We start from the raw sequence: 66,680 nt of genomic DNA, 5'->3' as shown, positions 1-66,680 counted from the left end.
CTTTTATCATTTTCTTGCCATTCCATTGTTATGTGCCGATATTCTCTTCATCCCACCCACTTACAGGGTCTCAAATAATGAACACGAAGATAATCATGATGATAATCTCGAATTTGATTTTGAAAATTCAATTCATGTTGACGAACTTGATAATGAAGAAGATTCAGATAATTACACATTATCTCCTGATTTATTGAAATTAATAGAACACAAAGATAAGCCAATTGAGCCCCACCAAGAAATCATTGAATTAGTAAATTTGAGGGGTGATGAAAATAGAAGAGAGGTTAAAATTGGTATGTCTCTTTCACCAGTTAATAAGCAAAGGCTAGAAGAACTACTCCAAGAATATGTGGATGTGTTTACATAGTCTTACCAGGATATGTTAGGCTTTAGTACTAATATTGTAGAGCATAAGTTACCTTTGAAACCAAAATACAAGCCAGTATAACAAAAGCTAAGACGCATGAAGCCAAAAATGCTATTGAAAATTAAAGAGGAAATGAAAAAGCAATTTGATGCTGGATTTTTTGAGGTGACAAAATATCTTGAATGGGTAGCTAACATAGTACTGGTTTTCAAGAAAGATAAAGAGATGAAACATGTGTCAATTATTGAGACCTGAATAGGACAAGTTATAAGGATAACTTTTCTCTGTCCTATATTGATATCTAGTGGATAATACTGCCAAGCACTCTACATATTCTTTTATGGATGGCTTTTTATGTTATAATTAAATTAAGATGGCTCAAGTTGATATGGAGAAAACAACATTTGTAACTGTGTGAAGGATATTTTGTTACAAAATCAAGCCTTTTTTGTTGAAAAATGTTGATGCTAATTATCAAAGAGCAATGGTAACTTTTTTTATGACATGATGTATAAAGATAGAAGTATATGTGGATGATATGATTACAAAATCTCATAAAGAAAAAGATTATGTAGTCAATCTCAAAAAGTTGTTTGATAGGTTAAGAAGATTATAGTGAAGTTAAATCCTGTTAAGTGTACATTTGATGCTAAATCAAAAAAATTGTTGGGCTTTGTGGTCAGTGAAAAAAGAATTGAAGTAGATCCGGATAAGATACATGTCATCCAAAACTTATCCTCTCCTTGTACCTTAAAAAAAATGTGAGATTTTATGGGAATATTGAACTATATTGCTCATTTTATCTCTCAACTCACCCATACGTGCGATCTTATTTTCAAGCTTCTTAGGAAACATGATCCAGGAGAATGGAATGATGAATGCCAAAAAGCTTTTGACAAAATCAAAGAATACTTATCAAATTCACTTATGTTGGTGCCGTCAGTTCCTAGAAAGCCTTTGATTTTGTACTTAATAGTATATGAAAATTCAATGGGATGTGTGCTGGGGTAAAAAGATAAAAATAATAGAAAAGAATAAGCAATTTACTACTTGAGTAAAAAATTCACTGATTATGAGTCCAAGTATTTATTATTAGAGAAGATATGTTATGCACTAGCCTGGACAGCTCGAAAGCTCAAGCAATACATGCTTTATCATACCATTTGACTCATTGCAAAATTAGATCCTAAGTATATCTTCGAGAAGCCTTCATTGACTAAAATAATAGTGCAATGATGAGTTATGCTTTCAGAATGTAATATTGTTTATATGACTCAAAAGGTTATTAATGCCGAGTTCCTTACCGATCGTGCAGCCAAAGATTATGAGATGATGAAATTGGATTTTTTTTATATAGATGTGATAGTCATTGAAGAGAACAAACCTGTTAAGAAGTCTTGAAAGATGTATTTTGATAGAGCTGCTAAAGCTTTTAGTGATGTTATTAGGACAATTTTGATATCTCCTGATGGACACTATTATCTTATCACGACGAAATTGAATTTTAATTGCACAAATAATATGGCTAAATACAAGACTTATGTAATATGTCTACAAGCAATAATTGAAAAAGATATCAAAGTGCTAGATGTGTTTGAAGATTCAGCCCTGGTCATCTATTTGTTACAAGGTGAATGAGAAATGAGAGATTTCAAGTTGATCCGGTACCATAAATATATCTAAGAGTTGGTCAAGCAATTTAAAAAAAAATTAGTTTGGGCATCTATCTAGAGAGAAGAATCAAATTATTGATGCATTAGCTATTCTAGCTGCAATAATCAAAATAGATGCAAATACTAAGATCTAACCCATCAAGCTGGATGTGAAAGATGACCAGCACATTGCTCAAATGTCAAAGAAAAAGTTGATGGGAGGCCATGGTATCTTGATATATTTCAATATATCAAAAGTTAGCAATACCCGAAACATGAAAAAAAAAAGACTATAAGAAGGTTGGCTATGAGTTTCTTCCTTGATGAAAATGTCTTTTATAAAATGAGTCAAGATCAAGTACTCTTAAGATGTATTAGTGCGACTGAAGCAAAAAAGATTATTAAAGAAGTGCATGATGGGGTCTATGAGGTGCATGCAAATGATCATATAATGGCTAGATAAATCATAAGAGTTGGTTATTATTGGTTGATAATTGAGGGTAACTGTATTGATTATGCTAAAATATATCATAAGTGTCAAATTTATGCTAACAAGATTTATGCTTCTTCATCAACTTTACACGTTTTGGCACCTTCATGACCATTCTCTATATGAGGTATGGAAGTCATTGGTCCCATCACTCCAAAAGCTTCGAATGAACATAAATTCATTTTTGTGATGATTGATTACTTCACGAAGTGGATAGAAGCTACATTGTCTGCTAATGTGACTTGATCCATAATATGCAAGTTCATAAAAAAAGAGATAACATGCAGATATAGGCTTTCAGAGATGATTATTTATGATAATACTAAAAACTTGAACAATAAAATGACGAATAAAGTGTGCACTCAGTTTAAGATCCATCATCATAATTCTACATCATATTATCCAAAAATAAATGAGGCAGTAGAAGCTGCAAACAAGAATATCAAGAGAATCTTGCAGAAAATGACTAATACTTATAAATATTGGCATGAAAAGTTACCTTTTACCTTCATGCTTATAAAACATCAGTCCGAACATTTACTAGAGCCACCTCGTTCTTTTTAGTTTATGGAATGAAAGTTGTGCTGTCAATCAAAGTAGAGATTCCATCATTGAGAGTTCTGATGGAAATAGAGCTAGAAAAAGCAGAATGGGTTCGAAATCACTACGAGCAGTTAAACCTTATTAAAGAGAAAAGACTTATAACGTTTACCATGGTCAATTGTATCAGAAGAGGATGATGAGAGTACATGATAAAAAAATTTACCCTTATTGCTTTCAAGAAAGAGACTTAGTGCTAAAAAGGATCCTTCCAAATCAATATGATAATCGAAAAAAATGGACACCAAATTGGGAGGGCTTGTATGTGGTGAAAAAGGTCTTTTCTGATAAGCCATTGATTTTGGTAGAAATAGACGAAAGTGATTTACCTACTCCGATAAATTCAGATGTTGTAAAGAAATATTTTACTTAAAAAAATAAAAAGAGAAAAAAAAAAAAGAAAAAATGACATATCTAAGTTAAAAACCTGCAAAAGATGACTTAGACGTGGAAAAGAAGCATCATTAAGAGAAGACTTTACAACACAGGGGCAAATGTAGTTTGAAGAGCTCTGAAAATTCAAGAAAGTCATCTAATTCTATTTTGGAAAAAGAATCTAAGAATATATTGTTCATGATTATCTGGTAATTAGTACTTGGGTACTTTTGTTCCTACCAAACATTTTTGTTACCATGCATTTATAATCAGTTTAATGAAATATATATTTTTTTCCTTTAGAAATAACACATATCCATTCTTTTATCTCATTCGATATCTTTGTTCACCTTATAAATAATAGGAGAAATGTGTGATTGCATTTTGTTTGTCTTGAACTTAAAATGATGAAAAAACAAACACAAAAAATCTTAGTATTACTTTTTAAAAGTTGACAAAGGCAGATGAAAAAGGATGAGAAAAACATGATAAGACATTGATGTTGTAGACTTTTAAAAAAGAAAAATATTGTTGAAAAAATAAAATGGTCAAGAACAGATTGGTCATATGATGATTGTTGGAAATTTTGATAAAAAAAGCAAAATACGAGAAATTTCGAGAGCTTTTTTATCACAATTGGAAATGAATAATTTTGATTGCATTACATACATTGCATTTAGAGCATTTAGTATTTGCATCCATGAACAGTTATAACAAGGACAAGGATTTTTCATTCCTTGGTAAAAATAAAATTTTAGTTTTCGGGTAAAGATAATAATCAAACAAAAGATTTCAAAAGAAAGGAATTTAGTTGTTTAAAGATGAAAAATCAGTTTTAGAAAAAAATGAGAATCTTTAAAATTGTTGAGCCCTACTTAGAGGAACCTTATTCAAGATGAATTTTTTAAGTTGTTAAGCATTTGCTCAAAAGAGCTTTTTCAGGATGAAATCTTAAAAGTTATTGAGCCTCTGCTTAGAAGAGCTTTTTTCAAGATGAAATATTTAAAGTTGTTGAGCCTCTGCTTAAAAGAGCCATTTTCAAGATGAATTTTTAAAGTTATTGAGCTTCTGCTTAGAGGAGTTTTTTTTAAGATGAAATTTTTAAAGTTGTTGAGCCTTCACTTAGAGGAGCTTTTTCAAGATGATTTTTTTAAGTTGTTAAGCCTCTGCTTAGAAAAGCGTTTTCAAGATGAATTTTTTTAAAAAGTTATTAAGCCTTTACTTAGATGAGCATTTATTATCAAGATTCGTAAGTCTTTCGAATAGAATACTTTTAAATATTCAAAAGTAGTAAAGCCTCTGTTGAAAGAAGCCCTTTTAAATTTTCAAAAAAAAAATTGAGCCTCTGGTTAGAAGAGCATTTTAAATTTTCAATAAAAAAAAAAAGATTTTGTGCTCAATGTTTCTTCTGTTTGAATAAAATAGTTGTCTGATTGTCTTTACCTTATTTCTGATTCTAAAAAATAAGCAAATAGGAGTAGCTGTAAACACCATTTTATTTATTATTTTTTTCTTTTTCTTTCTTTCTTTTATTAGCACCTTTCTATCGACTGCTAGTAGCTGCACTACCAGTGGCTCTGATAGTCGCCTACAGCCGCATTGCCAACAGCCCTAATAGCCACTGATAACCACTTTAATAGTTGATAGCCACCATAATCCTAGGTAGCCAAAATCCTAGATTTTTTGGGATTTTGGTCTTTCGTTTTTGCTCTATAAATAGAGACACCAAAATCACAGCAAAGGGGAGGAACCCTACAATAAAAAGCCAGAAGCCCTGCAAAAAAAAAAAACCCAGATTTAAACAAAAAAACTCACTACCCAAAAAAATTTTTATAAAAAAAAAAAAATTCAAACACCACAAAAAAAGAACAAAAACACAATCCTTGGAACGAGATCTCAGTGCAAAAAAAAAATAGAGACAAAAAAATAAAAAATCATTTTGATTAAATCTTTCAGGCTAGATCTACGCAGTTCAAGGTCATTTCTTGCAAAACTAGGCTCAGATCTCTGTTTAAAAGGTTGAGGGAAAGATTTTTTGTGACTTTGAGTTTTTTCGATGATTAACGGATGACGGATGATGACGGTGATAAGCGGATGGCATGGCATAACGGTCCTCAGGTTTTGGGTTTTAAAGAGAAAGTGAGAGTGTTTGCAAGAAAGAAAGAGAAAAAAGAGGAAAAAAATAAAAAAAAATCTAATTTGACCTTTAAATAAGCCTTCAAAACGATGCCATTTAGACATAAGCAAAATGACACGGTTTTAAACCTAAGAGGATCTGTGCATCAGCCTTGACCCAACCCGAGGTCTGAGCACCCAACTCATGACTCGATTTTCCCTCAGCTTAGATCGATCCAATTAAACCAGTCTAGATTACAACTGATTGGCTCACCCAGACTGATGTTGACCTGATCGTTGATAGGTCTGGTTCAGGTAAAAATTTTTTATTTTTTACTTTTTTTAAAATATTATTTTTATTATTTTAAATTTTATTATTTGTATTTATGTATGTTAAAATATTTAAATTTGTTAGAATAAATTTTTGTTGTAATAAATAATTAATCAAATAATAAAAATAAATGATGAAATATAATAATTTTTTTGATAATTTTGTTAATTTTAAAATAAAGCTTATAAAATAAAAAAAAATGTAAAAAAAGAAAATTTTTATCCAACGATAAGATTTAAAAGTACTCAGAGTAGTAATACCTATGAAATCTCTAGATGAGAAGATTTTTTTTTAAATGCTACCATCGTATTAGAGTATTTATAAAAAATTTTTAATACAACAAAAATTTTCCTTTTTTGTTACAAAATAGTAAATAAAAATTAATTAATTTGTAAAAAATAGTAATTATAGATAAGGAAAAAGGAAAATTTATTCGAAGAGGAGATTCTAAAAATATTTCGAGTAGTGATGCTTTACAAAATCCTTAGGTAAGAAAAATTTTTTTAAAAATATTATCAGTGTATTGTAATATTTATAGAAAATCTTGAATATAATAAAATTTCCTATTTTCTTCAAAAATTTAAATAAAAAAATCAAATCAAAAAATCAATAAAATTTGTAAAGAAGGAAATAAAATATGTATCAACATATTAGCATTTTGAATTACATGCACAATATAGTTTTTACACGAAAAGTAAATCTGAGCTTTCAAGAATAAGATTTAAAATATTTCGGAAGTGATGCTTAAAAAATCTCTATATAAGAAAAAGTTATTTTAATGTTACCAATAGACTAGAACATTTTAAGAAGTATTTCAATATAAGGGTTCTAATTTATTTTTCTTGAATAAAAATAAAACAATAAATAATAAAAGATATTAAAAATATCAAAATTTCAATAAATAAGAAACATTCAGGAAATTATTTTTCAAATACCAAAATTAAAACTGTTTTTATCAAAATTAATGGTAACACATAATTAATTGGTATCGTTTTAAACGAGCGTTGTGAGGGTGCTAATCTTTCTTCACGCGTAACTGACTCTCGAACCTAGGTTGTTTTGCAGATTATAAAATTATCTTTTTAATAAATTTTAATTTTAAGATTTTATTAAAAAAATATATTTTAATATGTGACCAATCACACATAACCAAAAAAGATTATTGGTGACTTCAATTTTTTTTTTGTTTCGTTTCCAAATTTGTCAAATGGACACAAAACTGTTAAAACAATGCACATAACCTAATATTAAGTGACGATAATATCACGGAGAATGATAAATGTTGTGATGGTTGCACGCTACTCATCTCAAATTCATTTTACTATTGTTCATCCCAGTGTGATTTCTTTCTTCACAAAACTTGTAGTAAATTACCAACTAGGAAGAAGCAATTGTGGTCTCATAGCAGTCTCTCGTCATTGCTATCGGCTACATTTTCAAATGTAGATTTTATAGTTTTGAGTGTAATGGCTTTTCCTATAAATGTAATGCATTTAATGATCACTATTGTCTTCGATGTGCAATTGTTGATTATAGGATCATACATCAAGCACATGAACACCCTCTCTTCTTCAATCGTAATTATAGAGGACGGTGCAATGCTTGCGGTGTTACGTGGATCAGCGGCCTATTTAGATGTAAGCGTTGCAATTTCAATTTGAGTGATTGTTCAAATCTACCGCTTACAACCAGACACGAGTGTGATGAACATCCACTTGCACTCACTTATCACGAGGGTAATGATTATTCAGAATATCATTATTGTGACATCTGTGAACAAGAAAGAGATCCAAATCTTTGGTTTATCATTGTGCTACATGTGAGACTTCTGCTCATCCTGAATGTGTTATTGGAAGGTACCGATTTATTAAACCAGGAAGCACATACAAAGAAAAGGATCTGCACCCACACCCTCTCTCTTTTGTGGAGAAAACTTATTAGTATCCTGCATGTCATAAATGTTGTAATTTGTAAACCCTGTGAAGATTAGGCTCTTGATTGTGCAGAGTCAACGTGCAATTATGTTGTCCCTTGGGAATGTGTAAAACCTCCTTACCTCGATAGTCCTCCTAGCGTCAGTAGCAAAAGGCTAATTGCACTTTATAAAAGTCAGACAGATGCCATGGCTCCTGATAGTTAAAGATCATAGCCATTTCAAGTTTGCCGGAAAAAGCGACGATTCTGATGAACAAGGTATGTTCCTTCTCTTTTATTATCATCGTCACTTAGCTTTTCAGTTTTAAGTCTAAAATGTCCATTACAACGTGTTTAAGCCACCTAATTAAAAGGCGAAGTTTTGTGCTTTAGCCATAAAAAAAAAAAATAATGTATATGTAAATGAATGCCTTGCAAAGTAGTATTTTCAAGAGATTTTTTTATGCTTTTATAATAATTTTGCTTTCCCTCTTCGGTCTTCACTTGTTTTGTAGAATTAGAATAGATTGGATTTGGGACACTTATTCCACTCAATAAACTTGGAAACCATCACCCGACATGGCTCATCAACTTTATTTAAAATAGGTGTTACCATAAGAGATTTCAATCATATTGAAATTTAAACCAAGTGTTATATTTTTATTATTGTTATGTATCTTATTTACTATAATTAATATTTTATCTTATTTATTATTATTATTTTATTATTATCATTTTGTTTGTGAGTCGATTTTAAAATTTTAGTATGAATATGTTATTTTTTTTTAAGTTTATAAAAGATGATGTAATTATTTTTGATAAAATTTTAAGTACAAAAAAAAAATTTGTGAAACCTAATTGAAGTACATAAAAATCGTTTGATTATGTAATAGTTTCGGTTAAATTATCATTTGAATTTGTTAATTAACAATTAGTTAGATTAATAAAATGATTTGTTTTCAAAACTTTAGGTGATTGAAAAAATACTCCAAATTTTGTGATTCCTTAGAATTCCCATTCGCTTCATTTCTTAAGCTTAGAGGTATCAATACCTTTTTTATTTTCTGCAATGGTTCAAAGGGAAGGAAGCCAAAGAAGCAGATTCGATCGCAAGGAAGTGAAAGCTTGGTTTTCATCTGCCTTACCTTTACTTGGAATCTCATGCATGCAGTTCTGTTGGTCTCTTTGTTAAGAAAAATATCAAATACCTGCGAATGGAAATCTATTATAATTTTCTCAAATTTAATTATTGTTTACTAACAGGTTTCCAACAAAAATGTTATCTTCAAGCTTGAAGATGAACATTACTTAGAGAAGTCCTCCTATCCACCGTCTTCTAGGAGTTTATGTAACACACGGACTGTGCTTGATGGAATAAGAATCCTTAACATTTTCTGCCACTCCCAATGTGAATCCCATTGCGGATCCAGTCCTCTCGATGTATCCAAGCATCTCGACCAAAATCTAAAACTTCGAGGATCTGTATAAACAGGATAAAATAAACATAAGAAATACATTTGAAGTAATCTAAGGAAATCTACGTCAAGATAAGCAAAATTTCATCCCATGAAGATATTGCATAAGCAAAATGCACTAAGCAAATGTGCTTTCATTGTACCAGACACAAAAGAATATCGAACATGGAAAAGAAAAAGGATGGGAGATCACTTACAGCTCCGCCCTTCCAAGACACAAAAGTTGGATTTGTTCTCGATTGCAAAACCTATTTCACAAGAAGGGAATCCAAGAATACCAAAATCAACATCCATGCTCAAACAAATAAAGAGACAAATTATAAGGAACAGAAAACCACAAACACCCTAGAACCTAATTCAAGTGTAAAACTAACTTAAATTAATCATGAAATAATGTTGGACATAAAAGATTTTATATTTATTTTTCAGTTACAGTATATAAAAATTTAGTTAATCTACATATCACTGACGATATACACTTTTTTTGACCCCAATAGCTATGTATAGAGCACCATATTGCATTGAGCAGGAATTATTACTTATATATTCAATATTAAAATTAAGTCCATCTAAATATCACAATAGATAATATGCCCGAACTCTAACCACATTGAAGTGGCTACAAACAGGCAAAAAAGAGAGGCATAACACCTTTATAATGAAGATTAAAATTCAGCAGACTTACCTCAACAGTATCAATTACTTCAGTTGAAGGAATGGCATGTAAGATCTGCACAAATATAAAAGAACAGACAAGGATGATATGGGTGTCAGAATCACCTACAGGAACTAACTTAGGACCAATGCATTTTAAATAGCACTAAGAAATAGTCTATTATCCTGGAGAATAGTAAAAACTAGATCTCAATATGTTTCTTGTAAGTTTCTCCGCTAATCAGGGTAATAGATAAAAAATGAAAAAAAGAATGGATGTACAAAGTATAAGCATTCCGGAGCAGTTCTAAGCCAGAAATAACAGAGCATAAAAGAACCCAGCATTTATATGGTTCTCATAACTCTTGAGATGATGAATTACTAAAAAACAGAGTAAGAATCCAGTAACCAAAATTTCCACGAGGACAAAGAAATGTCAAACACAAGGTGATCTGGGAGACACTTATTACTATTTTCTTGGCAATCAATGCACTTAAGCCATTCTGAGTCAACACTGCCAATAGAGAGAACTAGGCATTTGAACTAACCCAACTTAGTACTCTTCCAGCCAGATACTTTATGATGTATGCTTCAAATTAGCAGTAAAACACACCTACTTTTATAGGTTAGGATCCTAATAGTTAGCTAGAATGCTGGATTTCAAAAAAAGACAGTTTAATTTTTTCATGCAACATGTCTTTGTAGAATACATTAACCGCAGATAATGTTAGCTAGAATCATATATGCTTAAAGTAGGAGGATAACAAATTGGGGAGAGAGAGAGAGAGAGAAACCAACGTCTCCTCCACAGCAGGAAATAGTCCACCAGTTAAAGCCACTCCACCAATCTGAAGCACAAACCAAGTTACAAGCTCAATTATTAAAAAATAAAAGCATCTCATGTGTCTACACTTCCAAAGAAACTCACCAATTGTACGCTACAGAACAATTTTCTTTGCAGGTCTATGCGACTTCCAATCAAAAAGAACCAAATGGTTAGATACGGATAGCATTATAGCTTATTAGAACATGCTTAATTAGCAGTATGCAAACCTACCAGTTAAAAAGAATGCTACTGGTTATCGCTTCTGCCAGACCAACTTTCTCTTCTTTCTTTGGTTTCATTGAAAAAAATGGGTAGTTATCCCACATTGGTAAACCAACATTAATGCCAGGATATAGACCATCTGGCATGTCAGATCTTCTTGGGAATTCAATATGCCATGTTTCTTCAAGCGTATCTTCATAGTCATGAAACCTGGATAAGCACACCATCAAAACAGTGCTAAAGGAAATAATTCAAGACTTGGACAGGTATACTAACCAACAGCAAGAGCAATAACTTGGACAATTATTATCAACCAAGAACGAGGTGGTGGAGAATACAAATCAGGAATTAAAAGTGTTGGATACAACAAACCCATTGGAGGAACTTATTTAAAACAAACCATCAAATGTAAATCCTTCAAGAAAATAAAGGAAATGATATCTGAATTCATTTGAAAACGTACATTGAGAGCAGTTAGCCTTGTCTTATGAGATCCAGCAGGCATGGCATCCTCATAAGAATGAACTATAGCTACAGCATCAAGTTCACCCTCCTATGCAACGATACATAGAAAATTACAATAAGAGTGTTTCCACAGCAAAGAAACCAAAGAGTACCAGGTCCAGGAGCCAAATGATTCACCTGGATTTCACAATAGGACTCTTTTAGCCTGTTCAGCATCAATAGATCTATAGGCTTTGTCAAAATGTCAGTACGAATTTGGGGCCATGTCTGATGATGCCTCTGAGTCCAAAGAAGGCATCTTGATATATCCTGGAAAAGGAAAAGTAAATAAAAATGACATCACCAACATGAAAAAAAAAATTGTAAGATATCTTTATTTTAATCTGAGATAGAAAGTTTTAGATGAACCCTTTAAGCTAATGGGCATAAACAAATTTCACCAACATCAATATTAGCAAAACATTCATCAATGAAGCTTCTTCCTTTGCCAACCCTACTCTTACATTTGCAGCGCCTAAGCAAATTGCAAACAAATTAGTTCATTAATTTTGGTTTTTTTTTTATTTTGGGAAATTTTGTTAAAAAAAAAAAAAGAGAAAGGAAAAAGGAAGTACCGGGGTTGATGATGACGAGATTGGAGCCACGAACCAGGAGGAGTTGAGAAGGAATAACCGTTTTCAAATAATCCTGCAAAAACGAAAATGAAAATTAAAAAATTATTATATATATTAAAAAAAATTTCAATGAAACTAGGTTTTTCTAGTTTCACCATAATGAGAAGCTAAAAGGGATGAGCTAGTTCTTGAATTTTGAAGAAATTCCAGCTTTGTTATTTCTTCTTCACTTCTTTTTCTGTCCCTTTTCTTCTTGGTTTTTCACTTTCAGTAGAGAACCCACGGCGACGATCACCAAATTCGTTTGTTTGTGAAGGATAAAACGAGAAACGGTGCGTTGAGGCTTTGTTAGCTTTGTTCCATCAAAAGTCAGAGCCTTATTTTTGGGTAAGAGCCCAGAAGAAATGGGCTGGCATGATGTGAAGGGAAAGCTGTATTTTTTCTTTTTTTAACTTAAATCACAGCTTGAATTAAAATATTTTGTAAATCTTCAGTATTGTATTTATGGTCCAAAAATCTTTAGTATTGTATTTATGGTTTGTTATTAGAGTCCTAAATTTTGAATTTTAATAATTAAAATTCAAATATTAATTGCCTCAAATACAAAAAAAAAAAATTTATTGCAGGCATCGTATTCTTGGAGTTCTAGTTTGTAATACTAATGTTAAACTATTCCAGGCATAAAAACATGACTCAGACAATTTACATTCACCATAGCAACTTCATGACTGGAAGTGGAAACAATACGTAAATAAAGGTAAGGTGCAAAAATCATAATCTAAGGTCAATAATGGAAAAGAATAATCAAAACTGAAACCGATGATCCTGATATTTTCGTATCCTCTGTGAATGCGCCCTATCTCCTGAACTTATAATCTTTCTTTCTTCATTATTGCATACATGAATGGCTGCATGAAACATTAATGAGTGCCGAAGGTATTGCTGTCATAAAGGGCAGGCATGATTCCAGCACTATAAAATCTATCATAAGCCATTTGGAGTCTAAACTAGCAAATAGAAGAATTCATTAAAACCCTAAACTTTGAACTCAAAATCATATTGTCACAGAAAATAAACAAGGGGAAAACGAATCGAGTTTTCAAATGTTTCAGTGAATAAAGAACAATAAAAACTTAGCAACTCCTAAAATTTGGAAACAATCAGTATTTGACTAGATCTGCAAATTATTATCTGGTGTTGCACAGCAACTACTTGACATCATTTCTATATGAAGCGTTGAAGAACTTTCCAATCTTCACCATCTACCTTTTTCAATATATCTAAGCAGCTTTTGGCTTTGGGACCTTCATCTTTAGTTGCCTCTTTGGTATCGAGTTCTTCATCCCCCAGAAGAAAATTAATGCACCACATTGTGCAACACAGTGCCATTGATTAAAAAGAAAAAAGAAAAATCAATGATGTTCTCACATCAAAATGCCTGTAAACACTTTAGATATGCATTTGTACATACCTGCAAGAAATCACTGAGCAGAACAGAGTACCGAGGCTCTTTGGGACCATAGTTGTAAAAATCATAGAGAATAGGAGTGCTAACCAGCAAGTAGACAAACTATGGCAAAAAAAAGGACAATTAAATGAGACATAAAAGTAGAAGCAGAAGAAAATGGTAGGTGCATGTTCAAATATAAACTTCCTTTTACATTTCAAATGTAATCAAAAAAATCACCCAAAAGAAATAAAATTCTTACCAGGAGGAAGGCTCCAAAGCCATGGCCAAATACAAATAGAATAGCACCAAGTCCCTTTAAGGCAATGGCAGTTGCAACTAATTGTCTAACCTGTGTAAAAAAGTATCCATGTCAGAAAAGAAAGTACAACTAGAGCAATATGAAAAAGATAAATCATATTGACAAGAACTTAATAAATCAAAATAAGAAAGAAAAGTCATTACAAGTTATTTAGAGAGAATAATAATATCTTACTTCAATATGTGGCAAATTCATATGGAGTTGAGAAGATATATGTTTCTTAGCAAGATCAAGCTTTGGTATCAACTCCTTCGCTGCAGGCCAGCCATCAACCCCAAATTCATTGAACCTGCCAACATATTGAATATGTCATTATATCTACAGGATATCATTAGTGTTTTATGACCAGTCCTAGCCAAACTCTTTATACACTATATCCCATCTTATCAGTATAGGTGCAATTACTACGAATAATATGAAAAGTTATGGAGAAATTATAGGTACAGAAACTTGCTATGCCAATAATTTAAACATCAGTGATAAAATTAAGGCTTAACAATTTACTAATATGAAAAGTCATGGAGAAATTAAACGTACTTCCATATGGAGAATAAACTTCCCATAATTCAGTTCCTCTGAAGTGAAGTCAGCCTGATGCGAAGCACCAAAAACAACAGCATATATAGTACATGAAAAACCACAATAATGTTATAGCAAGGCCCACAGTAACAAGTAGCCTCATCTAGAGTTTGGCTTTCACCAAACCAGAGGATTGGGAGAATACCTTCTGATATGGTTTTATTTTTAGGTGTTTAAATAGATTAAACAGAGGATTAAGCATTGACTCCATGTTCCAGGGTGCATCAAACATCCAGGAAGACTTATCACCCTCTGTAACTATAGAAGTGTGAATCTAAAAGCTGCCAAACATGACAAAAAAGGGTCAATATACCCTCAAAGACTCCAGATTTAAGCTAAAACAAATATTCATTTAGTTAAAAAAAAAATCTAAAACTTTTACCTTAAAAATAGCATGATTGCTTGCATACTACTAAGTGTTGTTGGAGCAGCTGTACACCCACCAAGAACTTTAACCTTGTTAGAATATACAAGGGGATTTACCCATTTTGCCTAATCCATTGGAAGCCGACCAATCTAAAATTCAATAACAAAAATTATAAAAAAAAAATACCCCAGAAAAAATACTATCAATTAAGTGAAGGTGAAATAGACTAACCTCCCCTTAGTGCTTCGTTGAGAAGCGAACAATAAATTAAAGCTTGCAACTGGCTGCTGGAGAAGGGAAAGTGAAGTAAACAATCTCATTATCCAACAACTTGTTCTTCCCTTTGGTTGTTGAAAGTTGAAACTGCATTAACTATTGTCCTTCCAACCAAGTACCAACCAAGTTCTTCAGTGAAATCCCCATCTTCCACCAGAACATCTTTCACTCTCCTCTCTTCAAAAGCTTATTTCTTTACATCAAGCGGGTTTTACAACCCTTTAGAACACTAAAAATCAGGTTCCTTTTTCAATAATGGAAGGTTCTGATTATTTGATTTCATCTCTACAATTTCAGAGGCCTTGACCAGAGCAGCATAAACAGAATCAACAATCTCTTTTTTTTTATCCCGGTTTTGAGAGTATCAAGAGATTGAACCTTAGTATTTATTAACTGAAGAAATTCAACAAAAGACATCCTTGACTTTGAATCTTCATTCTTGGCTTTGGGTTCCTCTCTGATATCCGAAGCCATTTCTTCCATCACTGGGACATCATTCTCAAACCCCAAACCAGGCCCCTCATTTACTTTAATCTCCTTATTTTCTTTCATCAAAACTTTGCTTTCAATCCCTAAATCAAGCTCTTTCTTCAGTTTAATCTCCTTATTTTCTTTCATCAAAACAGTGCTTTCAATCCCCAAATCAGGCTCTTCCTTCACTTTCAAAAAAGGCTCCTCCTTCACTTGGGTTCTAACGGGCTTAGATTCTTCAAATTGATCACCTGAGCTGATCAGGGTAGAAACGGGAAACCCAGTCGCAGTTACCATTCGACAAACAGTATCTGACCGGAGACAAGAATCAAGGTCGTTAGGGAGCAACTTAACGATAGATGTTATCCAGGGCCGATTGGATTTGTTGAACCTTCTTATCTTTTACCGAGTCTATATCCATGGCCTCCATATCTGATTATCTTCACCCAGTAGGAGAAGAAAAATAGAGAGAGATAAAGAAAGGGAGGGACATTTAGGGGGTAAAAATAGAGGAGAATAAGGGATTTGGGAGGGTTTTAGTGTTGTATCGAATATATTTTCGGCGCCAAAATGATTTTACCACTTTGGGATTTTCGCGGTTATTTTCGTGTTAAAGTTTTAGGCACGAAAGGGGGTTGGTTAAAAAGAGTCAGTCATTTTTTATGTTTTCGAGGTTATTCTAGCGGCAGACTACCGGTACCAGGTCATTTTGTAAGGAAAGTAACTTTTTGTCATTGTTATTTTATTTTATTTTTTTTAATTTTAAAGGGAATCACTCAGCGTTTTTTAAATGATTAATTATTGGATAAATAATTCTAGGACTGTCTGTTAGATCTGTTAACGGATTGGGTACGAAGTTGATGAAATATTTCTATCTTCATCCGTAATTTTTAATATTATATTTATCGTTACACTTATATTCAATGTTTATTTTAAATTTATATTTATTTTCATAATTATTTATTGAATATGAGTAATTATTATACCTGTAATTCTTTTAAAAAATAAAAGTAAAATTTATTTTTTTATTTTTATCTTCACATTTATATATTTTTTAAATACAAATATATTCATTCTAATTAATTTAAAATAAACTTTATATTATTAAAAATTAATTTATTAAATATATAAAAATATATAATATAAATATAAAATGAGTACTATATTATCCATCATTATTTCTAATAAAAAATTTAAAACCATACCGTCTTCATTCTCAAATTTAATACATATTTCCATTTCATTAGGATAAAAAATAATATTGACATCTCTGGTGCCTATTAGCCATTAACACTCATAGGTTTGGGCTAGGTCCACGAGCTGGGCCCTTTGATCAATCTTTGCTTATGTCTTTTTAGCTTGAGCTTAGTCCAGTCCCATGAGAATTATTAAGGGTTCAATGTATTTTAAAAGCCTCAAAATGTAATTACTCGTTGAAGCTCATTTAAGTAAGTGTATTTTAAATTTATTATTTAAATATTATATATTTTATAGTAATATTTAAATTTTAAAAATTATTTATTCAATAATAAACTATTCTCACCAGTCTAATTGAATCATTTGAGACTATAAAATTTTATCCAAAGCTCAACCGAAACATGTTTATCCAATTTCAAGTTATTTTTGTTTTTATTAAGTATTTATTTTGATAGATGGTTAAATTTGTTTCAATTAAATTAAAATAATAATGGTAATGAAATTAATTATTATAATAATAAAATTAAAAAGTTTATAATTAAAATATATATTTAAATATAAATAAAACGATGGTCTTGAAATTAAGTATCACGATATAATTGGCCTAAAAAATAAGTTTGGATGTGTGATAAAATTCAAATTTAAATAATTTATAATTTTATTTAAATTTAGTTTAATAATATATTTAAACTATTATATATATATATATACATATATTAACAAAAGTTTGATTTAACTTGCCAAATAATTAAATCCATTTCTTAAAGAGAGGACGGGCTGCATCAAGTGCAAGAACTTGGTGGTAAAGAATGGAATATCTTTAGAAAAGGGAAAATACACCCTTTGAAACATTGAGAAGGAAATAATCTATGCCAATGTTGTTGTCTCTCTAAACAAACTAAAAGAATCATATTCAAACTTAAATTCTAAACTTGAAAATTACTTTTAAATTTATATTATTATATTAGATAAAATAAAGATAATAAAGCAATATTATATTCTTTTATAACCTCATCAGATTTTTTTTTTAAATACTGTCAAAAGTGTCAAAAGATAATAAACCAAATTCTCTTCTTTTGATGTTTGTTTCCAGGATTCGAAGGAAAGAACAAGCAACATTAAAACCATAGTGATCTTAAATGCCTCCTGAACATCATTTTTTTGCGATCTTAGACACAAAACCAGTTTGAAAGTTGAGAGAAAAAAAAAAAAGGAAAGATAGAGTTACAACATTTTGGGCGTTCACCTAACTAATCATTAATTGAAATTTCAAGGTAGTGTCTTATTTCAAAATTTTCTAGAAAAATATTATGATCTCTTCATTTTTCAAATTCCTCTAATTGGCTAATCCTATTAAAGTTCAAAGCAAACATAAAGTTTAACTTACACTAATATAGTTGTATTTAAGAAACGACATTTAACAAATTTATAATTTAAATATCAATGTTTATAATTTTTTATATTCAAGTTATTACTCTCTTTATAAAAAAAAAAAAAAGTTAGAAATCAATATCCACCCATTTTAACTCCCATGAATGCCTTAAAAGGGTTTTTTTTTTTTTTTTCTAAAAAGCCTTCAAACTACAGTCTTGCTCATGGCATAATTATTGAGTGCAGTGTTTAAGTCTTCATGTACAATTTAAAATGTCATAATCAATAAGCAATTAGCATTTAACCAAAATAAAATAAAATAAAATAATAAATTGCAATTTATAAATTTATTCTACATATATCAAATAAATTTTAAGCTATTAAATTTATTTAAAAAATTGTTTGTTGACAAAAAATATAGAGCTGATTTCAACCATATAGTACAAACGAAACCAATTTCAACCATAGAATAAAACAAATCCATCAAATTACTCAAACCTAATAATAGTAAAGATGGAGTATTATTTGAGTTTTAAATTTGATTTATACAACCACACTCAATTAATAATTTACAAGGGAATAAAATTATTACGTAAAAAAAGTCCTTAAATGTCTAAATCAAAGTCTCATTATTAATTTCAAAATCCCATCAAAAGGAAGCCTACATATAAACCATGATTTGGTTTAATTTTGCATAGTACAATATCACCTAAAGTTGAATGACTTTTTTTTGTCAAATAATCTAAGGGTTAGACTCCATGAGAGTACCTTAGCATCATCACCCCTTCATTGAAAATGGACGTACCATCATGTTTTAACCTAAGCTATTGAATTAGATTTTATGATGTTGCGTGTTGGAAGGGTTTGAGAAAAAAATTTATTGAATTACTAAAGCCTACATGACATAACATAAATTTTTATTCTTTAATAATTACTAAAGCCTAAATGAGAAAAATTTTATTATTTTAAAACATCATTTACTAAAACCTACATGATAAAACATCAAATTTTTATTATTTTGTAGAATTTTTTAAAGTTCAATTTGCAGGTAAACCTTAAATAAAGAACATTTTAAAAAATTATGAGAAAGAAAGAGAAAAAGATTAACCGTAAAGCTTTTGGTAAGTGGTAACCCCCTTATTTTAAATCTATTAGAGATATGTCAATATATCTATTGGGTGGATAGAAGCAATAGATCTATAAGAAAGGGACTAAAATCCCAACAAAACAAAAGCAATTTGGTATATAAAGAAACATGGAATCAACACTAAAAGTAAGTACCTAGGTTGAAGGTGGCGACTACTTTTTCTTTCTTGCTCGATGAAAGGCAACTCAATAAGAGCTACTATAGAATCTAAATCTGGCTTTGTTGCTTGAAAGCTTGACTTTCTTCTTTTCTAGTGTCATTACTTTCTTTGTTGAAATGGAAGAAGGGAATAGATGGAAGCTACGAGAGGTATAAATGAGGTAAGTAGGGTGGATGGAAAAAAGTTTGAAAAGTTGAGACAGGGTTAGAGTTAGACAAATTGGAGGTAGAAAAAAATAGGAAACCCTAAAAAAAATTACATATATATATATATATATATACACATACACACAAAGATATTTTGGCAAATATTCTACGTTAGGTCGGGTTTCATATAAAGCTACCTTCGACCTGAATCCATCGTTCAAAAAAATAAAACTAACTCGACCAAACTCGAAATCTATTTTTTCAAAAAAAAAATACAATCTTATAAGATCAGGTTAGGTTGGAACCTGACAGTTTTGAGTTAATTTATCATCCCTAGTCAAGCCAGTTTATATGGAAAGTAACTTTTTCTCACAACTTTAATCACCTTTTTTTAGTAATTTTTTTCTATTTTAGTGAGAATCACAAAATGCAGTGTTATTTTGGAAATGATTAATTATTAGATAAAAAATCTTGAGTGTTTATTAGGGATCTAAATACAGGGTAGAGCAATTTTTGTCTTCATTCTCGATTTTTTAGATTATGCATTTATATTTATCTTTGTACTCATATTTAACATATATTTTAAATATATTTTAATTTCCATTGATATTTAATAAATATGGATAATCTTTGTACTCATAGTGTTTTTTTAAAAAATAAAAATAAAAAATTAGCTTTCATTTTATTTTTATCTTGTAAATTTATGTAATTTTTTTTATAAACATATACTTTTTAAATATAAAAATATTAATTCTAATTAATCAAAAATAAAATTTATATTATTAAATAAAAATTAATTTATTAAATAGATATAAATATATAAGATATTAGGTAGGTGTTATATTACCAATATTTATACCCATGCCTGTTACAAAATTTAAAGCCATAACCATTTCTGCTTTTATTTTTAAAATTTAATTATTAAAGAAAAAATTAAATTTCTCGAATTTGGATAAAGTTAAAATTTTTAATGCTAAAACCCATTAACACCCATAGGTTTGAGCTAGGTCCATAAGCTCGGCCTTGATGATCAATCTTTGCGTACATCTTTTTACTTTAAGCTCAGTCCACTCCAATGAGAAATGTTAAGGGATTAGTGTATTTTAAAACCTAAAACCCGAACTACTCATTCAAGCCCATTTAAGTTAGTGTATTTTAAATTTATTATTTAAATATTAAATATTTTATATTAATATTTGAATTTTAAAAAATAATTATCTAATAATAAACTATTCTCACCAATCTAATCGAATCATGCGAGACTTGAGAATTTTTATCCAAATCCCACCTGAAAATATGTATAAGTATTTATTCAGATAAGCGATAAAATTTATTTTTATTAAATTAAAAATAATAATGATATTGAAATTAATTATTGTAATAGTTAAATTTAATAAATTTATGATTGGGATATATGTTTAAATATAAATATAATAATATTATTGAGAATAAAATGTTATAATTAAAAAAATATTTTCTATTTTAATTTTACACTAAGATAATTAATCGGCCAATTAACCACCTTAAAGTTAAAATTATTTAACTTTTTTCTTTCTAGTCTTCGCTTGAAAGAGTAGTGGACGCAACACTTTTACGGATTTCCATCCAAATGCACCACGCAATGCAGCTGGCTTAAAAAATGAGTATGGATCCCATTATACCAAATGTGTGATAGAATCCAAATAAAGGCCAAATAATTCATAATTTTATTTAAATTTAGTTTAATATAATATTTAAACTATTATAATATATATACTAATAAAAGTTTGATTCTAAACTTGGCAAATAATTAAATCTAATTCTTAAAGAAAGGACAGGTAGCATCAACTGCAATAATTAGGTGGTAAAGATTGGGATATCTTTGGAAAAGGAAAAGTACACCCTCTAAAATATTGAGAAAAAAATAATCTATGCCTTTGTTGCTATCTCTCTAAACAAACTAAAAGAATTATATTCAAACTTAAATTCTAAACTTGCAAATTATTTTAAATTTATATTATTATATTAGACAAAATAAAGATAATAAAGCAATATTCTCTTCTTTTGATGTTTCTTACCATGATTAGAGGGAAAGAACAAGTAATATAAAAACCATAGTGATCTTAAATGCCTCCTGAGCAACATTTTTTTGTTATCTTAGACACAAACCCAGTTTGAGAGTTGAGAGATCAAAAAAAAAAAAAAGGAAAGATGGAGTTGCAACATTTTGGGCATTCACATCCGTTTGTGGTGTCCAATGAAATCAAAGAAGCAAACTGCTCAATGTGCGGGGAGGCGGTGTCGGCTCCAACCTTTTGTTGTGTTGAATGTGGATTTTACCTCCACATAAAATGCGCTGAGGCACCCTCGGAGATTCATCATCCTTTCCATCCCAATCATCCTCTTGTTCTTTTACCAAAGCCACCATACGAGCTGGGGGCAAGTTGCGATTTCTGCGGCGAAAAGTGTGAGCTCTTTGTTTATCATTGTCCTTGTAATTTAGACTTTCATATCAAATGTGGTTTATTTACCCTTAACATTGCTGAAAAGAAACTTGGAGAGCTTGAACACGTGGCCATCAAAGATCCATTGATCTCCATTGAAGATGGTCAAAAACAACTTGAAACCGCCGAGTGTTTTGGGTGTTGGGAACCATTATTAGAATCTGCATACTTTTCTCTTGATTCTGGGTTTCACCTACATAAGAAATGTGCTGAGCTTCCTCATGAAATCAATCACCCCCTTCACAACAAACATCCTCTCATTTTACAGTTTAATGGTGGACGCTTCTCTTGTAAAATATGTCTACAAGAGCCATCTACCAAGGGATTTATTTATTTTTGTTTGCCTTGTGAGTTTGCCCTTCATATTAAATGTGCCGAGTTACCTCCTCAAATCAATCACCCCTGTCACCGGAGACATCCTCTTATTTTACAATTTAATAGTGACAATCTTCCCTGCAAGATATGCCAAGAAACCCAACTCCAAACTTTTGTTTATTGTTGTTCATCTTGCAAGTTTTCCCTTCATATTGAGTGTGCCTCACCACCGCTTACCATTAAAGGAAAAAATCACCAACACCCATTCACCCTGTCTTGGAAACGACACTCCTTCATTTGTGATGCATGTGGCCTCAAGGGGGATTATGCTGCCTATACATGTTTTGCATGCGACCTTCTAATCCACAAAAAATGCATTTCACTACCACCCATCATCAAAGTCCCACGACATCACCATCCCATTTTCCATAACTATTTCCTTCCTGAGAATGAGTTCAAAAATTGGGATTGCGAATTTTGTGATACTGAAGTGGATATAGAGTATGGGAGTTATTGTTGCTTGGATTGCAATTTTATTGCCCATGTGAAATGTGCGACAGAGAGAGAAGGTTGGTACGTTGTAATTGAGGCAAAAGATGAGGATGAGAAGCTTCATGATGATGATGGTTCTATTAATCCCATCACTTGTGTAACCGAGAAAAATGAAAGTGGAGAAATAGCAAAAATAAAACATTTCAGCCATGCACATAACCTAATATTAAGTGACGACAATATCATGGAGAATGATAAATGTTGTGATGGTTGCACGCTACTCATCTCAAATTCATTTTACTATTGTTCATCCCAGTGTGATTTCTTTCTTCACAAAACTTGTAGTAAATTGCCAACTAGGAAGAAGCAATTCTGGTCTCATAGATGTCTACAACCTCTCGTCATTGCTGTCGGCTACCTTTTCAAATGTAGATTTTGTCGTTTTGAGTGTAATGGCTTTTCCTATAAATGTAATGCATGTAATGATCACTATTGTCTTCGATGTGCAATTGTTGATTATAGGATCATACATCAAGCACATGAACACCCTCTCTTCTTTAATCGTAATTATGAAGGATGGTGCAGTGCTTGCGGTGTTACGGGGAGCAGTCCATTTAGATGTAAGCGTTGCAATTTCTCTTTGTGTACAAATTGTTTAGGGCTACCGTTTACAAATGGACACAAGTGTGATAAACATCCACTTGCACTCACTTATCATGAGGGTAATGGTTATTCAGAATATCATTATTGTGACATCTGTGAACAAGAAAGAGATCCGAATCTTTGGTTTTATCATTGTGCTACATGTGAGACTTCTGCTCATCCTAAATGTGTTCTTGGAAGGTATGGGTTTATCAAACCAGGAAGCATTTACAAAGAAAATGATCTGCATCCACACCCTCTCACTTTTGTGAAGAAGACTCATTTTTATCCTGCATGTCAAAAATGTTGTAAACCCTGCGAAGATTTGGCTCTTGAATGTGCAGAGTCAACGTGCAATTATGTTGTCCATTGGGAATGTGTAAAACCTCCTTACCTCAATGGTCCTCCTAGAGTCAGTAGTAAAAGGCCAATTGCACTGTATAAAACTCAGACAGATGCCATGGCTCCTGATAGTTAAAGATCATAGCCATTTCAAGTTTGCTGGAAAAGGCGACGATTCTGATGAACAAGGTGTGTTCCTTTTCTTTTTTTATCATCGTGACTTAGCTTTTCAGTTTTAAGTGTAAAATGTCCATTACAAACTGTTTAAGCCATCTAATTAAAGGGCGAAGTTTTGTGTTTTAGCCATAAAAAAAAAATGTATATGTAAAATGCATGCCTTGCAAAGTAGTATTTTCAGCAGATTCCTTTATGCTTTTATGATAATTTTGCTTTGCCTCTTCAGTCTTCACTTGTTTTGTAGAATTAAAATAGACAGGATTTGGGACACTTATTACACTCAATAAACTTAGAAACCATCACCCCTGACATGGCTCATCAACTATATTTAAAATAGGTGTTACCATAGGCGATTTCAATTATATTGGAATTAAACCAAGTTTTATATTTTTATTATTGTTTTTTATCTTTTTTACTATAATTAGTATTTTATTTTATTTTATCTTACTATATTTTATCTCATTTACTATTATTATTATTATTATTATTATTATTTTATTTATAAGTCGATTTTAGAATTTTAGTATAAATATGTTATATTCTTTAAAGTTTGTAAAAGGATACGATTATTTTTAATAAAACTTTGAGTACGGTTAAAAAAAAAAACTTGTAGGACCCAATTGGTGTACATAAAAATTGTTTGATTGTGTAGTAGTTTCGGTTAAATTATCATTTGAATTCATTAATTGACAATTAGTTAAATTAATAAAATGATTTGTTTTTAAAACTTGAGGTGATTGAAAAAATACTCCTAATTTTGTGATTCCTTAGAATCCCCATTAGCTTCATTTCCCAAGCTTAGAGGTATTAATTCCTTCTTTATTTTCTGCAAGGGTTCAAAGGGAAGGAAGCCACAGTAGCAGATTCGATCGCAAGGAGGTGAAAGGTTGGTTTTCATCTGCCTTACCTTTACTTGGAGTCGCATGCATGCAGTTCTGTTGGTCTCTTTGTTAAGAAAAATATCAAATACTTGTGCTGATCCTTGGAATTGAGGAGAGTTGCTGAATTAACTTCTATTTTAAGTATAAAATAATTGGGATTCATCTCAAATTTGTGTGTTGTGTGCTTTAATCTATCATGTTGTTGGTGTTGTTATTGTCGTTTTATGAGCTACTTTAATATATTTTTTATTGGATCAAATGAATGGAAACCATATTATAATTTTCTCAAATTTAATTATTGTGAATCTAGATTTCTCTTATAAGGAGCTGTGATTATTGTATATTAGCATTGTTGGTTACTGGACATATTATTGAGGCTATATATTAGAAAGGGGATTAAGACAAAATTTGTCATTATATAATATTGGCTAATGTTGAAATTGATCATTTATTTTAATTTTATTAAAATTTATCACTATATATATATATATGTTCAATTACATTCACTTTCATTAACTGCATATTTCATAAATAATCTAATTAATTTTGTTATTTTTTGTCTAAAAATCAACCAATTTGAAAATATATATAGTGATAAAATTTATTAGAAGTAAAGTAAAATGATAAAATTTTATATTGAATTATAGTATAATTACAATTTGATCTTAATCCTGATTATTAAAAAAAATAAATTCATTTTCCAAAATTTATATTTCCAATCGTAACATTAATGAATTCATAAAATTTGTGCTTGACGAGTATAACATAAGATTGCAGGCTTGCAAGAAGTCACCCATAAAGCAATAGAAAACAAATTAAAAGGTGCTAAGCTTATAGGTAATACAAGTAGTTACGCATAAGTTATGATAAAGGACTCAGTGTATTTTTATTTTTATTTTTTTATAAATGAGATTATAATTTAAAAATAAGAAAAAAAAATTGTAAATGTTTTTATTTGAATTTCATTTTCGTACAATTTTTTTCAAATTATACTCTAAGTTAATTCCATTGATACTCCAATGTTGTCTGGTTCTCATTTTTCTTTATTTTCCAATTATTGGCAAATAAAATTGAGAAAATGTTTAATTTTATTTAATAAAAAATTAATCAAAATTCAGTTATCCCTTCCAAAAATACAACGAAGTTATTTTTATTGATTATAACCTTGAAATTTAATGAAATGTAAAATTTTGATTATTCTAAACTTGCAACTTAAATAATCTTTCTTTTGTATAATTCATTTAAATTTCGAGATTTTCATCGTATCAAAAGATATTTTTTATGATTAGATCTCTCAAATGATATTAGAAGAATTTGATGGTGAAGAATGGTATATCTTTGAAGATGAAAAGTTAGAGAATCTAAATGTTACTCTCTCACCAAGTACAGAATATGTATCAGTTTGGTCGCTTTCACTCAACACAAAATAATAGAATCAGCTTTAAATTTAGATTACTTCATAAGATAAATAAATTAGAGAATAAAACAATACCCTTTTCTCTTTTCCTTTTTTTCTTTTTAAAGCAATATTTTTTTCTCTTTCTCTTTCTCTTTCCCTTTTTCTTTTTATTCTTTTATGTTTATATCTGTTGTCTTATTTTTCATTTGTAGGTGATTTATCTAATTTTCTCTTTATAATTAAGTTAAAATTAATTAGTAATTTTTTAACACTAATATTTACATAAAAATATTATAGCAAAAACGAAGGTGACAAATCAACGGTGAAGTACAGTTTTATACTTATTTATATATAGTTGCAATTTGACAAGATGTACTAATTTATTTGTATTGCTTTAGTTGAACAAATCTAAGTGTATCTATTGTTTTCTTCTTTTCTTTAGAAAGAGGGTGATGGATAAGTATAAATTACCATGATCATAATTTTTATTTTGGATTTTAGAGCCCAAGCGACAAACAAAGTTTTTCCAATTCCTTTAGAAAAAAAGAAATGTTATCATAATTGGTTAATGATAAAATTTAAGGATGTATTATTTAAAAAAAAATTAAAGAAAAACAATACATTATATATATATTTAAATAATGTTTTTATTATCTTTAACTAATATTTATAAACATTTATTAATCAAAAATTTAAAAATTAAAACAATCCAAATGTTAATAATTTTATCGTTGACATTATTTTACAATAAATCTTGGTAGAAAAGTTTAATTTGATATTATATGTTATTTTATATAAAAAGGTAATATAATTAATTATTTCATTTTCTTTCTATTATTTAACCAAACAATAGTTAAGATTTTTTTTTCTTTTATTAATTTTAGCTATTCAAATAAAGGTACATATATCTTTTCATTTTCTTTAAAAAACATTCTCTTCTTTTACTTTATTTTTTTTATTAATTTTTATCCAAACATAACATAAGTTCCTTTCTTTTACTAATGTTTATCCAAATATAATGTAAATATGTTAAAAAAACATTTCATTCATTTACGTTAATTTCCTTTCATTTACTAATGTTTATTCAAATATAATGTAAATTCTTCTCTTTTATTAATGTTTATCCATATATAAATAAAATACAGAACTATAAATGGTTGACACTTTATAGATGATGCTACGAAGAATTTGGATACAAGAATTCAATTATTTCTGTCATTGGATCATTGTTTAAAGCGAAATTTTGTACATATTAGAGCATCCCATTAATAATCTGACGTTGATTGATTCCTCCAATTATGATATGATTGATCGATTTGTACGTATATGTAAAAATATTTCTCATTATTATAGGGGATCTTAAAAAAAAAAAAATTTGTATCGAATAAGATATATACTTCAGCTTTCTTATGTTAAAACTTTGACTTCGGCTTTCTTACGTTAAAACTTTGACTCGTAAACACAAAAATAATAAGATATACACTTCAGCTTTTTTATGTTAAAACTTTGATTTCGACTTTCTTATGTTAAAACTTTAACTCGTAAATACAAAAGTATTGTACATGCTTTTTTTTAAAAAAAAAGGATTAGGTTCGAAATTTACTTTAAAAACATATTAAATAGAGAGAGAAGATTTATTATTATAAATAAATATAATGTAAAATTAGTGTAGACAAATAAAATAAAACAATAGATTTTAAGCTTTGACACCAAGACTTGCGGCAATATTACTTTACTTTAAAGTTGGAAAATTGGTTCGAAATTTGACCAGAAACGGAGGATCGTCCGTGCGAGCCAACCCTAACATGTTCCACAAATTATGTCGGCCATATGTCTTGATGGACATACAGCACCCACCTAACGAGGGGGTTGTCACGATCCGTGCGTTCCTTATTCTGAAACCACGCATCATAGTGGTATTAAGACTACTCATAGTTGAGTTCAACTTTTCGTGAGTCCATTTTTCTTTGAACAGCTTAATTTCGATCCTTCAAGTCGTATACACAGAAGTCTTTTTTTTGGCTTTGACCCCGTAAGGTTACTCATTCCAAACTCTATAAAAAGGAACCCAACTCCCGTCACTCATCAGCCACTCAAAGTGGCCCTGAGCATCCATCTTTACCCGCAAAGCTTAAGGTCTCAAGCATCGACCCTTGAATACTCGTGGGGCACATAGCTTCGGTTCTCATGATATTATTACTTCTTGACATGGTGAGAATCCAACACCATGCCCACCCGTATCGTATGCAAACTCCCGTGTCAAGTTTACGCAAGCGTCACACTTAAGCTGATCAGCAGTCAGTTCGAAGCCTCCAGGCTCATCTCATCCTACAATATTCAATTCTTAAGGCTGAGGCCTTTAACATCAGTATAGGTTGCCCACACGCATGATTGACACCCAACATCATGCTAGTCCCGCAAGGGGGACTTGGATGGACTGCCCCAGCTACAACACACCTCTACCGATTGACCACAAAGGTCTAGCAACGTGCCTGCCTGCTAGCCCGCACATCCCTCAGGCTCGATGGCATCCCTCTTACGCAAACATCATCTCATGATCCTTCTGGCTCAATGAGGGGAAATCGAGGGACATAGCAAACTCTACCATGTAACACCATGGCTCAAAGCAAAAGCGCGATACGAGGCTCGTCGGCCCCAACCGTCTCTGGGTTTACCATGACCCGAAGAAATATCGTGTCACGCTCGTGACCCTACGATGCCCACCCACCTAGACACCACTAGTGCCTAAGAGTAGCTCACTTCAGACTAGCCAGGCTCCTGCCTGCGCGCTAGCCAAGGGGGTGGTGGAGAGCTGACAACAGTCATCCCCTTATAAAGAGCGTAAGAGATTTTTTTACTCTCCTACCAGTAACCGTAAGATTGTCTGAAATGGGGATACTTTTCTCTCCAGCCATTTCAAGACCTTTTTCCCGTTAACTTAGGGCCCCATAACCTTCCTCTTGATCACAATTATTCATCGATTTTACTCGTTGCTCCACCAACCCACTCGAAGGTGCCTGCACATGACTTCGACCGACAGCACCTGACTGGCTAGCGGGTCCTAGGGTATCGGTGCACTGCCTCACACTTACCTGCGTATCTTGGGGTTTAGGACTCAGACTATCCACACACAATATCCCCAACATATTCTCATGCTCAGAATGCCCGCACACTCCTTCCACTGATGGCACCCGTCGGGCTACTTGGCTTGAGGGTGCTTAACCACTGTCTCGAACTTACTCGTGTATCTTATATCCAGGGCTCCCATTGCTCGCACAACATATTAATAATATGTTTCAATGCGCCAAATGCACGCCCGCATCGCTTAGAACCACTTTTTCGTCAGCTTGATCTCGATCGCTGCTCAGTTTAAGGTCAGTCATAACAGGACCAAGGCACACCAAGGCCTGACCATGACATTGAAAAATGGACTCACGAAAGGCTAATCTCGACTATGAGTAGTCTTGGTGCCGCACAGACTCATGATTTTAGAATGAGGAACGCGTAGATCGTGACATGTGGTATCAGAGCCTAGGCTAGGCTCAGTGGCGAGATTAACGTGAAAATGTGTAGGCCTAATGACATGAAATTGAGGTGGTACTAAGCTCAAAAGAGCTATCAAGATGCGAATGTGGTCCAATGGCTATGGGGGCTTGAAAAGGAGCCAACGATGTGTGCTGTGAGAAAATTTGACCTATGTAAAAGGCTATCGAGTAGACTCTTGAATGCCAAGCAAAAGAGCACTGACGTCTAGCCTAATCTAGAAAAAGATGTTGGCATGTTTTGGGGCATGTGATGCATTTACGGTGGAAGAAACCGTGGTGAGACCAAAATGCGAAAAGGGGCTTACACCATGAAATGGTGTTGTGTAAAGCCAGTAGGGCCTAGTGAGTTTTGTCCTGAGAGACACGAGACATGCGTATCAAGATTAATAACTAATGTGTGCACTTGTTATATGGTGCAGGTGCCCCAACGGAGGTGTAAGTCGAAGTATTTGGGTCCAAGCATAGAGCCATTACATAGAGGAGTGTGAATTGGCTGAAGATTGAAGCCATGAGTTGTGATGGTTGGTGGACCACGAGTTCTCGTGGTTAGTGGGTCACGAGAGTGTGTGAGTCAGTGAATCAAGTTTTGTGTTGGCCAAGAGGGAAGGCCTCACATGTGGTGGTGGTCAGTGGGCCACAACAGAGTGTGATCTAGTGGAACAGGCAAATGGGAATTGGCCAGTTGACATGGCCTTCAAAAGTGTAAGTCAGTGGACCTTGAGAATTGAGCAGGTGGCTGAATCCCCGAGTCAAACAAGTTAGTGAATGACGTGATTGGTTAGATCAGTAGATCTCTAGGTATGGAATGGACTTTGAGATGCCCTAGGAGTATGCCAGAGTCAAGGTAGACGAACTGTAAAACCATCAAAGAGTCATGGTTGCCTACAGTGCTGAACCAAGTTTCGAGTAAAAGTGGGGGAAACGTCATTCCTTGTGGGATTGAGTCAAGACAGAAGAGCCTGAGTAGATAGAGCATAGTGTTCAAGCTAGGAACAGAGATCGAGATAGCACGGGTTAAGGTGTCGCCTCGAGGGCGGTTGGCCAAAGGGCCACCCCTAGAGAGGTGACCTTGAAGGGGCTGAGAGGACCCAAGTTGTGAGATAACCTAAGCGTCTGAATGCCACTGTGCTAGGGTCATCGTGTGTGGTGTCGTATGAGTGTGGTTGACCTAAACACCACGTTTAAAGGGACGCATCGAAGAGTCGATGCTGCAGGCATGTTGGTGTAAGGGGTCACGTCCAGTGGGATACACCAATGAGTAACGAAGCGGGTGGTCATTCATTCTACTAAGGGTCATTGATCAATGAGGGTGCCTTGAGGTCGCAACGTGATATGATCAAGGGAAGCAATGTTGTGGCACATATGCAGCAACCAAGATAGGGTGAGATGGTTCGAGTAAGAACAAAACGGAGGTGCATTGGCGCTGGGATATGACCAATCTACATCAACAATGGACAAGTACTGTGGGTGGTGCCCCATATGACGGGACCTCGACCCAATCCTTGAGTGCATAAATGAAAGACATATGAGTAAATGTCAACTATGTGCAACAAGAGAGTTGGGTGTGGTCTTAGAGTTTATGAGGGCATCAACATAGTAAGTAAGGGATAGTCTCATGGTCAGGCCTTGGTGTGCCTTAGTCCTGCCATGATTGACCCTAAACTGAGCAGCGATCGAGACCAAACTGATGAAAAAATAATTCTAAGCGATGCGGACGTGCATTTAAAGCATTGGAACATATTACTAATATGTTGTGCGAGTAGTGAGAGCCTTGGACCTTAAGATATGCGGGTAAGTTCGGCACAGTGGTCAAGCACCCTCAAGCCAAGTAGTCTGGTGGGTGCCATCGGTGGAAATAATGTACGGGCATTCTGAGCATGAAAATATGTTGGGGGATATTGTGCGTGGATAGCTTGAGTCTTAAACCCCAAGATACGCAGGTAAGTGTGAAGCAGTGCATCGATGCCCTGGGACCAACTAGCCAGTTAGGTGCTGTCGGTCGAAGCCATGTGCGGGCACATTCGAATGGGTTGATGGAGCAACGAGTAGAATCAAGGAATAATGGTGACCAAAAAGAAGGCTATGGGGCCCTGAGTTAGCCAGAGAAAGGCCCTGAGATGACTGGAGAGAAAAGTGTCTCCATTTCAGACAATCTTACGGTTACTAGTAAGAGATTGAAAAAATCTCTTACATTCTTTATAAGGGGATGATTGGTGTCAACTTTCCACCACCTCCTTGATTAACGGACAAGTAGGGGCCTGACTAGTTTGAAATGAGCTACTCCTAGGCACTAGTGATGTCTAGGTGGGCGGGCATCGTAAGGTCACGAGTGTGGCACGATGTTTCCTCGGATCATAGTAAACCCGAGGATGATTGGGGCCAGCGGGCCTCGTATCGCGCTTTCACATTAAGCCATGAGGTTACATGGTAGAGTTCGTTATGCCCCTCGATTTCCTCTCTTTGAGCCAGAAAGATCATGACATGATGTTTGCGTAAGAGGAATGCCATTGAGCCTGAAGAATGTGCGAGCTAGCATGCAGGTGTCACGGGTCGAGACTCAAGCTCCGAACCCGCGCGGCTCCGGGACCCGGGCATTCACCCTTCCGGCGTCCCAGATCAGCCTTCCGCCACGGTTCACACCCTTGTGAGGTATTGTCCGCTCTGGCCCCCCTGGCCTCACGGTTTTGTCCTACAAAAGGCGCCTCACAAGGCGGAGATGGTGTGAACCCTTTTATACCCCAGTGACCCTCCTATTATGTTCAATGTGGGATTCAGGACTCCCCCTTAGGTCCGTGACATTCTCCCGCACCCAACCTCGTGACGCCCTCGTCACGGAGGCCGGCCACCCTGCCTACCTCCCTCGAGGCGCTCGGCGTGGATCGAACGGTTTAGGGCTGGCTCTGATACCACTTGTCACGGGTCGAGACTCAAGCTCCGAACCCGCGCGGCTCCGGGACCCGGGCATTCACCCTTCCGGCGTCCCAGATCAGCCTTCCGCCACGGTTCACACCCTTGTGAGGTATTGTCCGCTCTGGCCCCCCTGGCCTCACGGTTTTGTCCTACAAAAGGCGCCTCACAAGGCGGAGATGGTGTGAACCCTTTTATACCCCAGTGACCCTCCTATTATGTTCGATGTGGGATTCAGGACTCCCCCTTAGGTCCGTGACACAGGCACGCTGCTAGACCCTTGTAGCCAATCGATAAAGGTGTGCTGCAGCTGGGGTAATCCATCCAAATCCCCCTTGTGAGACTAGCATGATGTTGGGTGTCAATCATGCACGCGGGCGACCTACACTGATGCTAAGGGCCTAAACCCTGAGAACTGAGTCCCCTGGGATAAGATGAACCTAGCTCCGAGCTGACAGCTGACCAACTTAAGTGTGACGCTTACGTAAACTTGATACAAGAGTTTACGTACAATACGGACGGACATGATGTTAGGTTCTCACCATGTTAAGAAGTAATAATATCATAAAAACTGAGGTTGCGTGCCCCACAGGTATTCAAGGGTCGGTGCTTGAAACCTTAAGCCCTGTAGACAGAGATGGGTGCTCGGGACCATTTTGAGAATCGTGGGCTGATAAGTGATAAGAGTTAAGTTACTCCTTATAGAGTTCAGAATAAATAACCCTACGGGATCAAAACCAAAGAAAAGGCTTTTATGTATGCAACTTGAAAGATCGAAATTAAACTGTCTAAAAAAAATGGACTCACGAAAGGCTAACCTCAACTATGAGTAATCTTGATGCCGCATAGAAAAAAAATGGACTCACGAAAGACTAACCTCAACTATGAGTAATCTTGGTGCCGTATGGACGCGTGATTTCAAAATGAAAAACACGATGAAGAACACGCAGATCGTGACAGGGAGCGTGGCATATTTAGCTAACCAACCCTTTTAAGACTTCCTCCCTCCTTGCTAAGCTACCATATAGATAAGTTCTTTTGTACTATTCGATTCTTTACTTGATGTGGGATGCTTCTAATCAATGGCCACGGTCGCAGCGAACTCTAGAGAGAAAAGAGGAGGGGTTTTAAGTTTTTAGGCAGCAAAATGTTACCTAGTGTTTGGAAGTGTTCATGAGTTCTAAATAAAATCGACCCTTTGCTTGAAGGCTGGCAAACTGATGAGACGAAAACTCTTTTACATAACAAGAAAACCTAGTCATGCATGCTCTACAAATATGATGACACAGTCAAAGTTTGTATCGGTCGTGCTGATGATTCAGGTTTTTGTCTACACATGACCATGGATATGCAAGTTTTCAAAACATAAATAACCCTGCCATTGAGCAGCTGTACATAATAGACAAATGCTTTCCTATCGCAAAGTGCGGTCATACAAAATGCAAAAACCAATGCCATGTATCACTAGTTTCAAGACAGCAGGACAGTGAGAATTGGGAACTTCATTAGAACAAAATAAAGGGATAAACTTCAATGCCTTGTTTACTAACAGGTCTCCCAACAGAAATATCACCTTCAATATTGAAGATGAACATTGCTTAGAGAAGTCCCCTCCTATCTACCGGCTTCTAGGAATTTATGTAACACATTGCCTGTGCTTGATGGAAATAAGAATCTTTGTATTTCCTGCCACTCCCAATGTGAATCCCATTGCGAACCCAGTCCTCTCGATGTATCCAAGCATCTCGACCAAAATCTAAAACTCCAAGGATCTGTATAAACAGGATGCAATAAACATAAGAAATACATTTTAAATAATCTATGGAAATCTACATCAAGATAAGCAAAATTTCACCCCATGAAGATATTATTGCACAAGCAAAATGCAATGACCAAATGCGTTTTCATTGTACCAGACACAAAAGAATCTCAAACATGGAAAAGAAAAAGGATGGGAGATGACTTACAGCTCCGCCCTTCCAAGACACAAAAGTTGGATTTGTTCTCGATTGCAAAACCTATTTCACAAGTGGGGATCCAAGAATACCAAAATCAAGATCCAAAGCTCAAACAAATAAAGAGACAAATTATAAGGAACAGAAAACCACAAACAGGCTAAAACCTAATTCAAGTATAAAACTAACTTAAACTAATCATGAAATAACATTAAGGAACAGAAAACAACAAAGAGCCTAGAACCTAATTCAAATATCAAACTAACTTAAACTAATCATGAAATAACATTGGACATAAAAGATTTTATAATTTTTTTGAGTTACAATATAGAAAAATTTAGTTAATCTAAATATCAAATGATATACACTTTTTTGACCTCATACATATTCCTTTTTCACCAATAGTTATGTATAGAGCAATATATTGCATTGACCAGGAATTATTACTTATATATTCAATATTAAAATTAAGTCCATCTAAATATCACAATAGATAATATGCCCAAACTTTAACCACATTGAAGTGGCTACAAGTTGGCACAAAAGAGGCATAACAACTTTATAATGAAGATTAAAATTTAGCAGACTTACCTCAACAGTATCAATTGCTTCAGTTGAAGGAATGGCATGTAAGACTCTGCATGTATATAAAAGAAGAGACAAAGATGATACGGGTGTCACAATCACCTACAGGAACTAAATTATTACTACTGGATTTTAAAAAGCACTAAGAAATAGTCTATTATTCTGGAGAATAGTAAAAAATAGATCTCAATATGTTTCTTGTAAGTTACTCCGCTAATAAGGGTAGTAGATAAAAAAAGAATGAATGTACAAAGTACAAGCATTCCGGACTGTTCCAAGCCTGAAATAACGAGCACATAAGAACCCAGCATTTATATCATTCTCATAACTCTTGAGATGATGAATTAATAAAAAGCAGAGTAAGAATCCAGTAGCCAAAATTTCCATGATGATAGTATGCAAAGAAATGTCAAACACAAGGTAATCTAGAAGACACTTATTACCATTTTCTTGGCAATCAATGCACTTAAGCCATTCTAAGTCAACACCGCCAATAGAAAAAACTAGGCATTTGAACTAACCTAAGTTAGTACTCTTCCAGCCAGATACTTTAAGATGTATGCTTCAAATTAGCAGTTAGACACACCACTCCGTATAATGTTAGCTAGAATCATATATGCCTAAAGTCGGAGGATAGCAAACTGGGGGGAGAGAGAGAGAGAGAGAAACCAACCTCTCCTCCACAGCAGGAATTAGCCCACCAGTTAAAGCCACTCCACCAATCTGAAGCACAAACCAAGTTACAAGTTCAATTATTAAAAAATAAAAGCATGTCATGTGTCTACACTTCCAAAGAAACTCACCAATTGTATGCTACAGAATAATTTTCTTTGCAGGTCTATGCGACCTGCAATTAAAAAGAACCAAATGGTTAGATAGGGATAGCATTATAGCTTATTAGAACATGCTAAATTAGCAGTACGCAAACCTACCGGTTGAAAGAATGCTACTGGTTATCGCTTCTGCTAGACCAACCTTCTCTTCTTTCTTTGGTTTCATTGAAAAAAATGGGTAGTTATCCCACATTGGTAAACCAACATTAATGCCAGGATATAGACCATCTGGCATGTCAGATCTTCTTGGGAATTCAATATGCCATGTTTCTTCCAGCATATCTTCATAGTCATGAAACCTGGATAAGCACACCATCAAAACAGTGCTAAAGGAAATAATTCAAGACTTGGACAGGTATACTAACCAACAGCAAGAGCAATAACGTGGAAAATTATTACTAACCAAGAACGAGGTGGTGGAGGATACAAATCAGGAATTAAAAGTGTTGGATAGAACAAACCCATAGGAGGAACCTATTTAAAACAAACCATCAAATGTAAATCCTTCAAGAAAATAAGGAAATGATATCTGAGTTCGATTGAAAACGTACATTGAGAGCAGTTAGCCTTGTCTTATGAGATCCAGCAGGCATGGCATCCTCATAAGAATGAACTATAGCTACAGCGTCAAGTTCACCCTCCTATGCAATGATACATAGAAAAAGTACAATAAGAGTGTTTCCACAACACAGAAACCAAAGAGTACCAGGTCCAGGAGCCAAATGATTCACCTTGATTTCACAATAGGACTCTTTTAGCCTGTTCAACATCAATAGATCTATAGGCTTTGTCAAAATGTCAGTACGAATTTGGGGCCATGTCTGATGATGCCTCTGAGTCCAAAGAAGGCATCTTGATATATCCTGGAAAAGGAAAATGAAATAAAAATGACATCACCAACATAAAAAAAATCGTAAGATATCTTTATTTTAATCTGAGATAGAAAGTTTTAGATGAACCCTTTAAGCTAATGGGCATAAACAAATTTCACCAACATCAATATTAGCTAAACATTTATCAATGAAGCTTCTTCCTTTGCATGAAGGAAAGCTGAGGAACAGAAAGAATGATGAGAATTCAAACCTCTCCACCAAAGGGTAAAGTCTTCTCTGTATTAGGTAGAGCCACTCCATCCTGCACATCAAAAGAGTTATTAAGGTAATGTTTGGATAAATATTTATAAAGGAAAGGAATAGAAAAGAAAGTTTTTTAAAAGAAAGGAAATGATATATGTACCCCTTGTTTCGATAATTAAAATTAATAAAGGAAAGGAAAGGAAAAGAATTCTAACACCCATTGTTTGGATAAAGAGTGAAAAAGAAAGGAAATGATTCATTATAATAATTTTTTTCCAATTATAACCTTTCATTGCCTATGATTTTAGAGCATTCCTGGACCATGATATATTTGCTATCTTGTATGGCCTCACAATTGCTTCTGTATCAGTGGTTTTTAATCGAGTGAAACAAAAATATGTTTTACAAACATGCATTAATGGATTTTTTTTGCCATTGCCAAAATTTCAGCACACTATCACTTTGGCGATGTATTCATATAAAAGCTATTAAATATAAAAAATACAATCACATAAAAACATTACATCTCATAAACCCAAAAAATGTCTATTCATATTCAATCATTCATCAAAATCAAATTACCAAAAAATTATAAAAAGTTTTTATATTGGAAAAGATATGTGAAACTTGAAAAAAAAGATGACTTTGAAAAAATTACAGAAAAATTGTGATGTGGTTAGGTTTTTTTGACTAGGTTTTTAATATTAATAAAAGGATGGATATAATAGTCTTTTTATAAAAATAATATTTTTTCAACTTTTCTTTCCTTAGCTTTTCCCCCAAATTAGGGTATTAAAAAAGTGAGGATTATAAGGGAAACCAAAGGTTATTGAGTTTCCACTTCTTTCCTTTCCTTTAATTTAAAAGTTTATCCAATCAAAAGAAGGGTTTTTCTGTTTCCATTACTTTCCTTTATTTTCCTTTCCTTTCATTCCCTTCCCCTCAATCCAAACATAGTGTAAAAGAATAAGATCACAGCTCTTGTAAATTAATCGTTTCCCAGTGGTCACAGATCTTGACATTGGGTTTTGAAAGGGGACTAATATTAATATTATGCTGAACTTATTCTTTTATAAGTAGGATCCTAGTATATTTATTAATATAAAATATATATATTTGCAAGCAATATACTTAGAAAAAATAAGTTCACAAATTATAAATTTTATCAATTCATGAACAAATTTATAAAGAAACAAAAGATATCAAATAAATAGTTTTATTTAACTTTATTCTCTTAAAGATATATTTTATTTTTCTTATTTTGATGAAAGACATATTGTTTAACAATTGATTTATTTTTCTATCGATTCATGAACAATATGTTTTTCTAACATTTTACAAAGTGATCCCCAATCTTTGCAAGATAGCAAGAGAAAGAGATCCAGAGTAGAATTATATGGAAGGAGAGAGTTGTAGCCTCCTAAAAAGAAAAGTAAAAACATGTTTGATAATTGGTTGGAGATTTGAAGTCTTGTTGAGGAAACTAGAGCGTCAATTTGGTTTTTGTTAAATTTACATGATTGTAATTTAACTCTTGTGACAAACCTCTTGATTTTAAGGGTTTGTAAGTAATGATTGGTGAGTAAAATAAATAGACAAATACTAATGTGATTTTAATCCATCTTAAATTGTAATACATAAAATTATAAAAAATAAATAAAATTAACAATTTTAGTTTGAGGGGACCAACTTAAGTTTATTTGATATAAATACATTCATACATACCTACATATATATATGGACATATATATACATATATATATATATATGTACCGAAATGATAGCATCATAATCAAGGTGTTCATTTCATCTTTAAGTTAATAATTTTAATGACAGAGGCAGTGATATTGACATTGCCAGCAAGACCAACTATATGATTTCCATGTGTGATGGTAGGAGGAATAGTCTTTCAATTAGTATGAATCCAGCATCGGAAGTCAAGGTGACGATGGTCATCAAGCTAAATGTAAATATTATGGTGGTAATGACAACAGTCGAAGACCGATGGTGTTATGAAAGGAAATGGAGTGTTCAATGGAGGTGGTGATGGTGCTCAAGATAAATGTAAATATTATGGTGGTAATGACAGCACTCAAAGACTGAACAAAAAGAAACAGGTATCAAATTGATGTTGGATGAATAGATGTTCGTAGATAAAGCAGAGTAAAAGGTTTCCTCTGTCCTGTCATTGAGGGTTTTTTTTTTTTTTTCTAAAGAGATGAGAGAGGGTTTGGAGCTGAACTACCCCTCCAAGCTATCTCAAAATATCATTCTTAAAATTCCCTTCAACAGGAGGGACTTGAAAGTAGAGTATTGCATTTTAATAATTTCAGTTCGTGATCCCTTGTTCCCAATAAATAGCAAAGAATAAATGTACACAAACAATAAAAGCAACATATTTCTATTTGAGTCAGTTACCTCAATGCAAATGACTGATGTCACTTGACCACCCATATTTACAACACAGGCTGTTGATAGACCGTTCCCAAAAACTGCTGCCAGGCCTTCCTGAGATCATCATCAAAGAGTAAGTTACTACTTCAAGAGCATTTCTACTGGCAAAGCTGGGAAAAGCAAATATCATGAAAGAAGAACACAATCAGTAAGAATGAGAACAAAATATGATAGCAATGCAGGATACCTGTTATTTTATCACCACAAAATGATATCAGCATGGTTCTTCCGTTTATAAATTTGAGTACATATATGACATTGATACAAACTTTTATACTGAGAAAGAACACATGCATACGTACAGACTGTAAATGAGTCAGACAATTTCAAGGAGGAAGCCACTTGTGTTTAATCAGTATCGTTCCTATGAAGGAAAAACAAAAGATCCCTAATGGAGTGCCTTAATCATCCCACAACAAACTTATACTACACAACCACGAATCCATCGAACACACATCAGCAAAAGCTAAATCAAACAACCGTGGGATCATCACTCTAAATATTTCCAACTTGCCAAGGTAACTGGGAAAGTGCCAGTATTAACAAAAGTAATAACTAAGTACTACTTGGGCTGATACATCATTCAGTTTAATGCCCATTATTAAAACTTGATTTACATTTGCATCTAAGAAGTAGGGGAAGAATTTCTCACCTGGTGTACTACTGCTGAGCTAAAGTGCAAGTCTCGCAGTAAAATAGATACTATCTCCTTTATCTCTGCTCGTAACAATCCACAAAATTGTAAATTACAAAATATCCCATATAATCTACAGCATCTAAGTTGCAACAGATATTCAAGAGATAAAAGTAAATCGGATTGGGGAATGATCTTATTGATACACACACAAACTGAATCTGGAACTTCTACCACAAGACAGAATATAGAGAAACAAAGGGTTGAGACTTTCTCCAATTAGAAAATGATAATTTTTAAATACCACGATTATCAAATGTCTCTGGCACAACAAGAATAGCAGAATATAAACTCCTTTCTTGGTGAGGAATATGCAATTTCTCTAACAAAATCCAGTCCCATAGAGCATGCAGATCTTCAAGGACCTGCAAGATAATAATTTTACGAAAGTAGATGTATTTGCCCTTTTTTAAACAATACAACACATAATTAAGTTTTATTATCTCAATGTAAACAACAAATTAAGCAGGACCAAGATAATTCAAGATGTAATGGCAGACATGTGATTTGTTAAACCTTAAAAGGAGATATAACATGCACGTTCCTTGAATGTAGGAAAGTCAACAAACAAAGAGACTATACCTGCTGCATGGGATAATGTTGTGAAATATTTAGATGACCTCTACGAATAGGACGACGCAAGCAATATGGCTCAGTGGGAGATATCCTTAGTGCTTCCTCACCGCATATGACCTCCCTGAACTTTCGTTCAGTCAAAGTAGGTTCTTTTGAATCGGTCACTTCCTGCTCGACCAAGGACTCATTTATGACACTTTTATCCATTGAACTTTCTGCATAACCAATATCCATGTACAATAAGATTAAAGTAAGACCAGAGGAATAGAATTTACAGCTGAAAATTTTAAGAGCCATACTAGCATAAGAAATTGCTTAGAATTAGAAGCAATAGGGGTGCACCAAAAATATTTAGTAGATCCAGTCAAACAAGAAAGAGTGAGAATATGGCACAAGGCAAAAAAATTAGAAATTCCTAATTACCTGGTGCCACTGATGACTTTAGATCCTTCACATGTATATCAGTCCAAGTGAAGGCTCCATCCTTCCTGGCATTCTGAGGATTATATCCATCAACACGTCCCATCTGCACATTAGTTTTAGTAATTTTTGTACTACAAGCTCTTATTGGTCTATAGATAGGCACCATCATCGGCCATACTTAACTTCAGCTTAAAATGCTTACCTTCCGCGGGACAGAATTATTGGCAACCTCTTCATCAAGGAACGGTATCTTCAACAACGACGCAATCTTTCAAACAACAAAAACATTGATTTTCAAAATTTGATTACTACATAAAAATGTGAATATATATGTAACGAGAAATGAAAGCAAAAATGAACACACTCACGACATCATAAGCCTTTTCGCGCTCCATATGCTGCATTGTGGTAACTTGAGAATTAAGCAACTGAAAAACAACAAATCCAAAATCCCATCAAAAAATCCAAAATTCCATCAAAAAAATCCAAATCCTAAACCCTTAAAAAGGAAAAGAAGGGGGAAAATGTAGTTAAATAGGGAACCTGATCTTGAACATTTAACTTGGAAAATTGGTTAGTGCGACGAGCAATGCAATGAGGAATATTGTAAGGAGAGTCTTGCTTAGCCAACCCTACTCTTACATTTGCAGAGCCTAAGCAAATTGCAACCAAATTAGTTCATTAATTTTTTTTTAATTTTAGGAAATTTTGTTAGAAAAAGAAAAAGGAAAAAGGAAGTACCGGGGTTGATGACGATGAGATTGGAGCCACGTTCCAGGAGGAGTTGAGAAGGGACAACCGTTTTCAAATAATCCTGCAAAAACGAAAATGGAAATTCAAAAATTATTATATTTATTAAATTTTTTTTAATGAAACTAGGTTTTTTCTGGTTTCACCATAATGAAAAGTTAAAAAAGGATGAGCTAGTTCTTGAATTTTGAAGAAATTCCAGATTTGTTATTTATTCTTCACTTCTTTTTCTGGCCCTTTTCTTCTTGCTTTTTTACTTTCACTTTCAGCAGGGAACCCGCTGCGACGATCTCCAAATTCTTTGGCTTGTGAGGCATAAGACGTGAAACGGTGTCGTCGCCGCTTTGTTAACTTTGTTCCATCAAAGGTCAGAGCTTTTTTTTTGGGTAAGAGCCCAGAAGAAATGGGCTAGCATGATATGAAGAAAAAGCTAGTGTTTTTTTTTTCTTTTAACTTAAATCTCAGCTTGAATTAAAATATTTTCTAAAACTTTAGTATTGTATTTATGGTCTAAAAAGCTTTTTCTCCACGTGGCATCGGTAGAAGTGGCTCACTTACTCTTTGCTTCACTCAACACCACTCTGTTCATTTCAATTGCAAGTGAAAGTGGCAGCTGACCTTACCATTGGATGATTTTCTCAGATGGCCAAAAAATATTTACTCCTTTCTTTATTATCTGAATCATAAAAACTTATGAAAAAAATAATTTTTTCATAAATTCGCAAAAATTAGAAGTAAATAACCTTGTTTAAACTAACTCGAAAATGGGATGTAAAAATCCATGAACCCTTTCAAACTACAAAGAAAATAGCAGCTGACCATCCCAAAACAAGTTGAGACCATATCGTAGTCTTGAGGTTCTACTTTGCATTTCTAACTGTTTAACCGTTGCAGGCATAAAAACATGACACAGACCATTTACATTCACCACAACAACTTCATGACAGGAAGTGGAAATAACGAACAAGTAAATAGAGGTAAGGTGCAAAAATCATAATCTAAGATCAATAATGGAAAAGAATAATCAAAACCAAAACCAGTGATCCCGATATTTTCCTATCACCTGTGAATCCACCCTATCTCCTGATCTAATAATCTTTCTTTCTTCAGTTTTGAATACATGAATGCATGAAACATTAACGAGTGCTGAAAGTATTGCTGCCTTAGAGGGCAGCCATGATTCCAGCACTATAAAATCTATCATAAGCCATTTGGAGTCTAAACCAGGAAATAGAAGTATTCATAAAAACCCTAGACTTTGAACTCAAAATCATATTGTCATAGAAAATAAAAAAGGGGACAATGATTAAAGTTTTCAAATGTTTCAGTAAAAAAACTAACAAAAACTTAGCAACTCCTTAAATTTGGAAACAATCAGCATTTGATTAGATCTGCAAAATATTATCTGGTGTTGCACAGCAACTACTTGACATCATTTCAATATGAAGTGTTGAAGAACTTTCCAATCTTCACCAGCTACCTTTTTCAATATATCTAAGCAGCTTTTGGCTTTGTAACCTTCTTCTTTAGTTGCCTCTTTGGTATCGAGTTCTTCATCCCCCAGAAGAAAATTAATGCACCGCATTGTGCAACACACTGCATTGATTAAAAAAAGAAAAAGGAAAAATCAATGAAGTTCTCACATCATAATGCCTGTAAACACTATCGATATGCATTTGTACATACCTGCAAGAAATCACTGAGCAGAACAGAGTATTGGGGCTCTTTGGGACCATAGTTGTAAAAGTCATACAGGAGAGGAGTGCTAACCAGCAAGTACACAAACTATGGCAAAAGAAAGGACAATATTTAAATAAGACATAAAAGTAAAAGCAGAAGAAAATGGTAGGTGCATGTTCAAATGTAATAAAAATAATCACCCAAAAGAAACAAAATTCTTACCAGGAGGAAGGCTCCAAAGCCATGGCCAAATACAAATAGAATAGCACCAAGACCCTTTAAGGCGATTGCAGTTGCAGCTAATTGTCTAACCTGTGTAAAAAAGTATCCATATCAAAAAAGAAAGTACAACTAGAGCAATATGAAGAAGATAAACCATATTAACACAAACTTAGTATATCAAAATAAGAAAGAAAAGTCATTACAAGTTATTTAAAGAGAATAAGAATATCTTACTTCAATATCTGGCAAATTTACGTGGAGTTGAGAAGATATATGTTTCTTAGCAAGATCAAGCTTTGGTGTCAACTCCTTCGCTGCAGGCCCGCCATCAACCCCAAATTCATTGAACCTGCCAACATATGGAATATGTTATTATATCTACAAGATATCACTAGTGTTTAACGACCAGTCCTAGCCGAGCTCTTTTTACATAATATCCAATCTTATCATTATGGCAGCAATTGCTGGCAATAATATAGCAGCAGTGCAGCAAAACTCAGTACAGGGAAAAGCACTGAAATTAGACCATCCAAGCCAGCATGGTTATGATGGGATTTTGGCAAAGCATCAAGAAATTCAGGGCATTGAATCAACTGCCATTATAGAACGACAAGAATCGATGAAATCACACAGATTACCACTTCATGGTACTAAGATTCATCTTCTCAAAATGACATGGCTAACACAACAATATCTCAGGGAAGTAGTTAAACAATACAACCATTTTCACTAAAACTAACCATCCAGTTCTGAACTTGTAAATATCAGGTTCATTCAACCAATAAAAAAAAAGGCAACAAAATGCTTCTCATACCAATTTTGCCACCCTGTCAAATTTCAACATTTAGAAACTATAAGGCATAAACATTAAATTTGAAAAAAAATTAAAAACATCCTCCTACTAACTCCCCAATTTACAATCTTAAAAAATGGCCCAGATCTTCAAGAAAGTCATCATCAACCACAGTTACAAATAATGCAACAGTACCCAAAATATACCTAAAACTTAGGAAAAACAAAATTAAAAAAAATCCAGATCTAACAAATAAACATATTTCTAAAACAACCCAACAAATGGATTTAAAGAGATCTAAAAAAAAGATAGAAAAAGTGATTACATTTGCCAAGCGGAGAGAATGAAAATAGAAGCAAAGAAAACTCGTCCAACAAATGAAGTGAAACCCATTTTTCTCCCCTTTTTCTTCTCCCCACTTGGTTTCGAGCCAAAAAAAATGCTAAAAGATCGAATTTCAGGGTTTTCCTTTTATGTTCTTTGCTGCTACCTTCTCTCAAGAAGAGAAAGGGGAAATTTCGGGGTTTGAGGTGGGTCAAATATTTATTAATTAAAGGGAAAAAATGAAGTCTATAAGAATTTTATTGAGGTGATATGAAATAGTTTCCTACTTCTGGGTTTGGAGTTTAGCTTAATTACGCCTTTGACATTACCTTTTGATACAGACTTCTTTAGTCGAAAATTAAGATGTAGCCGGAGGTCAAATTATTAATAAAGCTATTGAAAAAAAATAAGTTAAAAGCAATCTCCCATGGTGGACCCACATGTTTATCTAATGTAATGGGGCTGGATCGGAAAGCCATATTTCATTCTAAACTTTTCAATAAAAAATGGATTTTAGGGTTAATAGAATCCGTAATTTTTAAAATTTGTCAAATTTTATTTAAATTTTTAATTAAAAAAATCTTTAATTAAATATCTAATTTTTTAAAGTTGTCATATTTTTACTTATGAAATTGTATAAGGGATAATAGTAGTCATATCATCAACTAACATTTCAAATAGCATACAAAAAGATCAAAGTAAAATTTTATTTAAGGATCAAGATAATATTATCTCAAAATTTTTTATATTTCAAATATATTTTTTTAAAATATTAAATTTAAAATAATATTTTTATTATAATATAGTTTATTAGTTAAATAAATATATGTTTTTAACAAAAAATAAATATTAAACAATTAAATAAAAAACTTCATATCGTTTTAAAATATTAAATAAAAAATTTTATATTACTTTAAAAATAGATTTATTAATAATTCATAATTTGTTTCTATTGAAAATTTTTATTTTGAATATATTATTTATTAAATTTTTATATTTATAAATAATAAAAAATTGACAATCATTGTAGCTCTTACCATCGTCAATAAAGTAAGGAGAATAAATCGAATTGTTGAAAATAATATTTTTATTTTGTATAAAAATAAAATTTTTAATAAAAAATATATTTAAAATAGATTTTTTTGGATCAAAAATTTTTTTAAATAGATTAATAAATTTATTTTTTTTAAATATGAAAATATTTGCTTAATATTTAAAACAATATGAAGATTTTTATTTAATTTTTTAAAACGATATAAAAATTTTTACTTAATTTTTAAAATGATATGGAACCTTTTAAAAAAGGATTTTGAATTTTTAACTTAATTTTTTTTAAAAAAATTTATTTTCAATTAAAATATTATTTTATTGATAAATTATATCTTACTAAAAAATAAAATTATTTTAAATTAGAAGATTTTATAAAATATATTTCAAATAAAAACAATTTTTTATTTAATTATTTTTGTTTTTTCTTCTTTATAAAATAGAGTTGAAAAGGAAAAAGAATATATATTTAATATTTTGAATAGAAAATTAATTTTTTATAGAAAATATTTTTAAAACGTATAAATATTTTTAATAATATAAAAAATAAAAATAAATTTTAAAATGAGTTTTTTTAGTTAGAGTTAAAGGAAATAAAATAAAAATAAAATAAATATTAATATCTTATTAAATAAATAAATTGGAAGACTTTGCTAATTTTTTTGAATAAAAATAGATTAATAAATATGATGACAGAGTATTTTCAGAGTGAAATATTAGTTTCCATGAATACTCTTGAGGTGAGAGAATTATCCTAAATTACTACAAAACTATTGTGATAATTTTAGGGTTAATTTTTAATATTAAATAATTTGATAAATTATAAATATGATTAAGACTTGAATAATCTAAAATCAAACTGGTATTGTCATTTAGATGGGTGCTATAGGGGTGTTATAATTTTTTTTATGCGTAACCATATTTTTGAACCAAACTCTAGTTTTATAATCAGAATTTGCTTCAGGTGGCCAAACTCCTCTTATCTATATCTAGTGATAGGTCCACGAATTTATACGTTATGATATTAAGTTTCAGTGTTTTTGTTAAGGAAGAGCTTTTTTGAAGCTAAGAATGATCTATAATATCTTAAGACATAATCTTGAAAATTTCATATGTTTGTTTTTATGTTGAGAATGAGCTTTTTTGAATGAAAATTTTAAAGTTATAAGCCTTTATTGAAGAAGAACTTTCTTGGACATGATTTTATCTTTTTAAAGTTGAAGTTTCGGTGGAGAAGTTATTCATTTTTTCAAAAGTTGAAGCCTTGAAGGAAAAATTATTTATTGTTTAAAGTTGAAGACGCATGTTAGTCTTAAATTAATAATTATTTTAAAATGATAAAATATTAAGTAAAATCTTTTTCCTTTTGTTTTTATAGGGTTTATCATTTATGATTGTACAAATGTTGTTGATGGGAGTTTGCTTCATCTAATTTTAGTAAAAGAGAAACAAAATTATTTAATTTTTGCATGCAAATATTTATAGCATGCTTCAATAATTTCTATTTAAGGTTGATATATAATTGTGTTTGGTTAGGTATTTGATGATTTTAATTTGTCAGTTTAATCAAAACTCTTTGTCATAATAGACTGTATATTCATTTACTGCTCATCTAACCTTCACCAACTCACCTCTTGCCATTGCCCATATCTTATATTAATTGCATTGAAACAAACATGGCCTTCAATACCACCACAACCCATTGTAAACTCATGGAAAAAAAAATGTTCAGGAAATGAAAAGTAATAAGTTGTACTTTTCTTTGATTTTTATTAAGAAAATTATATATAAATTTTTTTCATATTTTTTAGAAGATATTTTGTCATAATTTTTGATAATGACTGTTCTAAAGATAATTAACATTTATATATTCATTAATCTACATGATGATTCTTAATGCATTAAATAGAAACTAGATATTGTCTACTCACCGCAAGAAAATGTAAAAAAAAAATATGTTTTTTAGTAAGTTATCTAATAATATCATGTGCTTGGGCAATTTTTTTTTAACGTAAGGAAGATTTTTAATGATATTAGATGAGTAAAATTTTAAAAAATTGGAAGGCATAAATATTCTTAATTACATTTTATATTATAATTATAATTTTTATTTTTAAGTAAATTTATCAACTGAGTTAAAGTTTGATTAACTCGTAACACCAACTCATTCAAACCCTTTAATATACAAATGTCTTCAAAATATTTACTTTTTTTTTTGAAAGATTGAGTATTAAAATAATGATCTAGTAGAACATGATTTTTGTTAAATCTTTTTATAATGTACATAAATGAAGGAAATAATAGTTTTATTTTTTTTGTAATCAAGATTATTAAGAATAATATTTGATTATTAAAATTAAAATTTTAATATTATACTAATAAATCATGAGACTATTAGGTAATAGTATTTAGTTAACATCGTCCAATCGTTTTTTTAACATTTGTTAAAGTTTTTTTTTGTATAAATGAAATCGTAGTTAAAGAATAAAAAAAGAAATTGTAATTGTTGAAATTTAAACTTTAAATTCATTAAATGCTTAGATACTATTTTTTAAAAATAATTATATGAATCAAAATATTAAATCTTATGTTTTTTGAAATATTTTTTTAATAAATTATGATACATGCTTAACATTAATTTATGTTTTTTTTTTTTTTTTTTGGTTTCCTATTTATTGATTAGTTTGGGCAACATGGATTATTGATGAACTTATATCCCATTCCTATTAATTGACTTCCCCCGTTTCTCATAAACAACTTTGACATAAATTGTAGGGAGAAACAATTAAAAAGAATAAAATAATTTATAATGAAAAACAAGCCAACTTGAACAACATCTGACATCTCTTTTGATCATCTGTCATGTTTTGAATTAGATGAGTTGTTATTTTCACGTGCAGGCCAATCAGCTTATACTTTATAAACAAGTTTCATAATTTTCTATTTATGCATTAATTTTGACTTGGCTTTCAAAATGATTGTCTTTTTTTTATTTTTTTTAAGATTTGTTTTGATGAATGATAAGATTTGTTTCAATAAAATTAAAATTAATAATAAAAATAATATTAATTATTATAATAGTAAGGTTGAGTACTATCATGATAAAATTAAAATCAATAAAGAAATATATATTTAAATGTAAATATAAAAACGTTAATTAGATAAAATGCAGTGAGAGCATAAAAAGATTTTTAAATATATTAGATTAAAATTCGTATATAGTAAAATTTAGATTGTATGTCTAATATTTATAAAATTAATAAATAATTAAAAATTATGAAAATTATATATAACAATATTTATGTAAATAAATATTTTCAAAATATTTGTATGTATATCTTGTTAATTAATGCAGAGTCTAATTACTTCATGTTGTAGATTATCTTTATGCAAAGCAAATGCAAACTGGTTGGAGGGGGGTTTAACTCTTTTTAAAAAATTCAGAGGTTAAAAATAAAATTTATATGTAATAATATTAAATGAATATATTTTAAAATTTTTTTGTTACAAATTTAATATATATTAAACTTTCAGGTGAAAACAATTGAAACTTTGATGGAAATGATCTAAATGTTCAAGTTTATTTTTTAGTATGCACGTTATTTTTCAGAAAAAATAATTTACTGTCCAAGAGTAAAATAAGACTTAATTTTCCACCGAAAAAATTCCCTACCATTGAGCCAAAAGGAATACAACATTAAAAATGCTCCCAAGGTGCCACATCTTGGCCCCGATAGATTTCAAACGGCCCCACGAGGTGATCGACGAGGTTAGAACCAAAAGTGGCCCTCAATCCTGCCTTATCTTAGCCCGATAAATTTTAGATTAGGAGTGAAAATAATATATTAATATTTAAAAATTATTTGAATTTAGTTAAAATAAAATTTAAATTTAATTTAATTTTTATTGAATCAAATTTGAATTTGAATAATTTGATTTATTAAGTAAATCGAGTTTGAATATCTTAATATTTATTTTAAGTAATTTATAAATTTAATTGAGTTTTTAAAATTTAATATATTTTATTATTTTACTTTTATATGTATCAATATAACTTTGAACTCAAGTTTGTATACATAATAAGTTTTCAATCTGAGTATAAAAATAAAATTTATTTTTTATTAAATGAATTTAATTGAATAAATTTAAATAATTTAATTTTTATTTTGAATTTAAAAATTAAAATTTGATCGAATTTAAATAAAATTTTAAATAATAAATTTTAAGTTGAATTCGAATTCAAAATTTTTTTTACATCACCTCAATTTTGTTCAATTATCCCTATTTTAAATAGGGCTTTAAGCATTAGAAAAATACATTCACCATAGCCCTAACTTTCTTCGCTCTTTGACAAAATCTAGCCGAATTCATCACACATCAACACAAATCAAACATGAATTATTCTCTAATCTCACTAAGTAAACGAGCAATAGACATTTTTTAAAACTTTGTAATTTCTTTTTATTTTCCAAAAGGAAACCCTTTGAACGTACCGACATCCCCGCATTGGCATTCAAATTTAAAAAGAAATGGACCAAAAGACCGGCAAAATGGAAAATCGTTTTTAAAACACACCTGGCGATGGCCACGATCGTAATTTAAACCAAACTACAAGGACATTTTCCGTAGCCAATCTCAAAAGAATCAATCCGAGAACTCAACTCGCTCTCTATTCTCGCCCACGTCCCAATTCCTAAACCAACCAATCTGATTGGTCAAACCAACGTGTCCCCTTTATATTACCGCGAGTTTTTATATACCTCATACTCGCGAGCGTAAGTCATTTTCCGACTGATGTGTCTCCCTCTGTAAAACGCACCGGCGGGTGGATATCTAGTTTCTCGTCTCTTACATGCTAGCTTGTCGCGTTTTCTTACAGTAGTTTCTTTTGTTATTCAAAAACCTTTATTTTTAGATTGTTTTTCGTAGAATTTTTAGGTTTTTAATCGAAAAAATGGCGTTGGTTTCATTCGTCGGAAGAGTTCTTTTCGCTTCAGTGTTTATCCTCTCTGCTTGGCAAGAGTAAGCCTCACTTCGGATCTGCACTTTTTTTTTTCCTTTTTCCTTTTAACTTTTCGTTTTCTGTTTTGTAATGAGACTCTTTGATTCTCGAGAAAAAAAAGCAAGAAAAAAGATAGATAGTTTGGATCTTAATTCAGATTTCGAACTCAGAGCTCTTCTGAACTATTAAAGTAGAGTTAGAATTTAATTAATCTTGATTTTTTTAAGCAAATGATTGATAAATGTTGCTAGCTTTGTTGGAAGAATTAGTACAATTTGAGGTGCTATTAAGAGTAAAACTTCTATGTCAAATTTGAACTTTATTGCTAATGTGGCTTGTTAGGATTGCTTAAATGTTTAAGTCTTATGGCAGGTTTTTTTTTTTTTTTTTTATATATATATATATATATATATTAATCTGCAGTAATATTAATGCTTAAGTGCTGAATGAGGTTTATAAGTTAAACCTTCTCTTTTAAGTTCTAGACATCATGGATGCCATAAATTTTATAATGATTGGTGTTGGGTAGCAGTTAATGTGTTGTGTAAAAGAGAAATAAAGAGTGTTAGGAGTATGCACTCGAGCATTTGGCTCAAGTGGTTGGTGCATGATTTTTAACTCAAAGATTAGGGTTTAAATCTCCTGTTTTCCCGAATCCAAAACAAAGTTTTTAGTATGGATTTTTGTTGCTTGGAACATTCTTATTTGTAGCCATATTAGTAAGTTTATTTGTTTATATTTTGCACCATTATACGGTTTTGAGATTGTTATCCTATCTATTGATGGTGGAGTTTGAAATTCCAAAAGGGTTTTAAAAATTTTCCATGTCCCGGTTAATATGTAAATAAGTAAATCAACATTGAAATTTGAACAATGAAATCGATATGTTTAACTAGAAGGATGCATGGAAATCATTCAAAGCTGCTAGAGACCATTTTTTTTTTTTTAATTGAATGTCTGTCTATGGAATGATGATCTGTAATTCTGTTCACCTAAGTAGGGTTTTCGGAAGGCTATGGCCTATGTGAATATGATGTAAATTTTTAACATTATCATTGTGTTTCAAGGTAATTTTTTGTCTGCACATATAATTTTCCATATAACTTAGATTGGCTAAAACATATGTATGCATGTATGTATGTATGTTCTGTCATGCTTGTGTCTACTCTTACGTTATGTGTTCATGTGTATAGGTTTAATGAATTTGGTGTTGATGGAGGGCCAGCGGCCAAGGTATTGAAACCAAAACTCAATGTCTTCTCAAAGATCATGTCAGCTCATACAGGGGTGCAAGTGCCAGAATTTGATGTAAGAATTGCTATATTTCGCCACTGAAACCTCTTTGTTCTCTGCTCATATCTTGTTTTTCTAATGTCATGATTCTTGGATTTATTATTTACAGATTAAGTATCTAGTTGCTGCTGCTGGTGCCATTAAGGGTGTTGGGGGTATTCTTTTTATCTTTGGCAGCAGTGTTGGATCTTATCTTCTGGTTTGTTTTGTGGTCTTATGTGTTATTTTCTGTTAGTAGTTCAATTATCAACTAAGTCAACTGATAAAAGTATTACACTATTCTTCTTTTGTAGGTTCTGCAACAGGTCATTCTTACTCCTATATTGTATGACTTCTACAACTATGACATGGAAAAGAAAGAATTCGGTCTACTTTTCACAAAGTTCTCACAGGTTAGTACTTGGTAGTATTTATTTTTCCATACGGAATAAGGGTTGATTGGTGTTTTCATTTCTTCCTTCTGATTGTACATTTCTTCTTGGTGATTCTTTTCAAACTATAGATGTAGATGATGAAAATTTCAATGTATTGTTTCTAACTGAATTTCCTTTACTTCTTAGAACTTGGCGCTGTTAGGGGCATTGTTCTTCTTCATTGGCATGAAGAACTCAATCCCCAGGAGACAACTCAAGAAAAAGACTCCAAAAACCAAAACAGTTTGAAGAGGAACATGCGGTAAACCAAGGGTGTATTTTCTTGTTCAATATCTGCTTACCTTAATGAATCCAGATCTATTTTGTATGCTTAAATCAAGGTTTTGTTCCTTCAAGATTAGGGGAAAAAGGGCATATTACTTTGACAGTTTGATACTGATAAATACCAAGTTCATGTCAATTTAATTGAGTTTCTGAAAGAATTTGATAATTTTGCTTTTGAATCTGCTGCATTTTTTTTTATTTTTTTGGTTTTGCCCGTTTTCATAGAATTTTTAATCATGGATTCATGGTGCTTGTTGATTTTATATATGAGGAAACATACTTATTAGGTAACTTTGGGGTCATGTGCAAAGTGTGACAAGTGACACTGATTTTGAGAACCTTCAACTGTTGAGAAGTAGAATGAGAGCAACTAATTAATTTTAGTTGAACTGCACTCTGCTAGTCATCTATCATAGGACATTGTTTCTATTTGCTACTACATAAAATCCTCAATCACTTCCTGCAGGTTAAAGGGTTCTTATTACTTTTGATATTCCCTTAGGATCTGAGAAGTCATAGATTTATTTGGATGGTGATCAGACTAGTTTCTGTGAAATTGAAAATAACGATGGCAATAAGATTGAGCATTGTAGCGGTGAGATTAAAATAAGTAATGGAAATATGTTCTTAGATTGGGGGCCAAAATCCCGTTCAAGTCCATTACACAAATGGAATATTCCTAGATTGCGCTTCTGCATTGAGGAGCATTTTAGATGAACATAGCTTGGATGAGTGCATGAACCGACTGCTACATTTTTTCCTTTTCTACAAGAGGAAAGATATATGTTACGCTTCCTCAATAGTCAAGATGGCTCTCTTTCTGAAAGTGATTGGCTGGATCAGGAATTGCTAGTGTATGGTCAATGACAATATAGGTCTAAAATGAGCCATTGCAGCACACGAAAACAGATTCGTTTGAAATTTGTGTATCATATTGAGAGAAAACAAGGTATCTATGAGGAATGTCACTAGCTAAGTTATCGTCAGTTCATTTCTACAAGAAACTGTGAAAATTGTTACTGTTATCATTAAGAAATCAAACAGCTGGGCGAAGTGTTGCTATTAGCCTTGTGTCCTGGCAAATTCGTTGGCCTAATCCTCAATTTCATAGTTTTTTTTTTTTTTTTTTTTTTTTTGTGAATTTGAGTTGAAATTGGTTTTGACGGAAATAAAAATAAAAACAGAAGTAAGATTAATTAAAAATTATTTTTAAGTTAAGTAATACCTTTGTTAATAAATAACAAAAAATTAATAAAATTATAATAATATATTAAATAATATTTTTTTTCTTTATCTTCTTTATTGTTATCCAAATGGATTGTCATGACATAATTGAGCAAGAAAGTTCTCCAATCGTACAGTGCTTTGGTTTTGTCTGAATCCAAATGAGTCTTAAATAGCAAAAACAGTGACACAATTTTACAGTATCCAAATGAGTCTTAAATAGCAAAAACAGTGGCACAATTTTACAGTACTTACACATATGTACATATAATTTATTTTTCTCATATCAACCTTTTAATCTAATAAAAAAGTTATCTCTTTTTTTTTATTGTTCAAAAATATTATTAGAAAATAATTATGTGTATGTTTCTAACGTGTATGAATAATTAGTAATGTTATTTCACATCACATTTATTAAGTTTTAGGATCCATTTGAATAAATGATAAATGTGAAAATAATTACTGTAATAATGAAATTAAAATCAATAATGATACTATAAATTTGAATATAAATGCAGTAATAATAGTAAATTGAATTATGATGAGGAGAGAAATGATTATTAAAAATATTAAATTAAAACTTATAAGTAATAAAATTTTTAAATTATTTAATATTTATAAAATAAATAAATAAATAATTATTAAACTATTTTTATGATAAATAATAGTTTTATTAATAAAAATAATTTAAAAGTATAATATTTTTATTACATTAATTAACAAAATTATTTTATATTTTAAAATAAAAATTAAAATAAAAAATAAATTAAATTATAAAAATATTTTTATCTCTTCAATATAATTGACAGAGTAAAAATATAAAAAAGAACAATGGCAATCCAACGTTTGACCACTGGACCCAAAACAACCCGCAGAAAAAGGCATATTTTCTCGCCACAGCTTAAACATCCAAACTAAAAGTCAATGCAATCCGCACAAATTTTCATAGAAAACTTAACCCCACTGGAGGTAGTTTGAATGCAAAAAAAACCTTAGTTTATATGTGATCCTACATTTTAAGTTCATGGTCTCCATCAATTATCACTTGGCTTATATTCAGTGGTAATATTTAGCAAGCAATTAATGATCGTATCGTGAGATTTTTTATTGAAAATAAATAAATAAAAAATTAAAATTAATAGATTAAAAAATTCACAGTTATAGTGTTTCCAGCTCACTATCACGAGGCTAAAACTCAAGTCTATGAGTCAAAAGTTTCTTCTATCATTGCCTTACTTTTCACTTTCACCATCACTGGCTAAAAGCGTCAAGCTTCCTTTACTTTTTTTTGAAACTTGCTAACGGAGGAAGAAAATGGAGATCACCAAACTAAAGCCTGAATATGATCGAACAAGTGAATTGAAAGCTTTAGATGAAACAAAAGCTGGTGTTAAAGGACTTGTTGATGCTGGAGTTAAAGAGGTTCCTCGGATATTCCACCAACTTCCAGACCAGTTTGAGAAGAACTCAGTTTCAGGTGGCATCCAGGTTAGTATTCCTGTTATAGACCTTGAGGGAGTGAAGAAAGATCCAGGTGCTCGTCAGAAGATTGTTGAGCAAGTTCGGAATGCATCAAGATCATGGGGATTCTTCCAAGTTGTGAACCATGGAATTCCTCTGAGTGTCCTGGAGGAGATGAAGGATGGCGTACGAAGGTTTTTTGAGCAAGATTTGGAGATGAAAAAGCAGTTCTACACTCGGGATTATACCAAAGGGGTGGCCTACAATTGCAATTTTGATCTGTATAGTTCACCAGCAGCCAACTGGAAAGATACACTTTATAGCTTAATGGCTCCCAATCCTCCCGTGCCAGAAGAGTTACCGGAGGTATCCAGGTATTCATGTGCTATGTTCTGTATAATTCACAAGGAGATAGCACTGTTAACTGTTTAGGTGAAAATATGCCAAGAAAAAAAACAAAAAAGAAAAAAAGAAGAGTAATTGAAGGAGTGCCAGAATGGGTGTAGAATAAAATGTCCACATCTGTCTTGCTGAGGAGTTGATTTGTAGCCGCTGGTCGTGCTAGGCTTTCATTCCATTGGTCTGTCGCAATCTAATTCACGCAGCCACAATTCTGAGTTAAATTAGAGCCACACTCCTAATTTACCAACCGGAAAATCTTATGATATCTTGATGTTTAGTCGAAAGTCATGTGGTCTGTTGGTAGGATGTCGAACTCTTAGTTTCAGTTATTAGAATTTCACTAGTGATAACCTCAAATACTAAAAAGAAAAAAATTTGATATTTAATCTGCAGCAGTTGTAGTTACTGCAGATTATAATTAACCACCTCAACTCACCATGATTTACTACTCTGTAGTTAAACAAATGAAGGACCAAGGATGAATGTACCATGAAAAAAGAGTAAGGGATGAGATTACGAGGTAGAATTACTTTCCTAACCATAAGAACTCTCATCTCATTTCTTTGTTTTCAATCAGAAATCTGTAACCGAAATCTACTTGCTGTCTGCCTGTGTGGTTCATTGATTCGATATCTAAATCGATGTACTTAAAATGACCACTTATGTGCTTAAGTTGTTTGTATTGTAGAGACATAATGATGGAGTACTCAAAGCAAGTAATGCATTTGGGTTATTTTTTGTTTGAGTTACTGTCTGAGGCTCTAGGGTTGCAGCCTGATCATTTGAAAGACATGGATTGTGCTAAAGGGCTGACTATGCTGTCACATTATTACCCCGCATGTCCACAGCCAGAACTCACTCTGGGTGAAACCAAGCACTCTGACGATGACTTCCTCACGGTGCTTCTGCAAGACCATATTGGTGGCCTCCAAGTTCTTCATGACAACCAGTGGGTTGATATCCCCCCAACTCCTGGAGCCCTAGTGATTAACATCGGAGATCTTCTAAAGGCAAGCCTTTATTCTTTATTTTTGTTAGTTATATTTAGATATGACAATCCATCAAGTAAACTACTCACAATTCCTGTATTTATATTATGCATGTTTTATACAAAATTGTATGTCACAATTGATGTTGATACAAAAAACATAAAATGCATTTTTTTATATTTTAAATATATATGATTTTTATTAAAATTTTAATCATTTCTTTTTCAGATTGTATGTGTCTGACCAGTATAGTTATATTACTAGGAATCCATACTTGGGCATCTTTTGCTGTTCTTGTTTTCTAACTTTGTGATACTCCTTGGCAATTCTGTCAGAATTAGCAGGTTTTGCAGCTAATTTGTAATTATTTTACTTCTTTTAGCTAATATCAAACGATGCTTTTACAAGTGCGGAGCATAGAGTACTGGCAAATTCTGTAGGACCAAGAGTATCAGTGGCATGCTTTTTTAGCACTTCTCTTCTGCCAGATTTAAGACCTTATGGACCAATTAAGGAATTGTTATCAGAAGAAAATCCTCCAAAATACAGGGAAACCACTGTGAGAGAATATGTTACTTACTTCATGGCAAAAGGCCTTGATGGTACTTCTGCCCTGCCGCATTTGAAGCTCTAAACTTCGCCATGGAGGTACATCAGCAGCAGCATATGATATTAGTTCTATAATTTTCATATTTTTCGGTAAAAGTTGGTCATGTGAACTTTGATTCTTGATCAATTAAAAGCAAGTGTTGTTTATTTGTTGAACTGATGAACCTTAAATGTTTGAAATCTGTGCTCTTTCTAGTATTCTTTGGGTGTTAAAGCTATATAATTCCTCATAAATTGAAGTCTACATAGATTGCAGGAAATGAAAAATTTGAACTTAAATGCTACTAATTTGTTAATAACACTAACTTAATACACTAATTTAATTACACTGAAAATTATATTTAATAAACCAAATTAAATTAAACTAATAATAAGAAGGTTGAAGAAATTTTTATGGCAGAAAGGAGGTTTTACCCTTTTTTTCCCTGCGTATGTTGAAATTTGTGATTTTATTCTATCTCTCAATGCGTTTTTATTTTTGATTTGTTATTTAATGAAAACATAGAATCTTATTATTATTATTTTATTTTATTACTTTTAATAAAAATGAAATAGACATGTTCATAGATCAAGTTGTCCATTAAGCTCTTGGCCCAAGCCTGATGTAGGTGGAGCCCTGAACATGAATTTTTAAATTCAACTTCAATTTTATCATATGAATTATTATTTTGTTAATAAAAACTAATTTTATTTTATAGTTAATTTTAAAATATATTTAAAAATATGAAATATTAATATAATTTTTTAATTTTATTATGAATAATATCATGTCTATTCAGACTTAAATAAACGGATCATATCAACCTTAGCAAAACTTTAAAATTGACATTTGAGATTAGTCTCAATTTGTTTCATGAACACTTCTAGAAGTTGAAATGAATAAATAAGAAAAAAAAACATAGAAAATGAATAGGTAATTATGTACATATTGGCGAAAAAGTGTAGGATATGGTGATTTGATAATTACCCTAAAATAATGAAAGAAAACGCAACAAAGGGCAAAGAGAGGGAGAAGAGTTTTCTTTGCCAGGGAAAGTACACACTAATTTTTTTTTTGAGCAAAAAGTACATACTAATTTTAATTCAAAGTGAAAATAAATATACAGTACATAGATAAAGTTTCCTATATTTCCTATCCAACAACAACAAAGTACAATTTGTCTCCACTAAATTTCTTAACATGGACAACCCGTAAATTAATCAAAGTAACAACATCATGATTTAAAACCAAAAAGTCATAATGAGATCTCACAAAAGTCATGGATGCAATTTCCTAGAAGCATGGCTGCAAATTCATCCCTGTTGGATGAGTTACATGCATATATTCTTTGTATGGACCCATGAATGATCAGACTGATAATTTAGGTAGCCATATGGATTTTTTTGGTTAATAATGACCACTTTGACTAGTCAAGGGAAGGAAAATGTGGTTGTGGACTTTGTGGAACGGCTGTTGTTTTCTTATCTGACTGGCACTGGAGAGAGTTCATTATGTTTTAAAGCAGGTTAACAATTTCACACAGACAAACAAAAAAAATTATGGGCACAAAAACTGGAGAAGTTCAAGGAGATTCTAACCCTGATTACGACCGCCAAAGTGAAGTGAAGGCTTTTGATGATACAAAAGCCGATGTCAAGGGAATAGTAGATTCCGGGATGACCAAAATTCCTCGTATGTTCATTGATCAGAACTTTATCCTCGAGAACAACTCGAGTTGTGTCATTTCTCATCAGTTCAGTGTCCCAATGATAGATCTCCAAGGTATCAAGGAGGACTTAACTCTGCGTGCTGAGGTAATTGAGTGAGTTCAGATTGCTTGTGAGAAGTGGGGTTTCTTTCAGGTGGTTAACCATGGAATTCCTGGAAGTGTTTTGGATGAGATGATTGATGGGATACGTAGATTTCATGAACAAGACACCGAGGTGAAGAAAGAGTTCTATACCCGTGACACAACTCGCAGAAAGGTGTTGTATCTAAGCAACTATGATTTGTACAATCAAAAGCTGCTAACTGGAGGGACAGTTTGGGTTGTTTGATGGCTCCTAATCCACCAGACCCTTCAGAATTGCCTGAAGTTTGCAGGTAAGCGTTAGTCATTTATCATATGAGAAAGGTTTCATTCCATCCCTGTGCTAGCTCTTGCTAGAATTTTCTTTTACAAATCACCTTGCAGGGACATAGTGATGGATTACTCCAAGCGAGTGACGACATTGGGGACTGTTTGAACTGCTATCTGAGGCTCTTGGGCTCAACCCTGGCTGCCTTAAAGATCTGGATTGTGCTGATGTACTGCTCCTCATGGGCCATTATTATCCTAAATGCCCTGAACCAGAATTAACATTGGGAACTAGCAATCACAAAGATAGTAGCCTTATCACCATACTTCTGCAAGATCAAATGGGCGGCCTACAAATTCTTCATGAGAATCAGTGGGTTTATGTTCCATGCATTCCTGGAGCTTTGGTAGTAAATATTGGAGATTTTCTACAGGCAAGTCCATCTCCAGAATCTTGAATATTGTATCTGATGATGTGCCTTACCATTGTGAACATAATTAGAGTAAACAATTTGATATTTGTATAGCTTCTGTTTTAATTATTGGAATTGAGCCAATGCAGATGGAATGTATCAGAAAATATAAACAGATCTATTTCTCGTTTGAATGCAGCTTCTTTCCAATGACAAGTTCAAAAGCGTTACTCACAGGGTCTTGGCGAAAAATGAAAGCCCAAGAATATCCGTGGCATGCTTTTTGACAATAGAAGATAATCCTGGAAAGGCATCAAGACTTTATGGACCAATCAAGGATTTGATATCAGAAGAAAACCCTCCAATCTACAGAGGTATCTTGGTTAAGGACTATCTGTCAAACTACTATTCAAAAAGGCTTAATGGTAACTCTTCACTATCACCTTTCAAGCTGTGAAATTAATCTACTGAAGATAATTGGGGGCAAAACTGGAGGCTTGCAGAATAAACAATGGTTTCTTTCTTTCTTTTAAACCTTTTGTCATCATAGACTCGTTTTCATCAAATAAATTTCTAACTTCAACTGTGTTTTATCAATGATAAGGTGATCAATTCATGCATATGTATTTTGTGGACTGTTGTTCATGCTGAAGCTATAGTCTGGACCTTTTGATACTTGACTCTTTAGAATTTTTTTTTTTCCAGTATTCTAGTTTTTATGGGTTTTCAGCACTATATTAATTTTTTGGATTAATGTCTTGAATTATAATGAAATGTTAAAAATCTATAATATGATATATGAATTATAGATCTTTTAACTAGCTAATAGTTTGGAACTGCGCTGTGATTGTTTTTAGGAAGGCCAAGTCAGGGTCCTTCTCAGTCATTATGCTGATAAAAGGAATTGCTTTTTATCCGGAGAATATCCCACGATGGCTTCCATGGAATAAATAATAGATCTGGATCCTAAAAATAACAATACCTTCGAATAAGCATGAGTACTCAAATGAAATAAAGCTGCTAGATAAGACCCCATACTTGAGCTAACATCATAAAACGTTGTTGGGACATGTTGAGTAAGCTAAATCCCTCTTAACATCTTTTTCATAAAGAGCTAAAGTAGCACTTAATAATTCTGATATTGTACCTATAAAAGATATTAGGGTTAAACACATATTTGGTTTATGAATTTTATAATTTTTATTATATTAGTATTTATTTTTTTTGTCACATTGGTACCTAAAGTCTGTTATCACGTTGGTATCGAAAATTAAATAGTCAACTTTACTAATGTAGTATGAACATTTAATAAAATATTGATACATGTAAAAAAAAGTCCAGTCAGTACCATATTATCAATGTCATGTCATCCTTAAAAGTAAATTTCAAAACAATTAAAAAAAATGCAACATAATTATTTAAAATATTTTAAAAATTCAAAAAATTTTAAAAATTTTTAATTTCAAAAGATTATAAAAAATACTAAACTAATTTAATTTTTTTTAATATTGAAAAAGTTTTGAAAAATTTCTCAAAAAATTTAAAAAATTCTAAAAAATTCAAAACAATTCTAAAATATTCTAAAAAAATTTGAAAATTTATAAAAAAATTTAAATTTATAAAAATAAAAAATAAAAATATTTTTATGAATAAAAAAATTATCATAATTTTAAAAATTTTAAAAACTCAGAAAATTTTTTTAAAAAACAAAAAAATTCAAGAAAAATTCAAATTTATAAAAATTAAATTTTCATAAAATTTAAAAAATCACAAAACCTTAAAAAACTAAAAATAAGAAAAAACTAAAAATTTAAAATTTTTTGAAAAAGTAAATAATTTTGAAAATTTGAAACATTCTTTAAAATTAAAAAATCTAAAATAAAAACTTAAAAATTTAATAAAAATTAAAAAAAATTTAAAAAAATTTCAAAATTAAAAAAAAATATAAATTGAAATTATAAGATTACAAAATAAGAATAAATTTTAGAAGTTTTTAAATTTTTTTAAAATTTTTTTAAAAATTATTATATTTTTTCAACAAATTTTTGATTTTTGATTTTAGTTTTTTTGAGTTTTTGTTAATTTATTTGAATTCTAAAAAAATATTAAATTTTAATAAAATAGTCATTTTTTGTGTTTTTTATTTAAAATTTTTTTTTTTGGATTTCTTTAAAATTTGTAAAATTTTTGAAAAATTTTATATTTCCACAATACTTTTTGAATTTTTTAAAAAATTTTTAGAATTTTAAGAAAATTTTTAATTTTTTAAAAATGTTAAAATTTTTGAATTTTTTTTTGGAGTTTTAAAATTTTTTTTGTATTGTTTAAACATTTTTTGAAATTATTTTAGAATTTTTGAAAAATTGTTAGAATTTTAAAAAATTTTTCAAAACTTTTTTAGATTTTTTAAAATTTTTAATAATTTTGAAAAATTTTTTGGACTTGTTTCAAAACTTTTTAGAATTTTTTTGTTTTTTATTTGTATTTTTTTATTTTTAATTTTTTAAAATTTTTTTGAAAATTATTTTAGATTACTTAGAAAATTTTTAGTATTTTTTAGAATTTCTTATTTTTTTTAATTTTGTAGATTTTTTTTATTTTTAAAAATTTTAGAATTTCTAACAATTTTTTAGAACTTTTTTTAAATTTAAGAATTTTTTTTTTGTATTTTTCTTTGAAAGATGATGTGCCATTAATGATGTGGAGCTGATTAGATTATTTTGACATGTGTGTGCATCTTATTATATGTTCATGTTACGTTAGCAAAGTTGTCGTTAGTCATAGGTGCCAAAATGATAATTGATTTGTACGTTCAGGTATTAATATGATAGAAAAATATTTTAGATATCAATATAACAAAAATTATAAAGTTAAGTAGCCAAATATATATTTAACTCAAGATATTAGATTGGTTGTGTAAGGATAGTATAACTAATAAATTATGATTCAGTATTATGTAAGATTCATAAAACAATTATAAGGAAGCTACATTTTTAAATGATAAATTTTTATATAATTTTTTTATTATAATTGATTAATTATAGTATTTTAATAAAGAGAATTTTAAGTGATATGCTCTTCTTCTCAAGCTTAGCATATTCAATAGCATATTCAATAAATTCAATTTTTAATTTTACTTTTTTTTAAGAAAGAAAGAGGTATCTTTTAAATAAATTTAGGTTTGAATTTTTGATTAATTTAAGTATTTTATTTGAATAAGATGCTTTAATTTTGTACTAAATTTGTTGTTAATACACTATTATAAAAGGGATTAAAAAATAAAAAAATTTGTAGTATCAATCCAAAACATGCCACATGACCAAAAAACCCACATGGCATTTTACAATTAAAAAAAGTTTTACATCAACAAATCAATGTTATGTCATGGAATTCATATCCAAGTTAGTTTGCTTAACAAAAAAAATTAGACACTATTAATGATTGTTCTAAAATTTCAAATCTTAAAAAGTATAAATAATGCTAATATTGAAATCATTGTCAAATGATTAAATTTACATTTTTAGTCTAAGTAGAGGATTGATAATATAATTTGACCAAATAAATAAAAGAAAAGGAAAATGAGAAAGAAAAATATAAGTCAAATAAGGAGTCTCCATTGTCTAACAAGACAAAAGTTGAGTTTACAACTATTATATATGAAGTCAGGTAATAATTTGTCGAACTCTTAATTTCAATTTTTACAACCTTGAATATAAAAAAAGTTGAGGTAACAGACATGAGAAAATTTGTTACTTGGTCTTTAGTCTGTTATCATCTAAAACTATAATATTATTTTGTTCTTTCAAGAGACCAATGATTGGGGGAAAAAAATATCATCTGTTGTCACAACTTGAGTGAAGCAACTTTTACAAAACAAATTTCTAAGTTTTTCCTTCAGAGAAAAATACAACAATTATTTTTTCTTTGGCTTATTCTATTGATTTTTTTCTAGAAAACATTGTTCTTAGCAACCACAAGCTATTTGAAAGAGACATATTAGGACTATAGTCATTTTATACTTTATTTGGATGATTGGTAAAAAAATTCCTTCATTTTGTCATTGAACCTTTAGGCCTTCCAAAAATATTTAAAAAAAAAACCTTAAATGCTACTTGTGAAAGTTGAACACCAATTCCAGAGTGTAAATCATTTATTTATGTCTTGGAGGTTCCAAAGATAATTAAAAGGCAATAAGACTAATGTAAAGATAATGCTAACAGTGCTACCAATCTTACCTAACTCAATTGTTGGCTCAATTAATTGGTGCCATTGCATAAGAGACTAATTAAATATTGGAAATAATACCTTAAAAAGAAAAAAGTTAATTAGAAAGATAATGATCAGTAGAGATTCAAGAAATTATAGGATTTCTTCTTAATTCATAGTTGCTTAAGCCAAACACAGAGATTTTTTGCCCTTATTTTTCATTGAGGCTAATACTTTGAATTGTTAAAATCTAATAACCATTATCTAGCCTTTTTGTATGACATCAGGACAACAGATGAATTTAAAAAAATCAAGTTTGGTTTTCAGTTCTAATACTGACATTGCAAGTGGGAAAGAAATTATTGATAAGATAGGGATTTTTGAAGCTGATAGTCTAGGTACATATTTGGGAATCCCATCTTTTTGAGCAAAGACTAAATGTGAAGCTATGGGCTATATTAGAGATAGAATCCTAAGCCAGTTGCAAAAGCAAAAAACACAAGCCTTGTTTTTGGGTGGAAGAGAGGTTCTGTTGGTAGTTGAATCAACTAAGTATGACATTTTTGCTATTATAGCAACTTGGTTTGCCATTTTTTTTTTATTTTGTCAAACTTTAGGTAACATGATAGATAAATTTGTAGTGATTCAAATTGTTAGGCACAAAGATTTACGAACTAGCTAAAAGTTGTTAAACTATATTTTGTATTTCGAAGGTTATAAATGAATGAAATGTGACCCATGTTAAATAAAAGGCAATTTACTATAATGTGATAATATATAGATCCATAAATCTATAGTTAGACTTAACAAGAGGAGTCAACACTAATCTTTTATGAAGGAGTGATTGGTCACCTAATGAATCTATTCTTTTAAGGAGCTCTTAAGCTTGATTAAGGGTTCTCAAAAGAAAAGGTTCTAGTATACTAATTAGAGTAGGGTTCGAGAGTTCGATTACATATAAAGAAGGTTATAACATTCCTACATGCCCTTCCAAAGGACGGTACCATTTTATTTTAAATTATTTTAAGGTCTTGATTTTAATGGTCTTAAATTATATATTGGAAATAATCTTTAAGATTTCTCTATTAATTTGGTAGAATTCTTAAAAATCTTTGCTCACTTCAAGAGTATTCAAAAATCTCATTTGCTTTCTTGAAGAGGCTTCATCATCGAAAAAATGTTTAATCTTTTTTTTTATTATTTTGATTTTTTTATTAAAAATATATCTAATTCATCCACCATTTACGCTAAATTAGAAATGTCTTCTCACCTAGAAATATTTTAGATAATTATCCATTTGTGATTACTAAGAATTTTATTTTCAGAATTTATTCTTTATTTTATAAGTTTTACTTCTAAATTTTTCATCATTTGGGTCAATTTAGAAAAAAAAACTCTTGTTAGTTTCCTATTTTTTGGAAAGAAAATAATATGAAAATTATTTTTGAAGCTTCATTTAAATTCTTTCACAATTTGGGACAAATTTAAAGAAATTCCTCACTTAGAGATTTCTTAAAAAATTTACCATTTAAAAAATTTAAAATTCTAATCCTTGGATAATTGTCAAATATTTTTTCCCCACAATTTTTTAAAGTTATATTTTTTTATTTGGAAAAGAATATAATTACTTTTATTAAAATTTCATCTAAATTATTTTACCATTATGACAAATTTAGAGAAATTCGTCACTTAGGTATTTCTTAGGAAATTTGTCATTTGAAATTTTTAAGAATCTCATCATTGGGTAATTAGTATTTAGTTCCAAAATTTTTATTAAATTTTTTTTAAAAATTGAAGATAAATATTAATTATTATTAAAATTTTATCTAAATTATTCTACCATTCGGGACAAATTTAAAAAAACTTTTCACCTAAAAATTTTATAGAAATTAACCTTTTGCAATTTCTAAAAATTTCATCATTGGCTAATCAATATTATTTTCAAAAAAAAATTTATTAATGTTTTATTTTGTTTTATGTTTTTAATTTTCTTCTCTAATTTTCCTAAAATTTAATCATGTAAGAATACTTAAAAAAATAAAATAAATAAATAAAATAAAAAAAAACAAAAACATGAAAATGGCTCTGGTTGATGTCTAGAAGGCTCAACTAGAGACACAGGTGAAGGTTTTTGAGGTGGCTCAA

General features: G+C 31.3%; 7 protein-coding genes and 1 pseudogene across 16 annotated transcripts; 4 read left to right on the top strand and 4 right to left on the bottom strand.

Annotated features, from left to right (window-relative positions):
* Positions 1–9,052: 9,052 nt before the first annotated feature.
* Positions 9,053–12,586, bottom strand: LOC111279851 (actin-related protein 9-like). 4 transcript variants are annotated; one of them, XM_089756645.1, is made up of 11 exons: positions 12,259–12,585; positions 12,104–12,176; positions 11,898–12,003; positions 11,667–11,798; positions 11,488–11,577; positions 11,034–11,234; positions 10,905–10,947; positions 10,771–10,824; positions 10,008–10,052; positions 9,520–9,570; positions 9,053–9,327 (listed from the first exon to the last, which is right to left on the bottom strand). In XM_089756645.1, coding segments are annotated over exons 5-11 (492 nt in total). In that variant the 5' UTR covers positions 11,490–11,577; positions 11,667–11,798; positions 11,898–12,003; positions 12,104–12,176; positions 12,259–12,585; the 3' UTR covers positions 9,053–9,231. The 4 variants fall into 4 exon arrangements, with proteins under 4 accessions (XP_089612771.1, XP_089612770.1, XP_089612773.1 ...); XM_089756644.1 differs by having other exon boundaries at positions 11,934–12,003; XM_089756647.1 differs by having other exon boundaries at positions 11,667–12,003; positions 12,259–12,586.
* Positions 12,587–13,130: 544 nt separating this feature from the next.
* LOC111279707 (uncharacterized) lies at positions 13,131–16,279 on the bottom strand. 4 transcript variants are annotated; one of them, XM_089756649.1, is made up of 7 exons: positions 14,834–14,969; positions 14,597–14,732; positions 14,410–14,463; positions 14,047–14,161; positions 13,813–13,902; positions 13,575–13,673; positions 13,131–13,485 (listed from the first exon to the last, which is right to left on the bottom strand). In XM_089756649.1, exons 3-7 carry the CDS (start codon positions 14,433–14,435, stop codon positions 13,384–13,386), a joined length of 432 nt encoding a protein of 143 aa, XP_089612775.1. In that variant the 5' UTR covers positions 14,436–14,463; positions 14,597–14,732; positions 14,834–14,969; the 3' UTR covers positions 13,131–13,383. The 4 variants fall into 4 exon arrangements, with proteins under 4 accessions (XP_089612775.1, XP_089612776.1, XP_089612774.1 ...); XM_089756650.1 differs by lacking the exons at positions 14,410–14,463; positions 14,597–14,732 and adding an exon at positions 15,050–16,279 and having other exon boundaries at positions 14,834–14,967; XM_089756648.1 differs by having other exon boundaries at positions 14,410–14,732.
* Positions 16,280–21,525: 5,246 nt separating this feature from the next.
* Positions 21,526–25,087, top strand: LOC111280080 (uncharacterized). 3 transcript variants are annotated; one of them, XM_089756679.1, is made up of 2 exons: positions 21,526–23,496; positions 23,720–23,932. In XM_089756679.1, the coding sequence occupies exons 1-2, from the start codon at positions 21,777–21,779 to the stop codon at positions 23,788–23,790; spliced, it is 1,791 nt and encodes a 596-aa protein (XP_089612805.1). In that variant the 5' UTR covers positions 21,526–21,776; the 3' UTR covers positions 23,791–23,932. The 3 variants fall into 3 exon arrangements, with proteins under 3 accessions (XP_089612805.1, XP_022722969.2, XP_022722968.2); XM_022867234.2 differs by adding an exon at positions 24,880–25,087 and having other exon boundaries at positions 21,534–24,049; XM_022867233.2 differs by adding an exon at positions 24,871–25,087 and having other exon boundaries at positions 21,536–24,049.
* Positions 25,088–34,124: 9,037 nt separating this feature from the next.
* Positions 34,125–42,382, bottom strand: ARP9 (actin-related protein 9). The gene is made up of 20 exons (XM_022866637.2): positions 42,262–42,382; positions 42,107–42,179; positions 41,909–42,018; positions 41,734–41,793; positions 41,568–41,633; positions 41,366–41,468; positions 40,949–41,157; positions 40,611–40,731; positions 40,325–40,389; positions 39,637–39,726; positions 37,226–37,276; positions 36,874–37,005; positions 36,694–36,783; positions 36,546–36,616; positions 36,242–36,441; positions 36,113–36,156; positions 35,983–36,032; positions 35,316–35,361; positions 34,737–34,787; positions 34,125–34,541 (listed from the first exon to the last, which is right to left on the bottom strand). The coding sequence occupies exons 1-20, from the start codon at positions 42,262–42,264 to the stop codon at positions 34,398–34,400; spliced, it is 1,779 nt and encodes a 592-aa protein (XP_022722372.2). The 5' UTR covers positions 42,265–42,382; the 3' UTR covers positions 34,125–34,397.
* A 990-nt stretch (positions 42,383–43,372) lies between these two features.
* On the bottom strand, positions 43,373–45,369 carry LOC111279245 (uncharacterized). Its single transcript, XM_022866220.2, has 5 exons — positions 45,136–45,369; positions 44,252–44,366; positions 44,018–44,107; positions 43,802–43,900; positions 43,373–43,711 (listed from the first exon to the last, which is right to left on the bottom strand). The coding sequence occupies exons 1-5, from the start codon at positions 45,201–45,203 to the stop codon at positions 43,610–43,612; spliced, it is 474 nt and encodes a 157-aa protein (XP_022721955.1). The 5' UTR covers positions 45,204–45,369; the 3' UTR covers positions 43,373–43,609.
* Positions 45,370–50,985: 5,616 nt separating this feature from the next.
* Positions 50,986–53,353, top strand: LOC111279623 (uncharacterized). Its single transcript, XM_022866588.2, has 5 exons — positions 50,986–51,203; positions 52,377–52,491; positions 52,586–52,675; positions 52,770–52,868; positions 53,037–53,353. Exons 1-5 carry the CDS (start codon positions 51,136–51,138, stop codon positions 53,136–53,138), a joined length of 474 nt encoding a protein of 157 aa, XP_022722323.1. The 5' UTR covers positions 50,986–51,135; the 3' UTR covers positions 53,139–53,353.
* A 2,250-nt stretch (positions 53,354–55,603) lies between these two features.
* On the top strand, positions 55,604–58,056 carry LOC111280160 (1-aminocyclopropane-1-carboxylate oxidase homolog 1-like). Its single transcript, XM_089756439.1, has 3 exons — positions 55,604–56,233; positions 56,950–57,271; positions 57,633–58,056. The coding sequence occupies exons 1-3, from the start codon at positions 55,713–55,715 to the stop codon at positions 57,882–57,884; spliced, it is 1,095 nt and encodes a 364-aa protein (XP_089612565.1). The 5' UTR covers positions 55,604–55,712; the 3' UTR covers positions 57,885–58,056.
* Positions 58,057–59,320: 1,264 nt separating this feature from the next.
* LOC149510849 (deacetoxyvindoline 4-hydroxylase-like) lies at positions 59,321–60,988 on the top strand (annotated as a pseudogene). The gene is made up of 3 exons (XR_016334700.1): positions 59,321–59,942; positions 60,034–60,350; positions 60,529–60,988. The product of XR_016334700.1 is annotated as a deacetoxyvindoline 4-hydroxylase-like (transcript).
* The last annotated feature ends 5,692 nt before the right edge of the window (positions 60,989–66,680 follow it).

This window comes from Durio zibethinus, chromosome 27 (genome assembly GCF_047325235.1).
Source record: "Durio zibethinus cultivar Kanyao isolate XHJ-2024 chromosome 27, ASM4732523v1, whole genome shotgun sequence".
NCBI lineage: Eukaryota > Viridiplantae > Streptophyta > Magnoliopsida > Malvales > Malvaceae > Durio > Durio zibethinus.
This window is presented reverse-complemented; position numbering and strand designations above follow the sequence as displayed.

Coding starts and splice junctions, on each gene's coding strand:
- LOC111279851 (XM_089756647.1), bottom strand. Junction 10,948..11,033: donor AGTAGCATTCTTTTTAACTG/GTAGGTTTGCAT, acceptor TTTGATTGGAAG/TCGCATAGACCTGCAAAGAA. Junction 10,053..10,770: donor CTGCTGTGGAGGAGACGTTG/GTTTCTCTCTCT, acceptor ATATTTGTGCAG/ATCTTACATGCCATTCCTTC.
- LOC111280080 (XM_022867234.2), top strand. CDS start 21,777: ATGGAGTTGCAACATTTTGGGCATTCACATCCGTTTGTGGTGTCCAAT.
- LOC111280160 (XM_089756439.1), top strand. CDS start 55,713: ATGGAGATCACCAAACTAAAGCCTGAATATGATCGAACAAGTGAATTG. Junction 56,234..56,949: donor GAGTTACCGGAGGTATCCAG/GTATTCATGTGC, acceptor TTTGTATTGTAG/AGACATAATGATGGAGTACT. Junction 57,272..57,632: donor ACATCGGAGATCTTCTAAAG/GCAAGCCTTTAT, acceptor TACTTCTTTTAG/CTAATATCAAACGATGCTTT.
- LOC111279623 (XM_022866588.2), top strand. CDS start 51,136: ATGGCGTTGGTTTCATTCGTCGGAAGAGTTCTTTTCGCTTCAGTGTTT. Junction 51,204..52,376: donor ATCCTCTCTGCTTGGCAAGA/GTAAGCCTCACT, acceptor TCATGTGTATAG/GTTTAATGAATTTGGTGTTG. Junction 52,492..52,585: donor TGCAAGTGCCAGAATTTGAT/GTAAGAATTGCT, acceptor TATTATTTACAG/ATTAAGTATCTAGTTGCTGC.
- LOC111279707 (XM_089756650.1), bottom strand. CDS start 14,859: ATGCAAGCAATCATGCTATTTTTAAG. Junction 14,162..14,833: donor GCAATCATGCTATTTTTAAG/GTAAAAGTTTTA, acceptor ATATGTTGGCAG/GTTCAATGAATTTGGGGTTG. Junction 13,903..14,046: donor TGAATTTGCCACATATTGAA/GTAAGATATTAT, acceptor TTTTTTACACAG/GTTAGACAATTAGTTGCAAC.
- LOC111279245 (XM_022866220.2), bottom strand. CDS start 45,203: ATGGGTTTCACTTCATTTGTTGGACGAGTTTTCTTTGCTTCTATTTTC. Junction 43,901..44,017: donor GCTTTGGAGCCTTCCTCCTG/GTAAGAATTTTG, acceptor CTTTTGCCATAG/TTTGTGTACTTGCTGGTTAG. Junction 43,712..43,801: donor TGCTCAGTGATTTCTTGCAG/GTATGTACAAAT, acceptor TAATCAATGCAG/TGTGTTGCACAATGCGGTGC.
- ARP9 (XM_022866637.2), bottom strand. Junction 41,794..41,908: donor AGTTAAATGTTCAAGATCAG/GTTCCCTATTTA, acceptor GTTGTTTTTCAG/TTGCTTAATTCTCAAGTTAC. Junction 37,277..39,636: donor CATCAGTCATTTGCATTGAG/GTAACTGACTCA, acceptor TTTGATGTGCAG/GATGGAGTGGCTCTACCTAA.